The sequence below is a fragment of the Triticum urartu genome, chromosome 1, assembly GCF_003073215.2.
Source record: "Triticum urartu cultivar G1812 chromosome 1, Tu2.1, whole genome shotgun sequence".
NCBI lineage: Eukaryota > Viridiplantae > Streptophyta > Magnoliopsida > Poales > Poaceae > Triticum > Triticum urartu.
Genome location: NC_053022.1, coordinates 407950754 through 408022842, shown reverse-complemented (window position 1 = coordinate 408022842; position 72089 = coordinate 407950754).

Sequence of the window (72089 nt, the reverse complement as noted above, 5' to 3'; positions counted from 1 at the left end):
CACCATATTGAGGGTGTCGGTGTTCTGGGAACGGGGGTCCCCAGACTTGCCTGCCTGCGGCCTGCGGCGTGGCTCAAAGGGGGGCCCAGCACGGCCCATCTTCACCAACACAGACCCAAGACCCTCGCGAGGGGCCAAGCCTCGCGGGGCGGACGGCGCGGAGCTTCCTCAGGCACGGCCTCATCAGGCTGGCTCGCGAGGAGGCGGAGAGATCAAGGCGGGGTACCTCACGAGGTGCCCGTGACGCAAGCCATGACAACCAAGGGCGCCAGGCGGGTGCCAGCCCGCGCAGTCTCCTCCTTTCCTCTTTAGTGCAAAGGGGGCAAGCGCAGCCGTGGAGTACCGAGGCATCAGGCAAAGGTTGCCATTTCGGTGCAACAAGACCAAGACCAGGAGGACTGCAAGACGGAGGTCATCATGGAGCCCAAAACGATGTCACCACCAGAGCTTTGTGCAGGCGAAGACTACTTTTGTCAGGATAGCCGGTACTAGTTGTCCCCCTTCGAATTAGCCCGCCATTGTTGGCTCCCTTCCCGCTCGATATTTGGGAAGAGGACCAGGGCCTCTATAAATAGGACCAGCCACCCACAGGAGAGAAAAAAAAGAAGGAGGAGAGAATCAAGAATTAGGGCATCAACAATCAGAGAGAGAGAGAGAGAGAGAGAAGGGTGACTGAACTCCTCCTAGAAGTTCATCGCCCCAGCCAAGAACAGACCCTCGCGAGGCTGTTCTTCCTTGTATTGTTCATCATCATCAGCCCAAGAGGCAATCCACCACGCCACACACTGGAGTAGGGTATTACACCACAACGGTGGCCCGAACCAGTATAAACCCTGTGTCTCTCGTGTTGTTCTTTCCATAGCTTAGATCTTAGCGAGGCGGAGGGGTGCAGGTAGGTAAGGGGCGAAATCTCCGCGCGCACCGTAGTGTTCGAACCTCAAGGGTCTGCCGGAACCCGAAATCTGACATTTGGCGCGCCAGGTAGGGGTGCGCTGGAATTTATCTTCCACCACCCCGTTCTCCTCCGACCATCGCGCCCATGTCTGACACTCGTCGGGCCCATGCCGAGTGTCGGGCCACTCTCGCTTCCCGCGTCGCCCAGACGGCTCCTGTCGGCGGGCGTCCTCGCTGTTCCCCGTCACCTGTGATCAACGCTGCCACCGGCCCGGCGGGGGACGAGCAGCAAGCATCGTCTCAGCATCCGTCCGTGCGGCAAGACAGCCGCACCGCAACTCCCTTGCTCACCCCAGCTGGTTCTTCGTCCCGCGCGCTCCGCACACCCATGGAGGCTCGAGCTGCGCTCATCGCGGCAAACAAGCTCCTGCGCTACCATCCCATCAACGACGTCTACGAAGAATGGCTCGACCGCGTCACCGAGCTCGTCCGCGCCGCAGGGGGCTCTCCTGCGCCGTCTGTTCCGCTGCACCGCACCCCGCCCCGCGCAAGCGATGAAGCTCCAGCGGTGCCCCGGCTGCCTCCTCCTCAAGAAGGCGCCAGGGCTCCAAGGCACGTGGCCCCTGGGCGGAACCCGCTCCATCAGGTGCCAGCGCAGCAAGAGCAGAGCTGCCAAGAAGTCCCTCGCCCGCAAGAAGCTGCCCGGGCGCTCCCTGCTCCAGCACGTCGCGACCATGCTCCTGCTCCCGCACGTCAAGACCTAGCTGCAGCGCGTGGGGACATGCAAGACCAAGCTCTCCGTCACCCAAGGCCTCTCGTGGCCACAGCAGGCTGCCATGCCTTCACCACCGAGCTGCGCAGCGTCGCGTGGCACGGCAAGTTCAAGCCAGACCTGCCTCCTCGTTACGACGGCATGGCTGACCCTGCGGAGTTCCTCTAGCTCTACGAGCTGGGCATCGAAGCTGCCAACAGAGACGAGAAGGTCATGGCGAACTGGTTTCCCATGGCACTCAAGGACGGGGCCCGCACTTGGCTCCTGAACCTGGCTCCAGGCACGATCTCCTCCTGGGACGAGATGCGCACCCGCTTCATCGCCAACTTCCAAGGTACTCGCGACCGGCCACCCGCCGTGAGCGACATGTGCCGCATCAAGCAACAACATGGGGAGACCCTGCAGAAGTACATCCAGCGCTTCAACAACGCATGCCTCAAGATTCCCAAGGTGACTAAGGAGGCCATCATCTCAGCCTTCTCCGACGGCATGCGCGATGTCAAGATGAAGGAGGAGCTGGCGATGCATGAAGACCTGTGCACTTCCTTGGAGCTGTTCAACTTGGCAACCAAGTGCACCAGGGCTGAGGAAGGGCATCTCTCCCTCCTCGAGCTGCCTGCCGCAGACCCAGAAGAGAAGAAGCCCAAGGCCAAGGATGTGAAGCGCAAGCGGGCTGCCGTGCTCGCGGCAGAACCAAACACCAAGCGGGGCAGAGATCAGCCTGAACCTTCCAAGGGCAGCCGGTACTGTGTGTACCACGACCTCCACACCCACAACACCAACGAATGTCAAGAGCTCCTAGCTGTGCGGGAAGGAAGGATCGGCCGTCTCCCCGACCGCGGTGACCGGGGCTACGGTCGAGGAGGAGGAAGGAATGCAGGACGCTGGGAAGACCGCTGCCCGCACCAAGGGTGGCGCGACCAACCTCGCGAGGATCGCTGGCAAGACCCGCCTCGCGAGGGAGACTGGAGGGATCAGCCTCGCGAGGATCGCCCGCTAGGCAACACAGGCCTCCCCCCGCTGCCGCCGCAGCCAAGGAGAAACGAGGACCGCCACCAAGACGAGGGGGTTGGGGGCTTCCAGGAGCCGCACACGATCGCCTGCATCCTGGGCGGGGCTCAGGCCCCAGCCTCTCAACGCATCTTCAAGCAGTTCGCCCTCGAAGTGAATGTAGTCCTCCCTAGGCTTGAAGCCACGCGCCCTCTCAGGTGGTCGGCGTGCGCCATCACGTTCAGCTCAGTAGATCAGCTCAAGTGTGCGGCTACAGCCGGAGTCCTCCCAATGCTTTGTTCCCCAATCATCAGCAACGTGGTGGTCACCAGGACCCTCATCGATGGCGGGGCAGGGCTCAATGTCCTGTCCATGGAAACATTCAACAATCTCCAAGGGACCTACAGCCAGCTTCAGCCAACCAAGCCTTTCTCCAGAATCACCGACGACTCCACGGTCCCGATTGGGCAGGTCCGCCTCCCTGTCACCTTCGGGGCATGCGACAACTACCGCACCGAGCTCATCGACTTCGACGTCGCTCGCATTCGCCTGCCGTACACCGCCATCCTTGGGTACCCAGCGCTGGCAAAGTTCATGGCCATAACTCACCATGGCTACCACGTCCTCAAGATGCCAGGAAGTGGCGGAGTCATCACGGTGCCCTGTGAAGAGAAGGACGCGGTGTGTTCCCTGGAACGAGCCTTTCAGGCCGCGTCACTGGAAGACCAGGATCGCGGAAGCAGGAGGCTTCCCGAGACCGCCCCCAAGAAGAAGAAGACTCTGTCCGGCCCAGCCCCTCAGGAGGCAGGCCCCTCTGGGCCCGTGCCTGCCCAGGGGAAACCTCCTTCCATCGCATAGGAAAGCGCGCCCGGCGCCCTCCTCAGGCAGGGCTCGGGGGCTCCCCCCTGGAGGGCCACCGACCTGGCTAGGGTCACGAGGGAGGCGCTTCGGCACCACATGGAGGCATGTTTCGAAGCACGTTTCCCTCAAGAAGGAGTAAGGCAAGGAGAGCCAGACCCTTAGGAGTTCGTCAGCATGGCCATTCAGGAGCTACAGGAGTCAAGAGTCATGAAAGGCGGCTGCCGCCTACCAGCAGTGGCTCCCCATCCAGGCGAGGATGGTGGGCTGCGCGTCTGCATCGACATACCAGGGCTCAACCGAGTCGCCTCTCTGGAGCGCCTCTGGCCCTCGCGAGTGGGGCGCTGCAGAGGTCCACCCTACAGCTACGTTCGCATGCCTTACGGCTTGCCTAACGCGGCTGCCACGTACCAGCGCCTCATGAGGGGCATCATGGAGGCACAAGAGGCCAGGCGTTCCGCAACCCTGGCGGAGATGGAGATGGTCTGCGGGGAGCCGCCAGCACCTCCGGAGCCTCCCGAGGCCCCCGGGCCTGGGGGTTCGTGAGGATCGGCTTCCGCAGCCCACCGAGTCTGCTACACCAACACCCCTTCGTCCTCAATGTCATCAGGTGACATCTTTCAAGTTTTCACTTCCAGCTGGGAGCGCCCCTCAGGCTGCATTATTCCCAGGCTGCGTGGGTCCGTCCCTGCGGCGTGTATCCCTTTTATTTCATGTTGTTAGCTTACCTTGTTGGGGGCGCCCCTCGGGCAGCATCATCCCCAAGTCGCTCGGGCCAGACCCAGCGGCATGTATCTCATTTGCATTTATTTCCGGTTATGCGTTATACCCACCATGCTTGATTATTGGATGCCGGTCCACGGCACCTCTTCTTCTCCATGCCGACCTAGCTTACCGCTCAACTGACGCCAACTGACGGAACTGCTCTCAAACGGCACGACGCTTGCACATGGGTCCGTCCCTGCAACACCGACAAACCTGAATGGCTGAGCTCTGCCCGCGGCAGCCCCGCATGGCTCCACCTCGTCAAGCCTTCAGTGCCTCGTACCCTTCGGAAGCAACCAACGGCTGACTATCAATTGTCATGGCAACCCCTCGTTTTTTCTATGATGGGTCTACAGGATCTCTTGAAGGAGTTGCGTCAGGTGAGGCCCTTGCAGTGTCTCCTTCTCTCTCATCTGCGCGAACCACTTGCACGTTAAAGGGGGGGTGCCTGAGCATCGCGACTCAGGGCTCCTACTGGCTCTCCAGCCCTCACCCTCTGGCCTTGTCCACGGCATCGCGACCTGGCATACTAGCGACGGCTGAGACTCGCTCAAGGGCCAGGACCCGAGGACGTAGAGCAGAAAGGGGAGCAAAGGCGATAGGGGAGGGACATGCGAGGACCTCGCCGAGCAACCTCGCGCCTGCCGATGCACGGACCCGGCGACACACTAGAGAGCGACCCCTGATTCTCGAGATAAGTCTCCACCTGGAAGCGCCAGCTACCGTGGCATCACCCCCGCACCTAATGCAATCCCGTGTTAGCGACGTCTCTCCCCTTTCTCACCGAACAATGGCTGCTTGAGTGCCAAAGGGGACCTCCTGAGCATCGCGACTCAGGGGCTCTTACCGGACTCCGGGTCGCTCACCTCCTGGCCTTGACCACGGCATCGTGACCTGGCATACCAGCGACGGCTGAAGCCGCCTTGGGACTGGGACTTGTCGGCGTAGAGCACCAAGCCCTCGTGAGGTTCAAAAGGGAGAACTGAGCTAAGACAGAATGAGCAACTCGCACAATTCTACTACAAGGGTTATATTAACAAAACAGGATCACAGGCACCTTACAAGCCCCCACGGGACGCGTCTTTGATTCCTCGCAGGGAACAGATCCTAAAGGGACACTAACTACGCGCGCCCCTGCAAAAGACGCCATCATCAACAGTGGGCCGTCAAGCACCGGCGCCAACCCCATCCAGATCAGAGTCGGCGGCGGCCTGACGAGCCTGCCCTGCTCTAGGAGCGGCACCGGCTCGGGGGCTCGTAGCTGTCGTCGCTCGTCTCTGGAGTCGCGAAGAGCTCGCTGGAGTCACTGGAACCTCCGATGCCTCCACCGCCTGAGGAGCCGCCAAGGGAGTGGTCGGCGGGCCTAGTCCTCGCCGCAGCAGGGTCCCGGCCATCTCTCCCGGGGCAGCACTCCAGCCGAAGCCCGTTCGCATCGAAGACCTTGAAGAACATCACCGAATCACCGCCGTACTCCAAGTGGACCGCGAAGGCGCCTCCTGTCCTGCAAACCTGAGCGATTTCGCTCCAGCCTCGAGTCATGAAGACCTCGCCCGGGGCAACGACCGCGACCTCTGCCTTGGTTGTGAGGGTGCTGTAGCCAGCGTGCTGCAGCCAAAGCTCCAGGAACTCTCCCTGTGGGACGATGGAGACGAAGAAGGGAGGAAGGCGAATCCAAGACCGAGGAGGCATGGCGACGTGGAGCACGAGCTCTCGGGAGGAGCCCTCGGTGTGGACCCCAGGGGGGACGACCCACACCTCCGTGACCCGTCGGTGCCAACGGCGGCGCCGCCCATGGCGATCAGCATCAGCCCCTTCAGGGCCCTCGATGTGGGTGTACAAGGGAAGCGGGAACCCCGGCGGTGCCCGCTCGCACCAAGGCCTCGACACCACCTGATGTGCCCCCTCGTCCGGGCCACGGAGGACGAGCCATTTCTTCGGCGGGAGCGGGTCTGGTTCCTCTCGGGGAGCCTTTCCCTTCTTTGCCGTCGAGAACCGACGGATCGGAGCCATCGCAGCCAGACGGAGCAAGGACCGGGAAGAAGGAGAAGCAAGGAGGGATGGACTGGAAGGGCGCGCGCCGTTCCGTACTTATGGCCGGCGAAGGCCAACCGTCAACCTCCATGATCGCAGGTAATCATGACCCACTTTGCATGCAGGGACTTGTCCAATCCATGCAGTTGCCGAGGCGCCATGGGGAAGTGGAGACGCCCATGTCCAATCAACCGCCACGCCGCACCCAAGGCCGCCGGCTGTTAGGGCCCGCAGCGCTTCGCCCTCGCCCTTCCGCCTCCCTGCACGGCCAAGTCCGGGCGCGCCTTGGGCCCGGGTGCTACTGTCGGCGTTCCGGGAACGGGGGTCCCCAGACTTGCCTGTCTGCGGCCTGCGGCATGGCTCAAAGGGGGCCCAGCACGGCCCATCTTCACCAACACAGACCCAAGACCCTCGCGAGGGGCCAAGCCTCCCGGGGTGGACCACGCGGAGCTTCCTCAGGAACGGCCTCATCAGGCTGGCTCGCGAGGAGGCGGAGAGATCAAGGCGGGGTACCTCACGAGGTGCCCGTGATGCAAGCCATGATGACCAAGGGCGCCAGGCAGGTGCCAGCCCGCGCAGTGTCCTCCTTTCCTCTTTGGTGCAAAGGGGGCAAGCGCAGCCGCGGAGTACCGAGGCATCAGGAAAAGGTTGCCATTTCGGTGCAACAAGACCAAGACCAGGAGGACTGCAAGATGGAGGTCATCGTGGAGCCCAAAACGGCGTCACCACCAGAGCTTTGTGCAGGCGAAGACTAATTTTGTCACGATAGCCGGTACTAGCTGTCCCCCTTCAAATTAGCCCAACATTGTTGGCTCCCTTCCCACTCGATATTTGGGAAGAGGACTAGGGCCTCTATAAATAGGACCAGCCCCCCACAGGAGAGAAAAAAAGAACGAGGAGAGAATCAAGAATTAGGGCATCAACAATCAGAGAGAGAGAGAGAAGGGTGACTGAACTCCTCCCAGCAGTTCATCGCCCCAGCCAAGAACAGACCCTCACGAGGCTGTTCTTCCTTGTATTTTTCATCATCATCAGCCCAAGAGGCAATCCACCACGCCCACACACTAGAGTAGGGTATTACACCACAACGGTGGCCCGAACTAGTATAAACCCTGTGTCTCTCGTGTTGTTCTTTCCAAAGCTTAGATCTTAGCGAGGCGGAGGGGTGCAGGTATGTAGGAGACGAAATCTCCGTGCGCACCCCAGTGTTCGAACCTCAAGGGTCTGCCGGAACCCGAAATCCGACAGAGGGGTACTAAAGCCCCTGGCGTATTTTGGCCGTACCAAAATGTACGGGTGCAACATATCATTAAGGAACATATATTTGTAAAAAAAAGAGAAATGCAAAAATAGACAAAAGCTATGCATTGTTTATTAAAAAGGGCTGCGATCAAAGCACAACGATACAAATAATGCGATAAGAAAAAGGTTGGACTATTTAACATGTCTGTTCCAGGGACAGGCTGCGGAATGGTATGCGAAACAGGTATACTGCTCGTGATAGAGACCACCTGGGAGTTCCGTAATGCGGCATGGCTTGTCTGCTTCCCTGGTTCTTGCATCGTTTGTGCGGCAATTGAACTGCCGAACAGGCCTTCCGAAGAATGGAGTCCTGAAAGTAAGAGAAAATTAAAAATCGGTAGCCCCTGGTGTGGTTTAAGCCGTGTTTCGGGCGTGCCGTGATGGTGCCCCTCCCCCTGTACCCATGGTATTTCTAGAGCCTAGTTATGTACGCGAAGCACTCGCGTCGCATTTTTGCGAGGGCTGGGGTTGGGGCCGCATTGCTACGCCTGCTCGGAATGTGCCAGGCGGTCTTGTTGTAGGTTACTCCGGGCGCGCTTGACGGTGTCCAGACGTTTAATGGCCGGACCGGAGAACTGCTTGGCGAGGCTGCTTTGTACTTCCGCTGCAAGGGCCGCCATGTGCTCCTCCATTCGGAGGGAGCGTTCCGTGTTTCCGTTGACCATAATTACTCCTCGAGGGCCTGGCATCTTGAGCTTAAGGTATGCGTAGTGCGGTACCACATTAAACTTGGCGAATGCGGTTCACCCGAGCAGTGCGTGATAGCCACTACGGAATGGGACTATGTGGAAGATTAACTCCTCGCTTCGGAAATTATCCGGAGATCCGATGACCACTTCAAGTGTGACTGAGCCTGTACAGTTGTCCTCTACACCTGGTATTACGCCTTTAAAGGTCGTTTTGGTGGGCTTAATCCTCGAGGGATCTATGCCCATTTTCCGCAGGTTCAGGCTGCTGCCGCCGTCCATAAGGACTCTAGTGAGATGAAATCCGTCAATAATTGGGTCTAGAACCAACGCGGCGAATCCGCCATGACGGGTGCTAGTGGGATGGTCCCTTCGATCAAAGGTGATCGGGCAGGAGGACCATGGGATGAACTTTGGGGCGACTGGCTCTACCACGTATACGTCCCTTAACGCGCGCTTCCGCTCCCTCTTGGGGATGTGGGTTGCGTATATCATGTTCACCATCCGCACTTGTGGGGGAAACCCTTCTGTCCACTATTGTTCGGCGGCCGGGGATCTTCGTCGTCATCGCTATGCAGCCCCTTGTCGGTATTTTCGGCATTTAACTTGCCTGCCTGCTTGAACACCCAACAATCCCTGTTGGTGTGATTGGCCGGCTTTTCGGGGGTGCCATGTATCTGGCACAAGCGGTCGAGCATTCGGTCCAAACTGGACGGCCACGTAGGATTTCTTTCGAATGGCTTTTTCCGCTGACCGGATTTATAGCCTCTGAATCCGGCATTAACTGCCGTATCCCCAGCATTGTCGCCGTTAATGTGGCGCTTTTGCTTGTTGCGACACGACCTGCCACTACTTTCCTTGGTATCCGAATTACCAGGGTTCTTGGTCATATTGTTGCTACGAGCAAGCCAGCTGTATTCTCCCGTGCAAAAGCGGGTCATGAGTGTCGTGAGTGCTGCCATAGATTTCGGCTTTTCCTGTCCAAGGTGCCGGGCAAGCCACTCGTCACGGATATTGTGCTTGAAGGCTGCTAGGGCCTCTGCATCCGGTCATTCGACTATTTGATTTTTCTTTGTTAGGAACCATGTCCAGAATTGCCTGGCCGATTCCTCTGGCTGCTGAATTACGTGGCTTAGGTCATCGGCGTCTGGTGGTCGCACATAAGTGCCCTGGAAATTGTAGAGAAATGCGGCTTCCAGGTCCTTCCAACAACCGATTGATCATGCTGGCAAGCTGTTAAGCCAATGCCGAGCTGGTCCTTTAAGCTTGAGTGGGAGGTATTTGATTGCGTGGAGATCATCGCCGCGGGCCATGTGGATATGAAGGAGATAATCCTCGATCCATACCGCAAGATCTGTTGTGCCATCATATGATTCGATGTTTACGGGTTTGAAACCCTCGGGGATTTGATGATCCATTACTTCATCTGTGAAGCATAGTGGGTGTGCGGCGCCTCTGTACTGGGCTATATCACGACATAGCTCCAATCAGCTTTGTCTAATGTGTTCGGCCCTACCGGATTTGTGTCCGGCGTGACGATTACCGTCTCGAGTCGTGGGGCGCCCACGCGATCCGTAGACCGATCTTGTTTGCCTTGCCTTGTCCTCCAACATATCTCGCAGGTCTGGCGCATTTTCCCGTGCCTTGGTACGGGGTGCGGCTTGAGTGGAGGGCCGAGAGGCCTCTCTATCGCGGCCACGAGGTGGCCGGTCGGCCGTATCAAGTGCTGGTGATGTACGTTTAATTGCTTCCTCCTCTAGTCGGGGTAGCAACCTGCGCTTTGGGTAGCTCTTGGAGGGGCGTTCGAGTTTATGCTCTTCGGCCGCAAGGACTTCAGTCCATCTGTCGACTAGCATATCTTGATCAGCTCTAAGCTGTTGCTGTATTTTCTTGAGGCTTCTTGCCGTGGCCATAAGCCTGCGTTGAAAACGCTCTTGCTCAACGGGATCCTCTAGCATGACGAATTCGTCGTCGTCGAGGCTTGCCTCGTCTTCGGAGGGAGGCGTATAATTATCGTCCTCGACCTCTCTGTCCTCGTCCTCGTCCTCGCTCTCTCATAAGGGCTGGCTTCTCCATCCTCCTGTCCTGAATCTTGCTGGAGGGGGTTTTCTTCAGCACTCTCCGGAGTATTATTATCTCCGGTGCTGGAATCACCGTATTTGCTTTGTGGGATTTTGAGCGGCGCCGCTGACGCTGGCGCTTAGGCTGTTTCTTGGAGGAGTCATCCTCCGCTGTTCCATCGCCATCTCCTTCTATTGGGGTGTCCACCATGTATATGTCATATGACGAGGTGGCTTTCCAGGGCCCAATAGGCGCTGGTTCTTCATCGTCTCCTGTATCGGCGTCCATACCGTCGATGTCTTCGGAGTCGAAATCGAGCATGCCAGTTAAATCGTCGACAGTGGCTACAAAGTGGGTGGTGGGTGGGCTTTGAATTTCTTCATCGTCCATATCCCAACCTTGCTGACCGTAGTTCGGCCAGGGCTCTCCTGATAAAGAGAGAGACTTTAGTGTCTTCAGAATATCGCCGAAAGGTGAGTGCTGAAAGATGTCCGCGGCAGTAAACTCCATGATCGGCGCCCAATCGGATTCGAATGGCAGGGGCGTGGAGGGTTCAGAGTCCGGAGAGGAGTCCATCTCCTTGGAGTCACGAGTCTCGCAGAGTGCGGGGCTGGTGTTCGGCTTGATCGCCGTTGAGATCGCAGCCCCCGAGGCGGCGTCCAACCACCCATCCTCAATCAGCGCAGTTGGCTCCAAATTAAGGGCCGAAGCCGATGCGGGTGCGGCCTCCAGGGTACTGTTCGGCGGCAGAGCTAGATCATGCTCGTCGTGACAGTGCGGCACGCTCGGCACTGGCTCGAATCCGTCGAGGATCAAGTCCCCGCGGATGTCAGTCGTGTAGTTTAAACTTCGAAATCTGACCTGACGGCCAGGGGCATAGCTTTCGATCTACTCCAGATGGCCAAGTGAATTGGCCCGCAGTGCAAAGCCGCCGAAGACGAAGATCTGTCCGGGGAGGAAAGTCTCACCCTGGAATGCATCGCTATTGGTGGTCGTAGGAGCCATCAAGCCTAACGGCGACGACACAGAGGAACTCTCAATGAAAGCACCAATGTTGGTGTCAAAACCGGCGGATCTCGGGTAGGGGGTCCCGAACTGTGCGTCTAGGCTGGATGGTAATAGGAGGCAAGGGACATGAAGTTTTACACAGGTTCGGGCCCTCTTGATGGAGGTAAAACCCTATGTTCTGCTTGATTAATATTGATGATATGGGTAGTACAAGAGTAGATCTACCACGAGATCAGAGAGGCTAAACCCTAGAAGCTAGCCTATGGTATGATTGTTCTGTATGTTGTCCTACGGACTAAAACCCTCTGGTTTATATGGACACCGGAGAGGGTTAGGGTTACACAAACTCGGTTACAATGGTAGGAGATCTACATATCCGTATCGCCAAGCTTGCCTTCCACGCCAAGGAAAGTCCCTTCCAGACACGGGACGAAGTCTTCAATCTTGTATCTTCATAGTCCAGGAGTCCGGATGAAGGTATAGTCCGGCCATCCGGACACCCCCTAATCCAGGACTCCCTCAGCTACACTTCTGCACTGGCATTGTCTATGTATTCTACTTTTTGGTAAGATTAAATATAGATCTAATCTTTTTTAGTAAATGGTGGGCGAGGGAGATAAGATGCAGAATGCTACACAATGAACCAATCCCTCTTCCCATAATACAAGAGTGTTTTGAACACTGGTTTACTGTACAAAACGTTCTTATATTATGGGACGGAGGGAGTAGCTATTAATGTAAGTACAGTGGTAGACGATGTTCAGTCCTTACAAGAGGACTGTAGAGCTAAACCTCTTCAAAAGCGTTGGGTTGATTCTAAATTTATGTAAGAGTCCATCCAAATCAAACAACTATGAAAGTAAGTATGGTCATACAGGGTAAGAGGTGCTCACAAGAGCAATGCAGTGTGCAGTATAGTTGTGAGATTATGTGGTCCCTTGAGAACCAATGTTCTTCTACTAACAGTTTTCGTACAAGTGAGATGTTAAGGCAAATGCAGAAATGTAGTTCAAATTGTGATGTGATATCATAGATAGTACCTTATGCTGCAGCCGAGACCAATGTGTAACAAGATTATTCCAGTCACCGTCGGATAAATGTAGCACCGGAGACTTTACAGAAATTTCGTTTAGAGCCTTGCCATCGAAGTGCGCTTGCCTCAGGTAGGAGCGATACTTCATCAATGAGTTCTTGAAGAGCGCAACCAACCCTTGCTCGTCTTCACAATCTAGTTTGGTCCTCGCCTATTTAGAAGAATGAAATATTGTGTCTTCTGTCAGCAGAAACATATGCAGTAATGACCATGAATAACATTAGTACATTACTTACGCGTAAGTTGAGGAGGAAGACTGGAAATTGTTCTGTGTCAGCGGTATAATCTTTCCATGAAGGAAAGATGCGCACAAAGTTCCTGACAACAACATAAGCTTTGTCTTCCAAACTCGGAAGAAATGGAACAGGGGTCCTATTTTCTGCAATTGGGGCACTCTCTGGTTTGAAAAGGGATTTGGCAGCTGGATTTGGTGTACTCTTTGCTGGAATGGGGGTTTTGCGTCGTAGAGCTGGTGCTATGTCAACTGGCATGATCATAACGTTTGCTGCAGTTGGGGTCTGCTGAGTTGGGGCATCAAAAATGACCAGTGTAGTAGGGCTAGAGTCTGCTAGAGTTGGGGTGTTTTGTGGGTCACGTGATATTGCAACTACACGTAATGGGCTATTTGATTTATCAGGTGCCACTACCTTTTCCAAATACTTTGCTTGTGCTCCTCCACGATCAGCAATCGCCCTCTTCCTTTTGAACATCTAATACAAAAGAACAACATTTGAATGGATAAATATGGTATGATGACAGATGGAATATGTACTGAAAATGGATAGGCAGGTCCTATTCACATACACGATGTGTAAACTAAGCTAATGGCAGTTCAACAAAGTAGAAGCAATGCATCAGTTGCAAGATAAGTGCGACAAATATAACGTTGGAAAGTTAGAGCAAGCACCTTGATGGGTGAATAAGATAGGGCATCTTCCTCTGACTCCTCCACTAGGGAGCTACATTGACTTCGGTCTCCCTCTAGCTCAGAATCACTATTGGGATCATATTCTGAGCATGAATCTGTAGGTGGAGAGTGTTTGCATTGCATTGCATCTAGACATGATTTCAGTCCCTTAATGCCAAGTTTGACAGCCATGGCATTGTTCTGCTTTATTCTTTTCATGCGTGCAAGCTCATAATCATTATGATACTGTTCAGAATCCGAGATTCATGAAAACATAAAAGGTAGTCAGATTATCTATGGAATGCATTACGAATTCAACTCGAAGAGTGTCTCCCTATAAACCCCTGCATATGCAAAGTTCACCCCCCAACCGTGCTGACCAGACCACACACAGAAATACAAACCCCTTATGTCTCTATAACAGGAAGATACACATTTGAAAACTGAAGTAGGAACATTAGAATTATATGAAATTCATATTTGAACAAATAAACTAAGGAATTATGAGTGGCATAATGTTTAGCTTGAAGGGTGGAGTGTTGGTAGTGCGACACAAAGCAAGTAGGCAGATTGTATTCCATGTAAAAGATCGAAGCCTATGTAAAAGCTGGAAATGACACTTTCTTTCTATACAATTCAGTGTTCGTTGCCCACACATGATGGAAGAGATCACATAGAGAAATACTATTCACTCATGTCTACAGTTGCAGTATTTAGAAACAGGGTGGTCCACCCTAAAAGAATATTGAGAACAAATATGACAAGGCAAGCATAGATGTAGTGAATCAATAATTTACTTGTGAGCACACTAGGACAAGTATGCAGAATTGTAACTGCAGTAAGAGACCGTCCAAAATCTGAATAAAGACGTTAGCACTTATTGTATGCAACTAATTGACGTGAATAATTGGATATTATATCGAATGAGTAAGAAAGACAAGTAAAATTTTCAGCAAACCTGGCTTGCAGTAGTAATCTAGGTCAATGTCACTACGACCAACAATCCAAAATGATTAGTGTCTATTCTTAGGGACGGAATTTTGAAAACCCTGTGAACATTACAGGTACTGAAGATTACCGAAATACATCTGAACCATTAAGTGTAGGTAGCACTGAGCACAGAACAAACCCTAATGACAGTCCTGTGCAATGAGTAATGAATCAATTAGAAAATGGGTGATGAGGAGTGGCTGCTGAGTGTTGAGGACTTATCTCAGGATAAATCGGGTTGGCTTAGTGGGTGCTGCACGCCTGAGCCCTGAACGGACTGGGAAGGTAGGCACGGCGACGCGCCCGGGTAGCGGTGACGCTGTTGGGCAAGCGGTTCCTGACCTCCTGTTAGTCCGGCATCTCCTCCTAGAGTCATGCCGTCCGGGGACGGCAAGTCGCCGGTGAGGCAGGCGGCTGGGGGCGAGTAGAGATCGGAAACGCGCAGTAGAATAGAGGGGAATCGGGCCTGGGACGACCCATAATCCCAGGGTGGGCCGGCCCACCGTGGGCACCCTGTAGACATACACACCCGAGCGGAGAACATGCATTTTTGAAACTAATTTAGGAACATTTAACTGACCAATTAAACGAATCTGTTTTAATAATATCATATTCGTATTTGAACAACTAAGCTTGTTTAGCTTGATGGGTCGAGCAGTGCTATTATGACACGAAGCACGTATTCTGACCGTATAGTGATCATAAAAGGGGGAAACCGGAGAAATGATATTTAGCAGCCATTGTTTGCTTCGAACTAAGAACTAAATTCTAAGAGCTGAAAAGAAAGTAGAGTAACCAAGTTAAGATCTATTTTCTGGTTGAGATCAAAAAGTTGAGGAGATATGAAGTACCACCTCTCTTGCGGCATCGTGTAGGCATCGGGGGTGTGATGGCTGTTGGTGGCGTTGAAGCAGATCTGCGGTGGTAGACGGGTGAATGAGGGGATAAGTCTCGTTACGATGGAAGAGAAGGTCGTGTGAGCGGCCCCGACAAAGAGGACGACGGCGCCGATGAAGCGAGAGGACGTGATGCAAGGCTCTTGGTCCATCGTCGTGGATGAGAAACATCCATCTCTAGCACTGGACGACGCGGTCTTGCTAGGCGCTCTGGGATGGTGGAGGACGGCGGCGATGGATGTGGTGAAGGACGGCGGCGATGGATGAGGTGGCGGACGAAGGCTGGTGTGGGGATGGTGTTCTAGCGCGGACGGTGTATGAATGGGAAAATGGTGGAAGAGGTACGGAGAACCATGTTTTTGGGATGCGCCTGTCTGAAATATGGGAAAGTTACGAACTTAGCCCCCGTTTAAAATTTGGACGTCTCGTCGGTTGGGATACGAGGTAATCTCGCATCTCGCCAATATTTGCCCAGAGCAATTTCGGGCGAGGAGAGGGTGCTTGGCGCCCATGTTTGGTGCCCACGGTGTATGAACGGGACTGACAGGTAGGGCGGTTGTGTCACGTCTGAGTGAAGTTACAAACCTGCCCCTATTGAAAATATTTTCCTACATCAATTTCGGTCGAGTCGAGTTTGTTTTGCTGCCCACCGTGTTTCAATGGAGAAATGGAGGGAGAAACAGAGGTCTTTCGGATGAGCTTGAAACAAATGTGTTTTGCCGCCCATGTTTGGCGCCCACCGTGTCGGAATGGGCTCAGAGACGGTCGTGTCACGTCTTATTGAAGTTACTATCCTACCCCTATTTAGAGAAGTGGAAATCGGGCCGATGGATTGTCCGTGTAATGGGTAGACAGTAATTTCCATCTCCCAAACACTTGGCTTCGGGCAGCCAACGTGGGAGTGGACGTTTTTCCGCTTCTTTCGAATTTTGGGACAACAAGCATCCACGTTTACCCTGGCAACTAAATTCGAATCCATTTTGTATTCCTATACGAATCTTTATAAATCATTCTATGTGTTTTTATATATCTTCAAACGGACGACAAAGATGTATTCCACTGTCATATATGAATATGGTTTACAAATGTCGATACTCAAATTCAGAAGCTAGAATCTAGTTTAAGGTGAATTCAAATATTTGGAACACTTCATGTCCAACTCAAATGTCACACGTAGCTTCATGTGTACTCCCATTTAGATATGTACACAAGCGATGTATCAAGATTCAAATACCGAGTGAATCAACCAAGAATGTACAGAACTGACAAATATATAAACACTTATAGAGTATATGGATCAATAATATCAACTAACATACATAATCCAGGCCGATGTACTTTTCTTTGCTACAACAACATCCTCTTTTTATCCAAGCTACTACAGCATCTTGGCCATTTCTGATGCGTGCCACTTATGGTCCATCTATACTACTATTATTGCTGAATGCACATTCAGCCTGATTGGCATATTTGTAGGTCTGGCACAGCAATCAAAATGAAATGTCTCCGAGTCTTATCAGTTAATACAGACTTGTGCTCAAATAAAATTACAAATCAAAAAAGAAAAAACAATTATTACATGATCTCTAAAACAAATGGTTTGATTGATTACATGAACAAACAACACAAAGGTTATTCAACGATGGAAAGAACATTTCACCTATGATTTACCAAGTGGGAATTTAATTTCCTTTTTTCCTTCGGGATCTTAACAACGTGGTCAGTCTCAGCTTGCTTCGTTTTGAAATCCACCAAATATTTAATGGTTGTCTTGAGTACTGCTACTGATTGTGCTGTTTGCTTCCTCAACATGTCAACTTCATCTCTAAGTGCAGAAGCAGAATCTCTTTCTACCACTAGTTTAGCCTCTAGAGCATCAGCAGTTGGCAATTCATAATGCACGATTGGGCCGGTGCCACTGTTGTGGGATGATACAACATCCATGGGGACCTCGCTCTTTGATCTTGGGCTAACCTGTTTTGCCATTAAAGTTCCAATTGGATTCAGAAAAGTTGAAGTTAGCAAACCATCTCAACTGGGAGTTATAACAGCAAACCAGTTAAATAAAAAAGCAATTAAAGAGTTTCAATTCGATGCTGAAAAGTAGCTATTAACATCATTGTAACACGTTGTTGCAGCAGCAAAGCAGTTAAACAAACAAGTAGCTATTTAAGTTCAGGCAAACAGGTAATTCTTAACAGTAAGTATCAAACACATAGATAGGTGCAGTCTATAATAGGATTAACAGGCTATGGCATTATGTAATCAGTAGCAAACTAAATTAAGCCAAGCAACGTAATTGAACAATTTTGTAATAGGTAGCTAACTAAAATTCCGAGAAGCAGGTAACTGAACTTACGCTAGTTCTTTGTACAGGCACACTTCAACTTCTTTTCAGCTTACAAGGTTGTACGAAGGAGTCCGTGGCATCAATTGCTTGGATACGCAGTCCCAATACTTCTTTCTTCCCACACTCCATTGGTAAGTCGAATGGTTAATCTGGTAAGATGGTGCGTCCTTGATATGTTATATGAGGACGTGTAGTCAGACTAGTTGTAGCCACACACATCGCACTGGCTTTTACTGTATATTTCATGCTATTACTTTTGGCATATCAAGATCTAAGCAATCTACAATAGGATGAAAAGACTGGCATCCTTCACATTATTGGCAAACTCAGTTCATAGAAACAATCAATTCAACCATTCTGTGGGTAAATCAAAAGCGCCACTGGAATATTTTTCACTACCCCAATCATACACGCAAAAAGGGGCGACGCCACCATAGGGGCTAGTATGGGCAGCCACCTCGGGTGGCTCGAAAGTGTGCACCTACTTTGAGTCGTCCAGGTTGGCCCAGGCTCGTTTTGTTCGTCCCAACGCACGAGCAGGCAATATAAAAAATGAAGAAAAATGTTTCAATTTGGATAGGCCAATAACATAAGTGCAAGGCAGGCCCTATAGTAGGCCCGCGGCCCAAATGAGCGCCTCCCATATCCATTGACAACAGGAAAATCCCAATTCATCTACTCCAGCCTCCAGTCTGGTTCGCTCCTAACCTAGCCGCCGCTGGACAGACCGACATAGCACTTCCTCGCGCCCTCGTTGGAGGGCAGTCGCCGGGCTTCAAGTGAACGGAAGGACAAGAAGATGAAGACCCAACCCTGGGTTTAGCCTGCGTGGGAGGAAGCGGCGGCAGCACAGGCATCACATCCCTGATTATATCTAATTCAACACTTCAATTTATGGCCAATAGTTAAACCTGACGATGTTGTGAAACTGCTTGTATGTAGGGAATCTATGAGAAAATGAAACCAATTTCTACTTATTTTATAACTCCCCCAATCAATATTGAACTGACTGAATCTGATGCATCTAATCAAGTTTCCGGTGCATACATCCAAGCTCATGTTGTTCTTGAGCCTGAATTGTCTAATGAACAGACTGCTAATGAAGGATTTGATGCAAACATTTTACATGCTCCTGGTGATGAATATATATTGTCTAATGAGGCATCTAATGCAAGCATTTTGCAAGCTCCCATTGAAGGATTTAGTGTCTAATGATGATCTGCTATGTTGAGAGAGACATAGAGATTTGCAGGCATTGATGACAGGCAAATTATAGTGCATTTTCATGGCTTGAGGAAACGTCGAGGCCATCTACCAGAAAGTCCCCGTATCATGACAACGTAGCATACATACTTTTCCAATCTGTTGTTTGAAACTATTGGCATACTTGTGCAGGATAGATATATTGATATGCAGTTTGCGCACTGGTTATAGGTGCAATTACACTTCGATATTTTCAGCCAGAGAACGAATAATTCAAGCAGGTACAGACCATGTTTGTAGTCCTTGTACACCATGTTGCATTTTGTGTTTTTTGGTGCTTGCATCATTTAGTGTTTATAATCTGAACTACTTTGGATCATTAGCTGGTTTTCAAAGTGCATGTAGCTTCACATTTCTCAAGTTATGTTGATTTCCGGAGTGCAAGTGCCTTCATATTTTTTAAGTTAAATGTTCGCCTCTGGTAACTTGAATTCGTGGATCCGCCACTGCACACAAATCATACACGAATGCCAGTATGAACTAAATGAAATGCAGGGACTTACACTAGCTCATTGTACAAGCTCACTGCAGCTCTGCTTGTGCTTTGGATGTTCCATGTACAAGTCCATGTTACCAGTTGCTTGGATTTGCAGGCCTTGTGATCCTCGCATCCCCCTCTGCATTTTTGACATGGCGAATGGCTGATCAAATAAGAGGAATCGACCTTGCTGTTGTACCGGAGGACAGATACTTACAAGGCTATACGGGTGTGCGTGATGTGTACCAGACCCCGTAGCACTGTCATGCTTTGCTAAAAAATGGATTTGCTTGTTTCAAATGATACCTCCAGAAGAAATAAGAGTTGAAGTTAAAGTTGGATAGGCGTGTAAGCTAAGAGAGCAGTGAAAGAATATCCAAACATCGTCGGAACAGTGCACAAGGGAGTGATGTGTGGATACCTAGTTCGGGCCGGCGTTTGGGCATGCTCGCCTACCTAGAGTGCGGGTCACTTCAGAGCCATTGAGGGTGATGTTGGGGAACGTAGAAGAAATTCAAAATTTTCTACGCATCACCAAGATCAATCTATGGAGTAATCTAGCAACGAGGGGAAGGAGAGTGCATCTACATACCCTTGTAGATCGCTAAGCGGAAGCGTTCAAGTGAACGGGGTTGATGGAGTCGTACTTGTCGTGATCCAAATCACCGATGATCCTAGTGCCGAACGGACGGCACCTCCGTGTTCAACACACGTACAGCCCGGGGACGTCTCCTATGCCTTGATCCAGCAAGGGGAGAAGGAGAGGTTGGGGAAGACTCCATCCAGCAGCAGCACAACGGCGTGGTGGTGGTGGAGGAGCGCGAGACTCCAGCAGGGCTTCGCGAAGCACTATGAGAGACGAGGAGGAAGAGAGGTAGGGCTGCGCCAAGAGGGAGAGGATCTCGTGTGTCTTGCAGCCTCCAACACCTCAAGTATATATAGGGGAAGGGGAGGGGCTGCGCCCCACCTAGGGTTCCCTCCCTAGGGGTGGTGGCAGCCCCCAGACCCCATCTGGGTGGCGGCCACAAGGGGGAGAGGGGGAGGTGCACCTGGGGTGGGCCTTAGGGCCCATCTGCCCTAGGGTTTGCCCCCCTTCCCTCTTGGAGGCGCCTTGGGCCTTGGTGGAAGGCGCCCCAGCCTACCTAGGGGCTAGTCCCTTCCCACTATTGGCCCATGTAGGCCTCCGGGGCTGGTGGCCCCACCTGGTGGACCCCAGGACCCCTCCGGTGGTCCCGGTACACTACCGGTGATGCCCGGAACACTTCCTGTGGCCAAAACCATACTTCCTATATATCAATCTTTACCTCCGGACCATTCCGGAACTCCTCGTGACGTCCGGGATCTCATCCGGGACTCCAAACAACATTCGGTAACCGCGTACATACTTTCCCTATAACCCTAGCGTCATCGAACCTTAAGTGTGTAGACCCTACGGGTTCGGGAGTCATGCAGACATGACCGAGACAACTCTCCGGTTAATAACCAACAGCGGGATCTGGATACCCATGTTGGCTCCCACATGCTCCACGATGATCTTGTCGAATGAACCACGATGTCAAGGACTTAATCAATCCCGTATACAATTCCCTTTGTCTAGCGGTATGATACTTGCCCGAGATTCGGTCGTCGGTATCCCGATACCTTGTTCAATCTCGTTACCGGCAAGTCTCTTTACTCGTTCCGTAACACATCATCCCGTGATCAACTCCTTGATCACATTGTGCACATTATGATGATGTCCTACCGAGTGGGCCCAGAGATACCTCTCTGTTTACATGGAGTGACAAATCCCAGTCTCGATTCGTGCCAACCCAACAGACACTTTCGGAGATACCTGTAGTGTACCTTTATAGCCACCCAGTTACGTTGTGACGTTTGGCACACACAAAGCACTCCTACGGTATCCGGGAGTTGCACAATCTCATGGTCTAAGGAAATGATACTTGACATTAGAAAAGCTTTAGCATACGAACTACATGATCTTGTGCTAGGCTTAGGATTGGGTCTTGTCCATCACATCATTCTCCTAATGATGTGATCCCGCTATCAACGACATCCAATGTCCATGGTCAAACATAACCATCTATTGATCAATGAGCTAGTCAACTAGAGGCTTACTAGGGACATGGTGTTGTCTATGTATCCACACATGTATCTGAGTTTCCTATCAATACAATTCTAGCATGGATAATAAATGATTATCATGAACACGGAAATATAATAATAACCAATTTATTATTGCCTCTAGGGCATATTTCCAATAGGTGATGCGCTGGCTGGCCGCGCACGGATGCAGATCTTGAGTGGCAGCGGAGCGCTACGATGCGGTGGACGAGACCGTTGGTGAAGCCCCAGAGGCGCGACGATGTGCTCGGTGAAGTAGCCCCGGTGAGCTGGGAGATGGCGTTGATGAAGCACACCTGATGCGGTGGAAGTCGGTGTCTATGAGGCACGTCGGTTGCGGCGGTCGTCGTTGTCGGTGGACCACCCGATGCGGTGGACGAGGGCGTAGATGAGGTAGCTCCGGTGAGGTGGTGAAGCGCGACCGTCGTCTTCGCCGTCGTCGTTCGGCACAGAGGTGGGGAAAGAGACGACACGAGGGGCGATTCGAACTTTGCTTGGGTTGGCGGTGAATTAGGGATTTGAGCAATCTGGGCACGGAAGGGGACGGTGGAGGAGGGAGATTTTGCAGGGCTAGAATTGGGGCCGCCAGATATTTCAATCCGAAACGTGGAAGCGCGAACTTATTTTGTCTTCGTCCTTTTTTGGGGTGGGTGGCTGGGTGCTACACGTCTGTCTGACACACGCGACCACCACGACATGACCCTGGTGCGCCTACATTTGAGAATGCAAACGAATCTTCTTTCATTTGAAAATGAATCTGTATGTATTACCATGCCCGTGTTTTCCTTGCAATAATTAGTCATTTGAAATGAGATACTATAAATTAATTAATGAGGAGTTATTTGAAAATAAATCGAAACGGTATCCGCGCTAACGCGGATTTGTGACCCAGCGCCTCCTCGGTGGTTCGAATGTTTTTTTTGTAGAAAAGCCCCCAAAGAGTTCGGCCACTTCTTACAAGCACAAAGACTGCTCAGATGCCATTGGATCTTAGATCAAATGACCTCGAAGCTCGTATCACCGTAGCATCCAAGCTGCGCGAGCACCTTACGTTTTCTCGCACGGGATAATATGAGGCGCTCCCGCACCGTAGATTCTATGGTGATACGAGTTCACGGAGATCTAACGGCCCACAATAGGAGGTTCGAATGTTTTTGCAATATACGGCTGAGAGAGTTTAAGTACAAGTATTACGCGTGTGCCATCTGATCACTGATCATATGACCTAGATGCTCATATCACCGTAGCAGGTAATTAAGCTACGGGGAGCACCTAATATGAGCAACGGGGAGCCGTTGGATCCAAGATGCAGTGGCACACACGAGGCCTGAATGTTTTATTTGCAAAAAAAACTTTTGGAGAGTTTGGAAATTGCGCATTATTACAAAGACTACTCCCAAGCCATTGGATATCACTTCCAACGGTGTAAAAACTCATATCACTATAGCATCTAAGCTGCGGGGTGGATGTGATATTCTATGCCGCTGTCATTTTTGTTCGTAAACTTGCAAGATACGTGTAACTTGTGCCGTTACTTGTCTAACCGCGCAAAGTGTTTGTTCAAAAAAACCATCCTACACTGAAATATTGGAACAACAGACAGGGGTCCCACTTGTCATTAATCAAATTTGGACCTAAAACTAACAAATCTGAAAGATGAGATTCGAACTGGCAACCTGGACTACAAAGCGTAAGTCATAGCCTGAAACAACAATGGTTGTTGGATTTCTCCCATAACTTGATTTTATATAGTAATACGTTTAGTAGAGTAGAGGGAGTGCCTCGTCTATATGTGCATGACCGTTGACTCACTTACTGGTGGGTCCCTGGTGATGTCTACTACACAACCTTCTTCTTGTAGACGTTGTTGGGCCTCCAAGTGCAGAGGTTTGTAGGACAGTAGCAAATTTCCCTCAAGTGGATGACCTAAGGTTTATCAATCCATAGGAGGCGTAGGATGAAGATGGTCTCTCGCAAGCAACCCTGCAACCAAATAACAAAGAGTCTCTTGTGTCCCCAACACACCCAATACAATGGTAAATTCTATAGGTGCACTAGTTCTGCGAAGAGATGGTGATACAAGTAGTATATGGATGGTAAATAAAGGTTTTTGTAATCTGAAAATATAAAAACAGCAAGGTAACTAATGATAAAAGTGAGCGTAAACGGTATTGCAATGCTAGGAAATAAGGCCTAGGGTTCATACTTTCACTAGTGCAAGTCCTCTCAACAATAATAACATAATTGGATCACATAACTATCCCTCAACATGCAACAAAGAGAAACTCCAAAGTCACTAATAGTGGAGAACAAACAAAGAGATTATGGTAGGGTACGAAACCACCTCAAAGTTATTTTTTCCAATCAATCCGTTGGGCTATTCCTATAAGTGCCACAAACAACCCTAGAGTTCGTACTAGAATAACACCTTAAGACACAAATCAACCAAAACCCTAATGTCACCTAGATACTCCAATGTCACCTCAAGTATCTGTGGGTATGATTATACGTTTTGCATCACACAATCTTAGATTCATCTATTCAACCAACACATAGAACCTCAAAGAGTGCCCCAAAGTTTCTACCGGAGAATCACGACGAAAACATGTGCTAATCCCTATGCATAGGTTCATGTGCGGAACCCGCAAGTTGATCACCAAAACATACATCAAGTTAATCACGTGGTATCCCATTGTCACCACAGATACGCACGACAAGACATACATCAATTGTTCTCAAATCTATAAAGACTCAATCCGATAAGATAACTTCAAAGGGGAAACTCAATCCATTACAAGAGAGTAGAGGGGGGGGGGAAGAAACATCATAGGATCCAAATATAATAGCAAAGCTCGCGATACATCAAGATCGTATCACCTCAAGAACACGAGAGAGAGAGAGAGATCAAACACATAGCTACCGGTACATACCCTCAGCCCCGAGGGAGAACTACTCCCTCCTCATCATGGAGAGCACCAGGATGATGAAGATGGCCATCGGAGAGGGATTCCCATTTCGGCAGGGTGCCGGAACGGGTCTAGATTGGCTTTCGGTGGCTACGGAGACTTCTGGCGGCGGAACTATTGTGCTCTCGGATGTTTCTAGGGTATATGGAGATATATAGGCGGAAGAAGTACGTTAGGGGGGCCACGAGGGGCTCACGAGGGTGGAGGGTGCGCCCCCCTGCCTTGTGGCCTCCTCGTAGATCCCCTGACGTGCACTCCAAGTCTTCTGGGCTTCGTTTGATCCAAAAATAAGTTCCGTGAAGTTTCAGGTCAATTGGACTCCGTTTGGTTTTCCTTTTCTGCGATATTCTAAAACAAGGTAAAAACAGAAACTGGCACTGGGCTCTGGGTTAATAGGTTAGTCCCAAAAATCATATAGAAGTGTATAATAAAGCCCATAAACATCCAAAACAGTAGCTAATGTAGCATTTAGCAATCAAAGATTGTAGATACGTTGGAGATGTATCACCTGGTCTGCAATCTCTCTCTTCTCTCTATCGTCTAACCTTTGCACGGGCACACACGAAGAGCGGTGCTAGCTTTCCGTGGTGTTATTACAACTAAAAAAGCTTGGAAAATAGAAGAATCGCCTAGAACAAGAGATGTTGTGGCTGGTCGAGACGGAGCTAATCACACCTATCCTCCGTGCCATGTTAGCATGATGAACCTATGTGGCTAGTGGGGTGTTTTCGATCGAGTGGCTGGGTCCTGAGGTCGAACCATAGGTACTATGTCTGATATAGTAAATTTTTACACGCCCATTTTTCCTCCGTGCCGAGACATGGCACACCCTACCGCGCGATTTCGGGATCCTCCCGGGTGGTGCACGCATATATTCTCCTGACGTGGGACACCCTACCGCGCGTTTTCGCCGAAGCAAGTAAATAAATGAGTCATCGAATCACGAAAGACCACTTTTCCAACCGAGTACATCAGTGAAGCACGGTGGCTAGCTAGTTGGGCTAGTTCGACCGATTAGCTAGGCTGCCGCCACATTTGTTTTTTCACCCCCTTTTTTATCTACTTCCCGGCAGGTAAATTTAAACATCCACCGCACCATTGCTCTGGTGTTTGAGTGCAGCGGGATTTTTAATTTTTTGATCGACGGGAGCAGGCGTGACAGCAATTAGTCACGATGACTCCGCCTGTAAAACCCACTGCTCCCTAATGTGAGAAGTCGTCGACTGGTGTTTTACCATGGTGAAAACCAAAAGATTCCCCGCTCCTCGGCTGGCTCCCTCCACCTTCCCGTAGATTGCATTGCCTTTCAGCCGTTTCGCCCCCTACATCACCAACGTCGTGCGCCTCGAGAAGCAGGGGGACTTCGGTGGTGTTTAGGCGCCCTCTGCATGGGCAAGTCCATGTCTTGGCGCAACATGACTGTGGGAGTCCTGGATTAGGGGGTCTCCGGACAGCCGAACTATCTCCATTGGCCAGATGGTTAGACTATGAAGATATAGGATTGAAGACTTCGTCTCGTGTCCGGATGGGACTTCACTTGGCGTGGAAGGCAAGCTAGGCAATACGGATATGTGTATCTCCTCCTTTGTAACCAACCATGTGTAACCCTAACCTCTCCGGTGTCTATATAAACCGGAGGGTTTTTGTCGGTGTACAAAAAGAGGGGCACACTTTTTGTTCACCTATAACTGTGCACGGGCAGTCTGAGCCACGGGCACCACCACACTGAGCAAGGCAAGGGAGGTGAGGCAAGGTAAGGCCAAAGCTCAGGAGAAGCAGAACGACGCCAAGACCAATAACACAAAGAGCAAAGGGGACGGAGCGGACCCCCCGGCAAGATCCTTGCCGGGAGGCGGTTTTAGCAAACCCGGCAAGACCCTTGCCGTGGCAGCTCGCCCCACACCTACAGAGTGAGTCACCCTTGAGTCCACTGCCCCCATGGGGCAAGGATTCGACAGACATCCCCGTGGTGGCATGCAGATCTTTGTGAAGACATTCAAGATCAGATACACCCTTTAGAAGATGATGATCCTTGGCGGGATCCCAGCCAAGGAGGACCACAAGGCCCCCGCAAGAGCCTTGCTGGGAATGACAGCAGGCGCCATGACAAGACCCTTGCCGGGGCCCCGGCAAGGCCCTTGCCAAGAACACCCGTAGGGCCACCATCAGGCCCACACCAGTCAAACCTCCACCATCGTTCGCATGCAGCTGCCGACCCAACCAGCTGGGCCGGCACCTACGTGGCGGCATGCAGATCTTCGTGGAGACCCACCACTACGCCACCTCAGCTGTCTGCCTGCCTACATGGCACCGCCGGTGCCGCTGGCCAGGGCGCATGTCGACGCGAGAGGGAGTGGCGACGGACGAGACAGGGCTCTCCCCCATCCCCGATAAAGCAAGCACACCTGGGCAAGACGCATTAAATGCGCCTTGTCATGTAATGCGAGGGATAACCACACATCACTGATCCCTTTCCACCTCCTGGTGCTACTGTGGCAACCCCTTTTCCTATAAAAGGAGGCCCGAGGCGACGAGGAGGAGGATTCAGCTTTTTGGAGCTCCTCACGCCCCATAGCTAGCTCAAGAACACAGATATACAATCCACCAAAGCAGGAGTAGGGTTTTACGCATCCCAGCGGCCCGAACCTGGATAAATGAACCGTGTGCTATCTGTTTGATCCACTCTTCTCACGACCCCGCGCCCCGCAACCGTAGTAGGGATTCTTGTGATCCCATAGGTGTCGTTCCCACCGACATCTTTGGCATGCCAGGTAGGGGGCGCAATTGTGAGAATCGGCTCTAGTAGTTAGCCGGGCACTCCTTCATCTTCGTGACCCTTGAAGAAGAAAGTAGGCTAGAAGATCGACACTCGAGCGATCACAAACAGAAGCTAAGTTGCACTGAACCCTTATTTGTGCTACCCTTCTTATTTGAGGTTATTCCCTCCTGGAGATATTTGCTTTGTATGAGAAACATGCACGCCAGGGGGCTCTAGCACGATCGGCAATGCCCTTACCCTGTTTCGAATCCGCTCAACAGCTCAAGCGGCTGCGTCGAGAATGGCAGAGTAGCCTTCCGCGATCTGCAACGCCCCCGATTCTGACTCGAGTCAAGCTCGACAGTTCGAGCGGCCGCATTCAGAACGGAAAGGTGGCTCGTCCGGCAGCACGCGTACCCGGCTGGCCATGGGGATCCGTCCCCAAAACGCCGCTAGGGGCTTCCGCGCCAGCAAACCTTCCCGATCGACGTAGGGCACACATACAAAGAGAAATCGAACGGGGAAATAACATGCATGAAAATTAAGAGTACTTCAAAGTTATATTACATCACATCATAGCTGTGGTTCTAACTAAAGATAAAATTTGTCTTGGTCGGGAACCCGCAGCGGCGAAGAAGAACGGGATGCCTAATCCCGGCGCTGGCCTTCCACCCTCTTGATTTTGTCGATGCAGTCGGTGATGGGCTTGATGCGCTCCTTGAGCACCGTGAGGTCAGCACCATCCGGCAAGCTCTTCATCGCGGCCGCGAAGTCAACATCGGGATTCGAGTACGCCGTCTTGGTGAGGACCTTGGTCATGACCTTCTGGCAAAGTCACCGGACCTCCTCGGCCAGCATGGCCGCCCTGTTGGAGTGAAGATACGCCAAGGCTCCGAGGACGCCCTCGAAGAACATGGTCAACTTGGTGTTGACGGTCCCGCTGCGCTCAGGGGCGTACCTCACGTGTGGCATCCCCATGGTGGCCAACTGCGAGGTGACCCTGCCGGCGACCTCCTCCAGGTGGTTGATCCATCTGTTCTCACCCGCCACATAATCCTGGTGGGAGGCAGCCTCGTTCGCCCGCAGCTGCTTCCCCTCCTCCAGGCTCCTGGTCAAGGTCTCCTCCCGAGCCCTGCTCTCCGACAGCATCTTCTTGAGATCCTCCAGCTTCAACTTGAGGTCTTTGACGGAGTTTTGCGCTTCGGAGAGCTTCCCAGCCCTGCTGATGACCGCCCCTTGCGCCTCCACCAAGGCGCTGTTGAGCGTGTTCTTCTCGTTGGATTGCTTGAGGGCCTGCTCCTTCAGCTCGTCCAGCGCCACCTCCAACTCCCTTACCTTGCCGGCATGGGTCAGAGCCTGGGCATCGAGTGCCTCCTTGTGCCTCTGCTCCAGCTCGCTAGTCCGCCACGCGACAAGGGCCTCGAGCTCCTCATCCTTGCCACGAAGCGCTGCGGAAAGCTTCGCCTCACGCGCGGTGAGGTCCTGTTCCTGGGAATCCAAGGTGGCTTGCTGCTGGTTCCGGGCGGCCTCGGTCGCGGCAGTCAAGGTCGCCGCCTTTTCCTGGGCCTTCTTGATGTCGTCCATCTTCATGCTGAGCTCCACATCGCGCTCGGCCAATTTCTCCTGGAAGGCCCTCTGCTCCTCGCGAGCCTAGTGGAACTAGGTCTACGTCTCGGCAACGCGCGCCTTGAAGTCCACCTCCCCGTTGTCCACCGTTGCCATCCTGGACTTGACCTTGTCCAGGCGAGCACGGTAGAGCACTTGGAGCTTCCGGAAATTGGCCCCCATGGAACGGAAAAGCTGCTCTTCTAGGGAACCGTCACCACCAACCCCCGGCTCATCAACCACCTCGAGCCCGGTGGCGGCAAGCACCTCGTCGTTGAAAACTTCCCCTTCGGCGGGCGCCCGGCTTGACGCCCCTAGGAGGTGGACGAAGAGATCGTCGCCCACCTTCAGATACCTGCCGGGGCCCGAGGTTGAGGAGGAGGGAGGCTGGTCACCCACCACCTCTTCCTCGGCGGAGGCCTTGCCGGCCCCACCGGCAGGTCCACCGCTGGTGCCCTCGGCAGAAGCCTCGCCGGTCGCCTTGGCGGCACCGGCCACGGTGTCCTCGGCAGCATCCTTGGCGGCCTCCTCAGCAACGTTCCCAGCAACGGTATCCATGTCCTCCATACCTGTTGAAGGAGGGCCTGGGCAGCAAAGGGAGCAATGAAGCAAAGAAAAGAATAAGGGAAAAACAGAGACGAAGGACGGGCGACTCACCAGTGCCAGGCTGTGAAGCAGAAGTCCCATCTCCGCCAGCATTTGGCGCTGTGGCAGAGCCACCATCGCCCAAGTTCCCTTCTTCCTCCATGGGTGTGGGCTCCGTGCCTGATGCCCTTGTGGGGGGGGCCCCCCCCCCCCCCCCCCGCGGCGGCATAGTCGATGGGGGTGGTGTGTTGGGAGTAGCCCTCTGTGGCTCCTCCTGCTGCTGCTCCCCTCCTGCAAACCCGGCAAGGTCAGCGTCATGGCATCGAGAACCTACCACATGTCGAGTAAGAAGAGGGTGACGAACTTACGCTGGGGGCTGCGTCGGGGGCTGCTGTCCGGGCTGCTCACCACCACCAGTGGTGTCTTTGAAGCCCCAGCCGGGGGCTGGCTGCTCGCCGAGGTCCTCGCCTTTTCGCCCTCTGGGCCAACGTCTCTGTCTCCCTACGGAAGCAAAAATGGATCAAGACAAGCGACCCAATTCAAGGAAATGGAAATGACAGTAAGGAACGGAGAACTTACTCGTCATCCGTCTCCTCCTCTTCCACCAGTTTCCTTTTCCTCTCCGGGCTGAGAGGCCTAAGATCAAAAGGGAGCTCCGCATCATCATCCGAGTCGACGCCTGCCGGAGGAGGCAAAGGAGGCGGTGGGCTTTGTGCGCGCCCGGATGAGGAAGGGGCTGTTGTCTTCTTCTTCTCAGCAGCCTTCGTCAGCCTCTTGGCTGCCGTGGCCCTCGTGTGGCGCCCAGACCCCTCCAGGGTCAATTGGGGCCGCGCAGCCCTGCCGGGCCGGGCCGGCTCACTGGAGCCAGCCCGCCGCGGGACTCGCCCTCTTCCCCTGGTTGGCGTCGAGCCCGCCACCGTGTCCTCCTCCTCCCCCGACGACTCGTCGGCCACGTCTTCGACGAGCGGAGATCTAGTGTTGGCGCTGCTGACCTCCCCGGAGGCCGCCACCCACCGGGAGAGCTCCTCTTCCTCCGCCGCCATTGCGGCCATGTCCTCCACGCCCCCGGCGCTGCCGGCATCCATGGCAAGTTGTGCCTCCCTCGCCCTAGTGGCGATGTAGTCCAGCTCTGCCCGGGTGGTGTCCATGATAAGCCACCGCTCGGCATCGGCATTGACGTACACCTCGATCAGGGTGTCGAAGAATTGCTACACATCCTCGACCTTCGGCTCATTCCAGCTCGGGACAGGGCCGTGCGCATTATAGTCCGGCATCATGGCGATGATCTCGGACCGACGCGAATTGTTGCACTTGGGACCACCCCCGCTGGCAGCTTGAAAAATGGCCCCTTGAGGGCCTTGCCAACCTTTGCGGCAGCCCTCGCGGCCTTGCCGGTCCGCTTGACCTCGCCATCGCGACACACATCAATCTGGAAAAGCCGCTGGCAGAAGTGGGCATGCGCCAGCACTGTGAAGTTGTGATCGAGGCCGGGGCGGAGTCGCATAATGTCAGCCGGGTTCGTGAAGAGCCAAGCTGGCCTCCCATTGCTGTGCAATGGGGCGATCCGGCGGCGAATGAAGTCCACCCCGATCATCTCAAGGGTGAGTCCGGCCTGGGTGAGCCGGAGAATCCTGGTGGTGGCGACGGTGAGCCTCCCATCGGCGGCGTCGACATCGCTCCAATCGCTGCCGCGGACTGGCGGCACTCGGCAGACCTTGCAGAATTCCGGCGGGTTCTCATCTTCAATCCAGCACCACTGGCCACGCCATTCCTCCCACCTCCCCTTCACGGCACCATCCGGGTACGCCCCTTGGATCTTGGGATCCAGGTGACGCAACTGGAGACGACTCCTCCCGGCTGGATTCGAGGGAAGAAGTAATGGCGGAAGAGCGCCGTGTTGGGCTGCACCCCGGCAAAGCCTTCACAAAGATGCGCGAAGAAAGCCATGCACGCCACCTCATTCGGAGTAAAATCCAAGAGGCGAAAGCCGAAGGTGCGCATAACGTCACAGAAGAAATCAGAGAAAGGAGGGCATAACCCGCAAGAAAAGTAATCAACGAAGAAGGGGTACCGATTTGAGGCAGGATCAGCGCAAGCGGCAGGAATGATGCGCGTCGCCGGGTGTCCCGAACCCTCTCCCCCCGTCTTCACACCCCATAGGGGCTTGAAGGAAGCCCGGAGCTCTTGAACATTAACTGTCGAGGGGAAGAAGAAGGCGGACTTCGTCCGGTCCTCCGATAGCGCGCTCTCCGGCGGCTCCACCGTCCCGGCACCCTTAGCCACCCCCTTGCCCTTGGCGAATTTGGGAGCCATGGCGACCAAGAAGTTCAGAGGGCTGAGGAAGGGGGATGGCAAAGTAGTGGCGGTGGGCGGCAACGAAAGCTTAGGAAGGAAGGAAGAAAGGGAACGACGGCTCTGAGATCGGAAAAAGCACGAGGGAAGAGGAGAAAGTGAGCAGCGCGCCCACGGTTATTCCTTCTTATGGGGGGAAATGCGGGCCGCCTCCTTTCACATTAACTGTGATGTGACGCATGCCCGTGGGAAGCAAGCCCATGCATGCCGCCCACGCCGCGCCACGCGCGGGAAGCATGGGAAGCGCAGCGCGCGAAGAGACTTACCGCGGTAAAAACCGCCCCACCTGCCCGCGCACCGTTTTTGGGCCTAGCCCAACGACGCAATTGCGCTTACGTGTGGCCCAGGCCCGGGGGCTCCTGTCGGTGTACAAAAAGAGGGGTACACTTTTTGTACCCCTATAACTGTGCACGGGCAGTCTGAGCCACGGGCACCACCACATTGAGCAAGGCAAGGGAGGTGAGCCAAGGTAAGGCCGAAGCTCAGGAGAAGCAGAACAACGCCAAGACCAAGACCACAAAGAGCAAAGGGGACGAAGTGGACCCCCCCCCCCCCGGCAAGATCCTTGCCGGGAGGCGGTTTTAGCAAACCCGGCAAGACCCTTGCCGTGGCAGCTCGCCCCACACCTACGGAGTGAGTCACCCTTGAGTCCACTGCCCCCATGGGGCAAGGATTCGGGAGACATCCCCGTGGTGGCATGCAGATCTTCGTGAAGACATTCAAAATCATATACACCCTTTAGAAGATGATGATCCTTGGCGGGATCCCACCCAAGGAGGACCACAAGGCCCCCGGCAAGAGCCTTGCCGGGGATGATAGCAGGCGCCACGGCAAGACCCTTGCCGGGGCCCCGGCAAGGCCCTTGCCAAGAACACCCATAGGGCCACCATCAGGCCAACACCAGTCAAACCTCCACCGCCATTCGCATGCAGCTGCCGACCTAACCAGCTAGGCAGGCACCTGCGTGGCGGCATGCAGATCTTCGTGGAGACCCACCACTGCGCCACCTCAACTGCCTACCTGCCTACATGGCACCGCGGGCGCCGCTGGCCAGGGCGCGTGTCGACGCGAGAGGGAGCAGCGACGGACGAGACAGGGCTCTCCCTCGTCCCCGCTAAAGCAAGGACACCTAGGCAAGACGCATTAAATGCGCCTTGTCATGTAATGCAAGGGATAACCACACATCACTGCTCCCTTTCCACCTCCTGGTGCTACTGTGGCAACTCCTTTTCCTATAAAAGGAGGCCCAAGGCGACCAGGAGGAGGATTCGGCTTTTTGGAGCTCCTCACGCCCCATAGCTAGCTCAAGAACACAGATATACAATCCACCAAAGCAGGACTAGGGTTTTTCGCATCCCCGCGGACCGAACCTGGATAAACGAAACGTGTGCTATATGTTTGATCCGCTCTTCTCACGACCCCGCGCCCCGCAACCGTAGTAGGGATTCTTGTGATCCCATAGGTGTCGTTCCCACCGACAGTTTTAGTCCGTAGGACATACAATCATACCATAGGCTAGCTTCTAGGGTTTAGCCTCTCTGATCTCGTGGTAGATCTACTCTTGTACTACCCATATCATCAATATTAATCAAGCAGGACGTAGGGTTTTACCTCCATCAAGAGGGCCCGAACCTGGGTAAAACATTGTGTCCCCTGCCTCCTGTTACCATCCACCTTATACGCACAGTTCGGGACCCCCTATCCGAGATCCGCCGGTTTTGACACCGACATTGGTGCTTTCATTGAGAGTTCCTCTGTGTCGTCACTGTTAGCCTTGATGGCTCCTACTATCATCGATAGCGATGCAGTCCAGGGTGAGACTTTTCTCCCCAGACAGGTCTTCATGTTCGGCGGCTTTGCACTGCGGGCCAATTTGCCTGGCCATCTGGAGCAGATTGAAAGTTACGCCCCTGGCCACCAGGTCAGGTTTGGAAGCTTAAACTACACGGCCGATATCCGTGGAGACTTGATCTTCGACGGATTCAAGCCTCTGCCTTGTGCGTCATGCGGTCACGATGAGTACGATTTAGCTCTACCATCGGATAGTGTTCAGCAGATCGCACTGGCAGCCGCTCCGACCCTCAATTCGGAGCCAGTTGCGCCGTCCATGGACGGGTGGATGGACCCCGCCACGGAGGCCTTAACCTCAGTGGCGATCGAGCCAAACATCGACCTTACCTTGCACGAGAGCCGTGTTGTTAAACTGTCGGATCCTTCTCCGGCCACAGACACCGAGCCTCCTGCGCCCGTTCCTATCGAATCCGATTGGGCGCCGATCATGGAGTTTACCTCTCCGGATATTTTTCAGCACTCGCCCTTTGGCGACATACTGAACTCATTAAGGTATCTCTCTTTGTCAGGAGGATCCTGGCTGAACTATGTCTGGCAGGACTGGGATGCGGACGGCGAAGAAATTCGCGGCCCACACACCACCCACCTAGTAGCCACTGTCGATGACTTAACTGACATGCTCGACTTTGACTCCGAAGACATCGACGGTACGGACGACGATGCGGGAGATGAAGAGTAACCACTACCCATAGGGCAGTGGACAGCGACCTCATCATACGATATATACATGGTGGATACACCCAAAGAAGGCAATGGCGATGAGATAGCGGAGGATGACCCCTCCAAGAAGCAACCCAAGCGCCGACGTCAGCGGCGCCGCTCTAAGTCCCGCCAAAGCAAAAGTGGTGATACCGGCACAGGAGATAATAACACTCCGGATAGTGCCGAAGACAACAACAATCCCCTCCAGCAAGATTTAGAGCAGGAGGATGAAGGAGCCAGCCCTCCTGAGAGAGCGGCAGATGGAGAGGCGGAGGATGATAATTACATGCCCCCCTCCGAAGACGAGGCAAGCCTCGGCGACGATGAATTTGCCGTGCCAGAGGATCCCATGGAACAAGAGCGCTTCAAACGCCAGCTTATAGCCACAGCAAATAGCCTTAAGAAAAAGCAGCAGCAGCTTCAAGCTGATCAAGATTTGCTAGCTGACAGATGGACTGAAGTCCTCGCGGCCGAGGAATATAAAATCGAGCGCCCTTCCAAGAGTTACCCAAAAGGCAGGTAGCTACCTCGATTGGAAGAAGAAGCGTATGACACGGCTGATCAGCCACCTCATGGCCCTCATAGAGAGGCATTCCAGCTAAAAACTCAGCCTGCACCCCGACGCCATCCAAATAAAAAGGCATGGGGAGATACGCCAGACCTGCGAGACATATTGGAGGACAACGCAAAGCATGCAAGATCGATCTACGGATCACGAGGGCGTGCCACTATGCGAGACGATAAACGTCACGCCGGATAGAGTGAAAGTAAATCCGGCCGGGCCGAGCACAGCGGGCAAGACCCATTCGAGCTACGTCGCGATATAGCCCAATACAGAGGTGCCACACACCCCTTATGCTTCACAGACGAAGTAATGGATCATCAAATCCCAGAAGGTTTCAAACCTGTAAATATTGACTCATACGACGGCACAACAGATCCCGCGGTATGGATCAAGGATTTCCTCCTCCACATCCACATGGCCCATAGTGATGACTTACACGCCATCAAATACCTCCCACTAAAGCTCAAGGGACCAGTGCAGCATTGGCTTAATAGCTTGCCAGTAGAGTCCATTAGCTATTGGGAAGATCTGGAAGCCGCATTCCTCGACAACTTTCAGGGCACTTATGTGCGGCCACCAGATGCCGATGACTTGAGCCACATAATTCAGCAGCCAGAAGAATCGGCCAGGCAATTCTGGACTTGGTTCCTAACAAAGAAAAATCAAATCGTCGATTGTCCGGATGCAGAGGCCCTAACAGCTTTCAAACACAACATCCGCGGCGAATGGCTAGCCCGGCACCTTGGTCAGGAAAAGCCGAAATCTATGGCAGCCCTCACGACACTCATGACCCGCTTTTGTGTGGGAGAAGACAGCTGGCTGGCTCGCAGTAATAACATATCAAAGAACCATGGTACTTCGGATACCAAGGACGGCAATAGCAGGTCACGTCGCAACAAACATAAGCGCCGCACTAACAACGATAATACCAAGGACACTACAGTCAATGCCGGATTCAAAGGCTCTAAACCCCGTCAGCGGAAAAGCAATTCAAACAAACTACGCTGGGCCCGTCCAGCTTGGACCATATACTCGATTGCTCGTTTCAAATACACGGCACCCCAGACAAGCCAGCCAATCACACCAACAGGGATTGTTGGGAGTTCAAGCAGGCCGGCAAGTTAATTGCCGAAAACAAGGACAAGGGGCCACATAGCGATGACGAGGAGGAGCCCCGCCAGCCACACACCGGAGGAAAGAAGAGGTTTCCCCCATAAGTGCAGACGGTGAACATGATATACGCAACCCACATCCCCAAGAGGGAGCGGAACCGTGCGCTCACGGACGTATATGCGTTGGAGCCAGTGGCCCCAAAGTTCAATCCATGGTCCTCCTATCCGATCACTTTCGACCGCAGGGACCATCCCACTAGTAACCGACATGGCAGATTCACCGCACTGGTTCTGGACCCAATCATTGACGGAATTCACCTCACTCGAGTCCTTATGGATGGCGGCAGCAGCCTGAACCTGCTTTATCAGTACACAATGCGCAAAATGGGTATATACCCCTGAAGGATCAAACCCACAAAAACGACCTTTAGGGGCATCATTCCAGGCATAGAGGCCCATTGCGCAGCCTCAATTACACTGGAAGTGGTCTTCGGATCCCCGGATAACTTCCGAAGCGAAGAGTTAATCTTCGATATAGTCCCGTTCCATAGTGGTTATCATGCACTGCTCGGGCGAACCGCATTTGCGAGATTCAATGCGGTACCGCATTATGCATACCTCAAGCTCAAGATGCCAGGACCTCGCGGGGTTATTACAGTTAATGGAAACACAGAGCGCTCTCTCCAAACGGAGGAGCACACCGCGGCCCTCGCAGCAGAAGCGCAAAGCAGCCTCTCATGGCAATCCACCAGTTCAGCGTTTCAAGACCTGGACACCTTCAAGCGCGCTCGGAGCAATCGGCAACTAGACCGCCTGGCGCGATCTGAGCTCGCGTAGTAATGCCGCCCCCACCCCAGTCCCAGCCAAACGGCGAAACTCGTGCCACGCATACATAATTACGCATTAAAAATACCATGGGCATAGGTGGGGAGGGGGCACAACTATGGCACGCCCCAAGACGCGGCTTAAACCGCACTAGGGGCTTCCCGTTTGGTTATTTTTCTCTTTTTCAGGACCTTAATCTCTGGAAACCCTGCCCGGCAGCACTATTGCCGAACACATGATGCAGCAACCAAGGAGGCAGAAAGCTACGTCACACCACGGAATTCCCAGGTGGATTACAATAACGAGCGAAATATTTGATTTAATACTATTCCTCAGCTTGCCCTTGGAAGGGACATAGTCCTACTCTTTGCTTATCGCACCATATGTATCATTCTGCTTTAAACGCACCTTTTTGAATAAATAATGCATAACATTACGACTATTATTGCATTCTTGTTATACATATATGTGTTCATTAATGACGCCTTGCAACCGTACACTTTGGTACGGCCAATACACCAGGGGCTTACGTACCCCACAATATGGTGTGAAAAGTCTGAACACTTTCACAAGTGCGGCACCCCGAACTTATAGCATTATATGCATCAGCTCCGAATCATGTCTTTGGTCAAATGTTGGGTTTGCCCGGCTCCTATGTTTTGGTACCTTACGTTCCGCTCTATCGGCTAAGGTAGCGCTAGGAGAACTACTCCGATTGTGCCCCGGTTCTGCTGGGCTAAGCACCTCAGTAGAGAAAGCTAAAACTGACTGTCATGATAAGGCGAGAGACTAGTCGCTGTTTGGCGAGGTTTTCTAGTCCCTGAAGACTTAAGCCGCTTAGAGAGAGGGGCCGGCCCTATCCAGCTTAAAGGCATGTATTGCACCCCGAATTCGGCCTTCCAAATACCAGGGGCTTCGCCGAAATTTAAAATTATAGAATTCTATGACTAAGTGAGAGTCATAAAGCATTATTAGTCCGGTTGCATTGTTCGTTGTGTTGAGCACCTCCCTCGAAGGACCCAAACATGGGAACAAGAGTGCTCAGGTTTATCCCGAACACCCCAGCACTCGTGGCATCGGGGAAGAAGCCGAGGACTAGCCGTCTCTCATATTGGATAAACAGCCAAACAGAAGGTAATATTTTAAATTCACACAAGCGTTGCATAGCGCATATGAAACAAGTTTTCATCATACAGGATCACACGAGCAAGTTTACTCAAATATTACATCCTTTGAACATTCGTCCGCTACAAGACGGGCACCCTTCAGGACACCCTCATAATAAATTTCGGGGGTGCGATGCTCCTTGCCCTGCGGAGGCCCTTCCTTGATCAGCTTCACGACGTCTAGCTTGGCCCACTGCACCTTCACACGGGCGAATGCCCGGCATGCACCTTCGATGCAGACGGACTGCTTGACAACCTCCAGCCATGGGCAAGCATCCACAAGCCGCCTCACCAGGCCGAAGTAGCTGTTCGGAAGGGCGTCGCCAGGCCGCAGCCGGACTATAAGGCCCTTCATGGCCTGTTTGGCTTCCTTGTGCAGCTCGACCAGCTGCTTCAGCTGGTCGCTCAGAGGCATCGGGTGTTTGGTCCCAGTATACTGAGACCAGAACAGCTTCTCCGTTGAGCTTCCCTCCTCGGCCTGGTAAAACTGTGCGGCATCCGACACGCTGCGGGGCAAATCTGCGAATGCTCCTGGAGAGCTCCGAATTCAGGTAAGTAATATGTAATTTACTTTTACATGCTTGCTCTGCATATAGAATACCTTACCCGCCGCTATCTTCTTCATTGCGTCGATCTCCTGGAGGGCCTTTTGGGCTTCGTCCTTGGCACTTTTTGCACTCTCGAGGGCCGTGGCAAGCTCAGACTCTCGCGTCTTCGAGTCAAGCTCCAACGCCTCATGCTTCGTCATGAGAGCCTGGAGCTCTTGCTGCACCTCGCCCACCCGAGCCTCTTGCTTTTCTCGCTCGGTGCGCTCCTTGGCCGCTTTATCTCCTCGGACAACACTTGCTTTAGGGTCGCCACTTCGGTCGTGGCCCCTAGCAAATTCACGATTATTCTGTCATTTTGCAATCGCACTCTTTTTATACATATCCACAGACTAGGTACTACTTACCTTTTTCTCCTTGAGCTGCCTCTTGGCAAGGCCGAGCTCGCACTGGGACCCTTTAAGGTCCTGCTTCCATACAGCGACCTCCGTAGTCAGTGCGGCCGACACCAGCAGCGAAGCCTGCATATGCATATTGACATACTCATATTAGACTCCTGCGATATTGTTTGATCCTCTGTTCGGCTTTTCTTTGTGAACACCGAACGGAGCATCAGGGGCTACTGTCTATGCGGTAATATTTTCCTATATTTTAAACACTTACCTCAAAGCCTGTTAGAAGGCTGGCACAGGCTTCAGTCAATCCGCTCTTGGCGGACTGAACCTTCTGGATCACCGCACTCATGATAGTACGGTGCTCCTCGTCGATGGAAGCGCTGCGAAGCGCTTCCAGCAGATTGTCCGGTGCCTCTGGATGGACAGAGGTCACCGGTATAGGCGTATCGCCCCTCTTAGAAGGAGGCCACCTGCCTGAGTCCGGAACCACTGGAGGTTCCGGCGTGGTGTTCGGCTAACGGCCGAACTCGGAGCTCTTAGGGGCCTGGTCCTCTCGGCTCCCGGAGTCCGGGAGGCCGCCTTGAGGCACCTCCGGGACCGTCTCCCCTCGACCCGGTGCCTCGTGAGACAGCACCTCGGCGTCATCCACAGGATGAGGGGAGGTGGCGGTCGGGACTGCATCACTATACATATCCGACGAGCCCAGGAGCCGTCCGATGATACATCAATACGGGCTCGGGGCGGCCTGCATAATCATATTTCGGTGTTAGGTGAAGTAGTGCGACAAAGGGATACTAGGAGTTACTCTGGTATCCGAATACTTACGACTTCCCCAGGGGCTTGGCCCTGGGTAGCCACTCGTCTTCGCAGTCGGTGGCGGTGGTAGAGCTGTCCGGAAGGAGAGTCCTCCCCTTCTTGGACCCTTCGGCCTACCCAGTTGGGGCTGCCTTCCTTTTCTTGTCTCCCCCGTCTGGAGGGGGAGCATCTTCTTCTGCCTCCTCATCTTTAGGGGAGGATTGCGTCGTAGAGTCCTCGGACGGTGAGTCCGATGACGCCTGGCGTCGGGAACTCTTTCTGGTTCCCTTGGCCTTCTCCGGCACCGTATAAGGAGCCGGAGTCAGAATCATCGTCAGAAGAGCGTCTGCTAGGCCTTCGGGCAAAGGAGCCGGACAGTCGATCTGTCCGGCCGTCTCCTACCAGTCCTGTCAAAAGGTACGGGAGTTTAGATCCCGCTTGGAGTCATTCTATGAAAAACAATTATCCTGTAAGAGGTAAAGCAGCTTACCGCACTGGCTTGGCGCTTCACGCTGAATCCGCGATCCTCAGTAATGGGAGGGGGGACCTCGGCGCTCTTGAACAGCACCCTCCAGGCATCTTCGTGAGTTGTGTCGAAGAGCCTGTTCAGAGTTCAGTGTTGCATCGGGTCGAACACCCACAATTTGAAGGCTCGTTGCTGGCACGGGAGGATCCGGCGTTGGAGCATGACCTGGACTATGTTAACAAGTTTGAGCTTCTTGTTCACCATGTTTTGAATACATGTTTGGAGTCCGGTCAGCTCTCCCGAACTACCCCAGGACAGGCCCTTCTCTTGCCAGGAGGTAAGCCGTGTGGGGAAGCCAGATCGGAACTTGGGGGCCGCAGCCCATGTAGGGTCACGCGGCATGGTGATGTAGAACCACCCCGATTGCCACCCCTTTATGGTCTCCACAAAGGAGCCCTTGAGCCATGTGGCATTAGGCATCTTTCCCACCATGGCGCCTACGCACTCCGCCTGGTGGCCGCTCACTACCTTCGCCTTGACATTGAAAGTCTTCAGCCATAAGCCGAAGTGGGGCTTGATGCGGAGGAAAGCCTCGCACACGACGATAAACGCCGAGATGTTGAGGATGAAGTTCGGGGCCAGATCGTGGAAATCCAGGCCGTAGTAGAACATGAGCCCCCAGACAAATGGGTGGAGAGGAAATCCCAGTCCACGGAGAAAATGGGTGAGGAACACTACCCTCTCATGGGGCCTGGGGTGGGGATGAGCTGCCCCTCCTCTGGGAGCTGGTGCGCGATGTCGTCGGGCAAGTATCCGGCTCTCCTCAGCTTCTTGACGTGTCCCTCCATGACGGAGGAGACCCTCCACCTGCCTCCCGCTCCGGACATGGTTGGAGAAGGTCGAGGTGGGAAATGCGAACTTGGGCGCTGGAGCTCGAGTGTGCGAAGGTGGATGAGCAAAGGAGGAAGAAGGCATGGATGAAACGGTAAATCCTTATCCCTTTATATGGGCGGACGAAACTATGCGTCCCCACTAGCCTGGTAAAACTCGCTTCTCCCCCAAGCATCGTAATCGATGGCACGGTTGGGTTACCCACACCCGTATTGATGAGAATCCCGTGATAAGGGGACACGATCTCTGCTTTGACAAGACGTGACAAAAAACTGCCTCGTTTTATGTGCGAGGCTAGTTAAAGGAAATAGTTCGAATAATCACCGGGTCGTGACATAATGTCATGTTGCCAAAACAAGTTAGCAAATTGGATTTGTGGAAATATTATTCTCTCTAAAGTGGTATGTGGAACTTATTTTGCAGTGTCGGATACTGTAACACCCCGGATGTAACTTTCCCAATTTGTACTCCTACTCTTGCCGTTTCCAGCGTTGAGTTATATTTATTTCCTCGGGTTCGGGTCTTTGTCTCCGTGTGTTGTTGCCTTTGTCATGCATCTCATATCATGTCATCATGTGCATTACATTTGCATACATGTTCGTCTCATGCATTCGAGAATTTTCCCCGTTGTCCGTTTTGCATTCCGGCGCTTCGTTCTCCTCCGGTGGTCTTTTCTAGCTTTCTTTCATGTGTGGGGATTAAACATTTCCGAATTGGACCGGGACTTGCCAAGCGTCCTTGGTTTACTACCGGTAGAACGCCTGTCAAGTTTCGTACCATTTGGACTTTGTTAGATACTCCAACGGTTAACCGAGGGACCGAAAAGGCCTTGTGTGTATTGCAGCCCAACACCCCTCCAATTTGGCCCAAAACCCACCTAAGTCTGCTCCATCATCTAGAGCATTCGATCACGATTGCGTGGCCGAAAACCGCACCTCATTTGGACTCCCCTAGCTCCACCAATGCCTATAAATAGGTCCCCCTCGAGATGTCCCGGATCCCCTCTCCCCGAAACCCTAAATCGCCCCGCGCCGCGCCGGACATTGTCCGCCGGTGCCGGACACGCCGTCGCCAGCCACCCGCGCGCTGCCACGTGGCACAGCTACCTCCTCCATCGCCGCGGCCCGCCAGGCCCAGGGACGGCCCCCGCGGCCCGAGCCGCCCGCGCCCCCTCCTCCCACGCCGCGCTGCCACCTCCCTCTCCTCTGGCCGCCGCCGCCGCCCCGACCTCTCCGGCCTCGCCTCGCCCTTGCCGGCTGCCGGCGTCCTCGGATCCGTTGGCCATGAACAGTGCCTCGCCGACCGCCTCGGATTCCGTGCCTAACCCTAGATCTGAGGAGGTTGTTTTTCTTCTAAGTCCTGAAATTCGCAGATCCATGTTGCCCTGTTTGTAGCTCCGTAACATTGCATCCGTAGCTCCGATTCATGCATATAGCATATCAAAATGTTCATCTCAGAGAGTACATCATTTCATTCCATTGCATCATTTTCATTTGAGTTCATCTCGATGCCCGAAATGCTGTTAGAAGAGGGCTACTTGAGTTAATTGTCAGATCTTCTACTCCGTTTAGTACTTTTGTCATTTTTGCCATCATTAATGTGTGCATGATATGCCCATGTGCTCTACATATATTTTGTTAAGACTTTTGTCATCTTTCCAGAGGTGCAACCCATGTATTTTTGTGATGTGTGTGGTGACTAGTGCAAGGTTGCAAAGTGGTGCACCTACTAATTCTGTTTTCAGGGACTTAGTGATTTCACTAAGTCCTGGAGCTGTTTATCTCAGGTTGCCATATGTTCTTGTTGTTTCCTGATGATCCGTGCCTCTTTTGAGGATGATCAGTAAGGGAGTTTTGTTAATATTGTAGTTCTCTATCCATCCATGTCTTTGTTTGCAATTATGTAGCACCCTAGCTTGAGTCAATCGAGCTCTACTTTTGCTACTTTGTGAATCTGGGCAGATTGTCAACTTGTTTGCAATTTTCCCGGTGATATTGTAGTTGATCCGTGCGTGCTATGCTATTGTTCTTGCCATGTCTAGCTTGAATTTTGTGCCTTATTGATGGGTGTATGCTTGTCTTGCCATGACTTGCACCGTAGTGGGTGCATCGAGCTCGTAAACTTGCCTACTTGAGTTATATTTCAGCATGTGTCAGTTTTTCACTAAGTCTGAAAACTGATTATGTTTTTGCTATGTTCACATGCTTGCAATTGTATTTTCTGGTCCTTTTTGGCTCAAGGTCACTAAGGGACTTTTGTTAAGCTCTTTGAGTAGCTCCATGCCATGCTTTACTTTGCCATGTTCAGGTCCTGTAGCATGTAGTTTTGTTGCTCCGAAGGGGGCTACCTGATCTGAAATTCCAGACAAGTGTTGATTTCACGAAGTCTGAGATCTGTTTGCCATATGCATTTTTGCCATGCTTGTTTGAACCTGTTATTGGATGAATTGGCCGTAGCTCAGTGCTATACTTTTGTTAAGAATGTTGTGTGCATCCCTGCCATGTATTTTGTTCATGTTTGGGTGCTGTAGCATGTCCATTTCGTTGCATTTAGATGCCTACTTGCTGTAAATCGCAGACCGGTGTCATTTTTGAATCGCTTGCCATTTCCAAACCGTAACTCCGATTCCGGCGTTCTTTGTATCGTTTTCAAGCGATTTCATCTCATCTTTCCAGTGGAACACTTGGAATTCCAAGTTGAGGCCATGTTCATGCATTTCCTGTCATATCTTGCATTTTGCATCCCGCATCGCATCCCGCATAGCATACCATCTTTGCATTGCGTTGTTTGAGTTTGCACGTGGTTGATTGTATCCTTGTTGCTTGTTTGTCTTGTTTGGGTAGAGCTGGGAGACGAGTTTGCTAACGAGGAGCCCGTTGAGTTTGCTTTCGAGGATCCAATCAACTCTGACAACTGTGCAGGCAAGATGATCATACCCTCGAAATCACTACTATCTTTGCTATGCTAGTTTGCTCGCTCTTTTGCTATGCCATTGCTACGATGCCTACCACTTGCTTGCAAGCCTCCCAAATTGCCATGTCAAACCTCTAACCCACCATTGTCCTAGCAAACCGTTGTTTGGCTATGTTACCGCTTTGCTCAGCCCCTCTTATAGCGTTGCTAGTTGCAGGTGAAGTTTGGAGGCCGCTCCTTATTGGAACATATTTTATTTACTTGTTGGGATATCATTATATTGCTATGTTATCTTAATGCATCTATATACTTGGTAAAGGGTGGAAGGCTCGGCCTCTCGCCTAGTGTTTTGTTCCACTCTTGCCGCCCTAGTTTCCGTCATATCGGTGTTATGTTCCCGGATTTTGCGTTCCTTACGCGGTTGGGTTATAATGGGAACCCTTTGATAGTTCGCCTTGATTAAAGCTTTTCCAGCAATGCCCAACATTGGTTTTACCATTTGCCACCTAGCATTTTCTTTCCCTTGGGTTCTGCAGACTCAAGGGTCATCTTTATTTTAACCCCCCGGGCCAGTGCTCCTCTGAGTGTTGGTCCAACTGAGCGATGTCCGGGGCTACCAGGGGCAACTCTGGGCTGGCCTACCCGACGTCTGGCTCATCGGAGTGTGCCCTGAGAACGAGATATGTGCAGCTCCTATCGGGATTTGTCGGCACATTCGGGCGATGTTGCTGGTCTTGTTTTAACCTGTCGAAGTGTCTTGAGTTACCGAGATACCGAGTCTGATCGGAACGTCTTGGGAGGAGGTCTATTCCTTCGTTGACCGTGAGAGCTTGTCATGGGCTAAGTTGGGACTCCCCTGCAGGGATTTGAACTTTCGAAAGCCGTGCCCGCGGTTATGGGCAGATGGGAATTTGTTAATGTCCGGTTGTAGATAACTTGAACCTTAATTAATTAGAATGAATCAACTGAGTGTGTTACCGTGATGGCCTCTTCTCGGCGGATTCCGAGAAGTGGACACGGTGTTGGAGTAATGTTTGCGCAGGTTGCTCTCTAGTTTCTCGCTCGCGCTTTGCCTCCTCTTCTCGCTCTCTTTTGTGAATAAGTTAGCCACCATACTTGCTAGTCGCTTGCTGCAGCTCCACTTATATTTACCTTGCCATACCTATAAGCTTAAATAGTCTTGATCGCGAGGGTGCGAGATTGCTGAGTCCCTGTGGCTCACAGATTACTATTACACTAGATGCAGGTCCTGATGATTCCGCTCCAGGAGACGCGTTTGAGCTCTAGTGGGAGTTCGACGAAGACTCTCAACGTTACTATGTTTCCTTTCCCGATGATCAGTAGTGGTGCCCAGTTGGGGGTGATTGGGACCGTGTCGCATGTTGGGTTCTCTTTTATTTTGGCGCCGTAGTCGGGCCATGAGTGTTTGGATGATGTAATGTTATTTATGTACTTGATTGACGTGGCGAGTGTAAGCCAACTATGTTATCTCCCCTTTTATTATCATATTACAAGGGATGTTGTGAAGATTGCCTAACTTGCGACATATGCCTTCAATGCGATTATGGCTCTAAGTCGTGCCTCGACACGTGGGAGCTATAGTCGCATCGAGGGTGTTACAGATACTATCCTTATATTCAAATTCTTCCGTGGTATATTCAGAGGAGGAACCCGCCTTGCAATGCCGAAGACAATACTGCGCGCCGGACTCATCGTCATTGAAAGCCTGGTTCAGGGGCTACTGTGGGAGTCCTGGATTAGGGGGTCTCCGGACAGCCGGACTATCTCCATTGGCCGGACTGTTAGACTATGAAGATACAGGATTGAAGACTTCGTTCCTGTCCGGATGGGACTCTACTTGGCGTGGAAGGCAAGCTAGGCAATACGGATATGTGTATCTCCTCCTTTGTAACTGACCTTGTGTAACCCTAACCTCTCCGGTGTCTATATAAACTGGAGGGTTTTAGTCCATAGGACAATATACAATCATACCATAGTCTAGCTTCTAGGGTTTAGCCTCTCTGATCTCGTGGTAGATCTACTCTTGTACTACCCATATCATCAATATTAATCAAGCAGGATGCAGGGTTTTACCTCCATCAAGAGGGCCCGGACCTGGGTAAAACATTGTGTCCCCTGCCTCCTGTTACCATCCGCCATAGACGCACAATTCAGGACCCCCTACCCGAGATCCGCCGGTTTTGACACCGACAATGACCATTGGATCAAACTCAGACGGTGCAGATCAGTCACTGTAGCACAAAGCGTGTGGGTGTGTTTGGTTGCATTCTCATCTCAATATAGTGTGTAAGTCACCTTACGAAAACCAAATAATCCCAAAACACTTAGGCATGGTACATTAACTCCCTCCCCGTTTCTTGTTTTCTGACATATCAACCAATAAGAGACATGGGCCGTGCATTCTTTCAGTGACTTGAGACTAATAAACATGACATGCAGTGGTTAGTTCATTGCATGCAATGCTATTAATTAGCAAAAAGACATTAAGTTTTCTCGTTTTCCTCTCCGCCTTGGGCGCAATGCATAACGTAAGATGACTTACACACGTAGATGGATTAGTTGTTTCCTCTTCGTGTATTTGTGTTAACCTACTAGTGTGGACTCATGCACCCTTCATCCACTCTACCAAACACCCAAAAGTGGGTCGAGAAGGGAACTTTTTCTCCCATCATGTGCACCCTTCATACACCCTGCCTAACACTATTCGTGCTTCATATGGTTCATGTTTCGTGGAGTACTATAGCACCATACTCTCCGTGCGCTGTAAACCTAGTTCTGTTAACATTGATCTCACCATTTATTCTCGACCGGACAGTCGAGAAAGCGGTACTATGTTACTACATTATGTTCATATAGTTGACATGCGCACAACATTATTTGTTGTCGTCATATCTTACTACACTAGCAACAAGATTATGTAGTACTGACGTATGAACCACTGCACATGCCTAGTAGTAGGAGCACTGTGTATGTTCAAGTGGCTGCCGTGTTTCGCACTCCTCTGTCCTAAGAGTGGAAACTCTTGCTATAATCATTTTTTTTCTTCAGAAAAACAATGGACACGCTCTACCGTGCGGATCCTCCTCCAGCCATGCACTAAATTACTCACTTTCGCGGACGTGTGGGACAGCCAGCATCGGGGTCCACCAGCCATGCACTAAATTACTCCGTAGTAGAGTGATGGTGGACTACCCTGATCGAAGCGCCGCAATAATGCCCAATGAGTTTTCAAATCACAAAACCCCCTCCTTTCCAGCAGTAAGTTGGACGGACGAAGCAACCATCATTTCACTCTTCTTTCTCATCTTCCTCTCTACCCAACCCTCGCTTCTCCCTCATCTTGTTCCTCATTTCTTCAACAAAACCCCGACCTACTTCTGCCATTGTTCTTCTCTCCCAAAAAAGGAAAGGTGAGCGCATCAATGGTGCTGATTCTGGCCAAGGCCCGGTCTTGCAACCCCGAGTCTTCTTTTGAGTTTGTGATTATGGTTTCTTTTCTTTTATTTCTATTTGACAGTTTATTGATGGACGCTGGAGCACCGGCCGAAGTGATGTCTACGGCTCTGGCCAAAACAGTGGAGGCTCATGGTAGGAAGAAGCGCAAGCACCCCGCCGAGACAACCACAGACAAGCTCAAAGCCATCGCCCTGTCCAAGTCCCCCTCTCCGGGATCCCTCATTAAGCAAGTCCAGGTAATATCTCTTCTTGACAATCTTTTTCTCGATCTTGATCATGTTTTTTCATCTAACATGCAGTACTAGTACTAGTAGTACAACTTTCTGGGTGATCTTGCATATGATTTTTGTGTGCCAAATGACGATTATAAATTCCTCTTTTGACCAAAACATGCGAGAGATTGACACTGATTTCTTATAGATTACTTTCAACTACTCCCTCTATCCCAAATTTCTTGTCTTAGATTTGTCTAGATACGGATGTATCTAATACTAAAATGTGACTTGATACATCTGTATCTAGACAAATCTAAGACAAGAATTTTGGGACGGAGGGAGTACTTTATGAACATCAATGCTACCTTTGAAGAGGGTATATTGTTGGACATATGCCCTAGAGGCAATCATGTATGATGATATTTCCTATGTGTTTATGAATAAAGATAGTCCTTGGACATTATCAATGATGTGTATCAGCAAGTACGTGACTTGTTTGTGGGACTATGCATTGTATGATGACTGTCCTAAAAGGTTCCTAGTCGAAAGGGCTGTGTGGACGCGCAACCAACTAGACTAGCATATGACACGGTCGATGGCTTGGTCTCACTAGCCATGGAGCATTGGATGCTAACCGGATAATATGGACTTGGAAGAATCTGGTCGGATTCAACATAGTTGGATCTGAGTCGAGATAAGTTCCAAGTCGGACAGACCCAACTATGAGACGCAGCGATATGTCATCTGTGAGTCTCTAGTACAACATATGTTCTATGCCCTAAGACCTGAGCTGATGCATGTACTTGGGATGGTGATAGACTTGCTTTAGGCCGACCAAACGCTACTCCGTAACTAGGTAGTTATGAAGGTAAGTTTCAGGTTTGTCCGGAACCATGGTGCGAGACGTGGTCGAGCAAGATGGGATTTGCCCCTCCGATCAGGAGAGATATACTCTGGGCCCCTCGTGTGATCCGACCAGGATAAGCATGGCCATGCAACAAGGATTATGAGATAATACGGTTTGTGGTCGGCATCACTGGAACGAGAAAGAGGTCGAGCTAGCAGAAGGATGACAGACTCGCCTTGAGCTCGACAACATATATCGTGTGGCAAAAGGAATGGAGTGTACAGGTTCGCTAACCAGCTTCATAGTCTGCTTGGTGTTCGGCATGCCTTGCTAGAGGCCGCTACCAACCGTGCAGTTCGGAGGTGATCCGAACTGCAACCAAGCCAACTTGAACCTAAGGGGTCACGCGCTTAAGGGACGGAACCTACGAGGTCGGATCCGAGGACACTGGTCGGATGTGATCCGAACTATATTCGGATTGTGGCCGAGTAGACTTATGGGCTTTAGGGTCCGTGCGAGGCCCAAGTGTGGAGCCCGTGACGGATGCCTATATATATAGTGGAGGTGCCGCACACTAACGATGTTGATCGCTTCGGCGCTGTCACTAGGGTTTGCATGTGTTGCGAATAGACACCTCCACTCGCCGTCGGTTGTGTGATCAGACCTAGCAGTCCGCCGCACGACGTTCCTCCTGCACGCGCGGAGACGTTAGAGGCGGTGCACTTGTGCCGCTCCGGCGAACCTGTACGTGGGAACCGACCACCGGTTGTACGAGGGAGATCGAACGAGGAGGATACGATCCATGCGGACGCGCTGCCCCAACTCTTCTTCCGCTACACGGCACTGTGCATCTAGTGGTAACGAACTGTGATCCATCTCCCGTAGCATGTTCTTGGTTGTTCTCCACATAGGAAATTTTAATTTGCAGTCGACGCACCCTACCGTAGATCCCAACATATATTTGCCTCAGTAACTTGTGTTATGGATATTGCAAGTAATCCCTCTGCTCTCATGCCTTTGAAGACATGTTCTAGTGTCTTTGTTCACTCATTTCTGTGCGTATATGTAGTCATATATGGAGTATAATATCGAAAATCATCTTATATTTCTGAAGGGAGGTAGTAATAAAATATTGTTTCTGTTTGAATTAGAACCAGGTCCGCGGTGGAGATGAAGTTCTAAAAGTCATGCCGTGTGAACTGGAAGACCTGAGGATGAGTTCTACTGCTAAACTATCCAGTTGTTGTGTCCTTGTCGCCATGTGTCCTAAACTAGTGTTTTCCTGTAGCATTGTTGTCAAGCGTGTGCCATCGATTATGAAGGGTGTGGTTCTTGTAAAGCTTCCCAACAAATCTGATGCGGCCTGTCATCATGATCATGTTTATAAGTGGAAAGACCACTCTGTTAGGTTCTCTAAGGTTGACAAGATGGTGATAGTGCATGTAGACATCTCTCACGAAGTCCATGGCCTAGTCAGTTATGCGGGGTTCATCCCGTAGGTTGGTGGCAAGAAATAGTCTGCAGAGTTTAATTAGTGCAACTTTGCTTGTCTGTAGTAAGTACTATTGTTCAGTACTTCATTTGTGTTTGTGAACCCTGTATTGTTTATTAGTACTGCCGCTTTTGGTGTGTGGTCAGTCCTGAGAATGGTCTATGTTAATGTCTGTCCACTCAATTCAGTCTGTATATTTTGAAGTATCCAGATAATCTTTTTTGTGAGGACGGTTTATCAATTATGGTTAAACTCCAATATTTGTATGCATTGCAAGCTTTATCGCACCCACCAGGATTTCCAGTCCCATGGATGTTTGGTCCATACGATTTGTCATGGCCTTTGGACTGTCCTGCTTGTGGGAGTAGGCGGGGCCCCTGCATGCCACCCATAGTTGGACGATCAATCTTCTGTTTAGTACTTCAACATAGTGATTTGCTGGTAAGGATTCACTCGTGTCACATCAAGTAAATCTTATTGATTTACTGTCTAAATCTTATTGATTTAATGTCATGTTTTCCTTCTTTTCCTGCAATTTTACAATGCAGGTTTTTCCATGTCACATTCATCACAGAATAAACCGTTTGGTTTGCTCTAAGATGGCTATTTTTGCAGGTTTCACTTCTTATGTCGTGTCAGTAATGAAGGCACTGTCCATCACTTATATTACTGGAAAAAATTGGATCAGTCTGTTGTCTGAGTACAAGCTGAATCCCTATGATGAACTGCAGTTTGGTTTAACAAAAACGCCACATTTAGTCCTTCTCGCGTTTAAAAGAAATGAAGAAAAAAACTGGATCACGGTCACGAAGCCTAGTCAAGTAAGAAAGCTGATCATAGCAGACCAGACATGATCGCCGCTGTCTCGCACATCGGTACCATCTTCAGCAACGAATCGAGCACCGGCAGTTGCTCTAGCACTGACAGCGGCAACAGCTCAGTCTGATCCAGTTGAGGATTGGGCACCGACTGCGTCAGTGGATCAGGCTGATCTACCGGAGGATCGGGCATCGACATTGGCACCTGCTCCGACACCGGCACCTGCTCTACAAGGAGCACCATCTCTGGCAGCAGTGGCGGCTTCGGCACCTGCACCAACACTTGCACTTGCATCTGCTCTGGCCCGTGCAGCGGCAACCGAACGAGCAGTTGCACCAGCAACAGACTGGGCTGCAGTTCGCACTTCATATACCAAAATCCTTACAAAAACCGACATGTTCACCTTCTTGGTAAGCATTGGCCGCCCAAGTGTTTCTTTCTTTTTTATTTCCATGTTATTTCGCATGATTCACTGTGTTGATCTAACTATTTGGGTATGTCTTCTTGTTTGCAAACAGAGAATTCCTAGAGCAACGAGGGAGTCGTTCAACAAGCCGGGCGACAGCGGCCAAGTTTCTCTTACCATGTGCAGCCTTGGTGTGAATGAACCTGCTCAATATACCGTAAGTACAAAGGATGGTCGCATGATGATTGATGCTAAACGATTGTCAAGGTTCGAATCTAAATCATATCTTGCAGTAGGGGATGATGTCAAAATCGAACTTTCTGGGCAAGGAGAGCTGGTCCAAATCAACTTTGAAATTCTTCAGTACTGCCGAACTGACCTATCCGCCTAGAGATTTTGATGTAATACTCTGGCATGGTGAAACAAGTGTCCTGTGTGTATAAGTAGTACGACAGTATGATTGATAGAATTGCAACTCTTATTTCTGTTTAGGAACTGTCTTTTGATTTCATTCCAACAGTTGTTGTGCTTTATTCAATTTTGTGTATTCGCCTTGCGACAACATCTAAAACCAGCGTTGTACCGACCACTTGCAATATGAAAAGCGCTGAGGTAGAACACATGGGCCCCCAAACAAGCTGGCCCACCGGCCTATGGCCCAAAGTCTAGAACCATGAGCCTGTCTGAGTATTTCTCAGCTGAACCCCCATAATGCTTGTGCGTTGCACGTAACATCAAGATGCATTTGTATGAGTATTTTATCTTGTGAGAGAAAAGGATGAACGAGGGAAGGCCTTATTTGCAAATGCGGAGAGGTGTGTGGGTACCTTTTTGCAAAATTGCCATAGTTTCCTTCCTATCCATCAGATATAACTCAGACGACCTATATTGCAGGATGACAGGCACACCATCATCACCAACTCGTTTATACCGTGTTAAAAAAAACTCTGCTTTTTATAATTATATATGTTATATATATTCCCCTTGATTTTTCTTATGTATAAAGTTGTGATATAAAAGATCTTTATATTTCTTTACAGAGGGAATATCTCTCTGTCAAAAATATATTTATGTGTAATAACTAGTTACTCATGTCTTTCTACTTCCTTGCGCTGATATGTGGGGCATCCGACAACGGGGTCCACATGCCATATGCACCAAATTAGAGTGCACAACTGCACGGTAGACACACCCCGGTCGTAGCGCTGCATTAATGCCCAATGAGCCGTCAAATCACAAAAAAACCACCTTTCCCGCTTTAGCAGTAAGCTGCACAGACGAAGCTGCAATATTTCACTCGGCCTGAATCCCTTCTCCCTTGTCCGCTTGTTCAGAGAAAACCCCCGCTTAGTGATTGCATAGGGTTTTCTCATGGAGAACCTGGTACGAATTCTTCATCCATCCCCGATAAATCCAAGTCCCTTGGTCGCAGGTACTCCTAGGATGGCAGCCGCCGCCGTTGATGCATTTTTCTTCCCACTGAATCTAGTGTGTTTCATTTGCAGTGCCCAAAGTGCGAGGACCCTACAGGTTTCTGCGCCCTCGGCGAGACACCACACTTGTTCCTTCTCATCCTAACACAAGATTTTAAAACACGCACAGTATGTTCCTAGAATCGTCTTTTCTATCCGGGAGGGTGGGGTTTTTCTGAACATGATGTCGACTAATTTGGAAATTTGGATTTCTATATTTGGATAAAAGGTACTAGTACCATGGTCAACACTGATGTGAAGGAGGAAAGTATTTCTAGATTTGGATATAGGGAATACATTGTGTTCTCATATTATTTTTCCTGCGATGCATTCCTTGCTCTGCTAGAACACATGTACTCAAGATGCTCGGCCTTTCCATAACTGAATACACTAGTTTAATGGTAACAGTGAAGACAAGCCATGGATATAAGTTTTGAGTTGGGTTCATGAACCAAGAAGATCGCTGATTTTTTTATGGCCGAACTTGGATAAACTTTCTCAAGTGTTACGGACTGAAAGTTGGCGCACGAATGTTGATGGAAATAGCAGAACCTGGTCTAATCTTCACTGTGATCTTCCACCCTGACGTCGTTCCAATTGTTCATCCATGTTAGTTTTGTATTTGGTTCTTGCTTGTTGCCTCGATTACTTCTTAATCCACCTATTCTATCTAACTGATCACAATTTAACTTCAGAAGTAGAAACGAATCTTTGACGAAGATGCTACAACTAATATTTTCTTATAATTGGTGGCACATGTAGCTTTTTTCAGAGTTAAGGAGGCTGCTCGTTTGTTATTCTGTAACTCGGCTATTACTGATGGCACTGAAGTTGATGGGACGACATCCACAAGTTCCTACACTTCATTGATCGTCTTGAGGCCCTTGTGGGGCGTTTCAATTGTGGAAGGCCACGTGGGATATGTGTGCCACTTCTGCACTCGTTGAACAGGTCTAACTGTGTCGAGAAACTTATGGTACGAGCTATTTTCTGTTATATATGCTGTTCAAAAACTATTTCTTATACACAGTTTTACTGTTGTGATTTTCTTGAAACAGAAACTGCTCAGTTCTATTGTTCCTATACAGATGCCTGACCATGGTCGGGTCAGACTTGCGCTTGGTCACAACATGATGTTTATGTCAACCTACTCCATTCCCCTTGGAGGAGAAAAGATACTTATTCATGGGTGGTCTCAGATAATGAAGGCCCATCCATCTTGGAGAATAGGACAGAAGATTATGTTCTTGCTTTTCCATGGATCTAAAGCGAATATCCTGTTTATTGACCACATTGCAAGATGAAGCCGCTTTCAGAAGGTTGTGGATGCACGGGGTGGCGCCTGGGCCTTGTCCTGGGGCTTGGCGGCCTCACCCTTGGTTAACTGTAGGCAAAGTAGCATTGTTCGAGGCGTGCTTTGTACGGTTGAACCTGTATAAGTGCTCATACTGCTTTCAGCTATGGTTGTTAAGTGCCCCTGCTGGTTTTAGTTAAGGTTGTTATGTACTCCTGCTGCTTTTACAGTCTGTCGTGTTTCTTCAGTCCTGTCTTCCTCCAGCCGCCAAAACCAAACCAGTGCCGGCAGGGCCGCCTGCTTCTGCCTCCCACAGCTGGCTGCGCCTCAGCGCACGCATCGCCGCCCCACCATCTCCTAAATCGTTAATGCCGATGTTCGAGGCCTCGTCGTCGTCCTCCGCGTGCTTTGGTGCGCTCACCGCGGCGCCGCCTTCTCGTGTTGTCAACATGGTCAACAAACAAAAGGAATCGGTAGAAGTACGTGGAGAGGATGACATTAGGGCCCACCATGTCAGCGTATGGAAAAATAAAATGCTTCCTCCTAGTGTTTTCCTGACATCTAGGACCCACGACATTGTGAGCGTATATAGTCAATAGACAAGAGAACATCACAAGATCAACTGACACCTGGGACGTAGTAGCTCGAGCAATATTTTTTTGTTATTGTTGAGACGGAGCAGGGTTTGAACTAGGTTGTGGCCCGTGTAGCCCAGGTTTATATTTTATGTTCACCATGTGACCAGCCCAGCTATTTTTTCTTTGTGAAAATGAGCCCAATTTATTTTTTCTGAAGAATACCCAATCCAGCCCTACTTATTTTTCTACGCCCTGATGGGTTGCAACTCTTTCAAGATGCCTGCAAATCATGAAAGTAATATGAAATGGGCTGTAAATATTAAAATAGATGACAAATTGGCAATTACTTTATAATTTCTTAATTTGTTTTTACATTTTCAGATTTCTATTTCACTGGGTATTGACCTAATTTAAATATATCTTAAAAGTACTTTAAATCCGGCTCGACATTTCGGTATTAAAAATAGTTTGGAACCGATAGAAATATGGAAAATTGGCCATGGCCAACCAAAAAACGGACTGCAATAAATTGCATAAGAAGTCGCAATGAGCTATATATAAATTATTAAAAAAAGAGGGAATTGTCTGACTTATGGGCCTATTAGGTTGACGTGTATGGAAGATTTTTTAGTTATTATATACGTCAACAAACGATTGTAGCAGACGTAACCGTTGGATGCCAATCCAACGGCCGTCGTGTTTCTTCAATCTCTGATCTTCTTGCTCCAGCCGCCAAATCCAGCGCCGACGGGACCGCCTGCTCCCGCCTCCCATGCAGGCCTCACCGCCCGCTACTACTCCCACCGCTGGCTATGGCATCCCTCTACTCACTCACACCCCATGTTATTATGTGGCGACGGCAGCTTCACACCGTAGCTGAACCAGTGAACCCTCGTACTCCTCTCCGCGTGGGCATCCACTGCCGCGTCTTCCCCGGCTCCGCGTCGTCCCCTTCCTAGGCCTCGCCGTCGTCCACTGCCCTGGTGCTCTCGGCGTGGCGTGGTCAATGTGGTCAAGGAACGACTTCCATTGGAAGAGTACTGTTGTGGAGAGGCTGACAGCTGGGTCCACGGCAGCCGCAAGGAAGGGCCTCCTTATTATGCAGAAACTAATTATTCCTCCACCTGACAGTAGGGACCCACCGGACGGGCCACCGTATTTGGCGAAAAAAATGTTTCCCCCTGACTGCTGGGACCCACCGGACGGGCCACCGTACTTCGTGAAAAAACATTCCCCCCGCTGTCAGCTCGAACCCACCGGAAGTGCCTCCTTAGTATGCACGAAAAATGAATACTCCCCTTGCTAGTTGGGACCGACCTTGGTGGGAGGCTGACTTGTGGGCCTACTAAGTTGACGGGGATGGAGTGCTTTGTCGACTTAGTCAATATAAACGATTCTAGCTCCAGTGACCGTATGATGTCAATCCAACGGCCGTAGTGCTTCTTCAACCTCTGGTCTTCTTGCTCCAGCCGCCCAAACCAACGCCGGTCGTGCCTCATGCTCCTGCCTCCCGTGGCCGGCTGCGATGCGGCGGAGGCCTCACCGCCCCTACTAGTCCCACTGCTGGCCAGGCCATCCCTCTACTCACCCACACCCCCTATTATTCTACGGCGACGACAGACTCACACTGCAGCGAACCAGTGAACCCTCATACTCCTCTACGTGTGGGCATCCACTGCAGCGTCTTGCCCGGCTCCGCGTCGTCCCCTTCCTAGGCCTCGCCGTTTTCCACCGCCCTGGTGCTCTCGGCGCGGCGTGGTCAACATGGTCAAGGAACGGCTTCCATCGAACATGGACTATACGTGGAGAGGCTGACAGCTGGGTCCGCGGCCGCAGCAACGAAGTGCCTCCTTATTACTCGCAAAATAATTAATCATCCACCTGACAGCGGGGACCAACCGGACGGGCGACCGTATTTCGCAAAAAAAAAGCTTTCCCCCTGACTGCTGGGACCCACCAGCTACATCTTCACACGCATGGAAGTGCTTCCGAGCAAAAAAACGATTCGCCCCCCTGACTGCTGGGACCAACCAGCTACATCTTCGCAGGAAAGGAAGTGCCTGACAGTCGGGACCCACCTGGTCGAAGCGTACGTAGCGTTGTCATTCTGGTCGTGAACGTGTACGTACATTGGTCGATGTAGAGGCGCGCACGTGTAGTAGTAGAGCCACGCACGTAGCATGTAGACGTACGTACAGCGGCCAGTGCGCAAGAAAGAAAATATGACCACGTACGTACATACGGCCAGGGTCTCGAACGCCTACTCGCGCATACATACGGCCAGGGCCCATGTACATGGATGGGTCGGAACGGAGAAACAACGTCGTCGTCGTGTTCATGGGGAGCCAATCGGCTGGGTCAGAACGAAATGCGTCGTCGTGTTCATCGGGAGGGCTTGGACGGAACAGCCGATGGAAACGAGGCCTGGCGTATCGCAGAACGGAGGAAACAGCCTTGTGTTTGGCAGGCCACGTTCGAAACGGGAACCTGTTCATCGGGAGGGGTCCGGCGTACCGCAAAACAGAGGAAACGGACCTCCTACGGTTGAAACGGGGGTCCTGTTGGTAGGGAGGGGTGTGGCATACCGCAAAACGGAGGAAACGGACTTGTGTTTGAGCGCTACGGTTGAAACGGGGGTCCCGTTCATCGAGAGGGGTGTGGAGTACCGCAAAACGGGACTCCACGGGATACTGTTCATCTCCACCGTCGACCCCCTCCAGCCTCCGCGGGCTACTGTTCATCCACCGTCAACCTCCTCCAGCCTCCACCTGCGGCTGTTCATCCATGGGCTCCTGTTCATCCAACCTCCACCACGCGCTACTCCACCGGCTAATGTTCAACTAGCCCTCTCCACGGGCTCCTGTTCAACCACCCCTCCACGGGCTACTGTTCATCATGCCCTCCACCATCTAGTGTTCATGCTGCCCTCCACGGGATGGTCCTGTTCATCCTGCCCTCCACGGGGTCCTGTTCATCCAGCCCCAACTGGCTCGATCGATCAGGGTATTGTTCATCCAGAGGCAACACCACGGGGTCCTGTTCATCCACCCCCACCGGGAACTGTTCATCCCCCCCCCCCCCCCGCAACGCTCACTGTTCATCCAGAGGCAGCATCGACCGGCTTCAGTTAGCAACAGTAGTGAAGGAATCGCTTGATCGGGTTCAGTTAACAGCCATCGATCGATCGCTCAAGTCCAGCGATGCGTAGCGTGCAGTGCAATCGCTCGGGTTCAGTTAGAGCCCAATGCCTCGCTCGGGTTCAGTTAGAGCCCAATGCCTCGCACACACACGCGTACGTACGAGAGAAACGCGCATCTCTCGGCCCCTGACCACCCACCGTAACCGGGGACTCCTTGATATTTTCCGTGCCCTTGCTTATACCATGGTTTTTTCCGTCATGCATGGACGGCCCAAAGAATGTCATGCAGCTGCGTCTCCGGCATGCCCAGGACGAAAAGCCCATTTTCTAACATGATTTTTAGTCATAGAAGTAGGACCCCACCACATCTATGACGATACCGTGTTTTGTCATAATTATTGTCATAGAATTGTCATAAGTATGACAGAAAAAATTTCGTTTGGCACAAAATGTCACAGATGTGACTTTTTTTTGTTGTGCGGGCTGATACGTCTCCAATGTATCTATAATTTTTGATTGTTCCATGCTATTATATTATCTGTTTTGGATGTTTATGCGCTTTATTATAAACTTTTATATTATTTTTGGGACTAACCTATTAACCGGCGGCCCAGCCCAAATTGTTGTTTTCTTGCCTATTTCAGTGTTTCAAAGAAAAGGAATATCAAATGGAGTCCAAACAAAATGAAACCTTTGGGAGAGTTATTTTTGGAACGGAAGCAATCCAGGAGACTTGCAGTAGATGTCGGGGAAGCTTCAAGGTGGCCACGAGGCAGGGAGGTGCGCCTGCCACCCTGGGAGTCAAGACGAAAACGTGTCCATATACCCTAAAAACATCAGGGAGCAGAATAGATCGGGAGTTCCGCCGCCAGAAGCCTCTGTAGCCACTGAAAACCAATCTAGACTTGTTCTGGCACCATGCCGGAAGGGGGAATCCCTCTCCGGTGGCCATCTTCATCATCCCGGTGCTCTCCATGACGAGGAGGGAGTAGTCCACCCTAGGGGCTGAGGGTATGTACCAGTAGCTATGTGTTTGATCTCTCTCTCTCTCTCTCTCTCTCTCGTGTTCTTGAGGTGGTACGATCTTGATGTATTGTGAGCTTTGCTATTATAGTTGGACCTTATGATGTTTCTCCCCCTCTACTCCCTTGTAATGGATTGAGTTTTCCCTTTGAAGTTTTCTTATCAGATTGAGTCTTTAAGGATTTGAGAACACTTGATGTATGTCTTGCATGTGCTTATCTGTGGTGACAATGGGATATCACGTGATCCACTTGATGTATGTTTTGGTGATCAACTTGCGAGTTTCGTGACCTCGTGAACTTATGCATAGGTGTTGGCACACATTTTCGTCTTGACCCTCTGGTAGAAACTTTGGGGCACTCTTTGAAGTTCTTTGTGTTGGTTGAATAAATGAATCTAAGATTGTGTGATGTATATCGTATAATCATACCCACGGATACTTGAGGTGACATTGGAGTATCTAGGTGACATTAGGGTTTTGGTTGATTTGTGTCTTAAGGTGTTATTCTAGTATGAACTCTACGATAGATTGAACGGAAAGAATAGCTTCATGTTATTTTACTACGGACTCTTAAATAGATCGATCAGAAAGAATAACTTTGAGGTGGTTTCGTACCCTACCATAATCTCTTCGTTTGTTCTCCACTATTAGTGACTTTGGAGTGACTCTTTGTTGCATATTGAGGGATAGTTATATGATCCAATTATGTTATTATTGTTGAGAGAACTTGCACTAGTGAAAATTTGAACCCTAGGCCTTGTTTCAACGCATTGCAATACCGTTTTCGCTCACTTTTATCATTAGTTACCTTGTTGTTTTATATTTTCAGATTACAAAAACCTTTATCTACCATCCATATTGCACTTGTATCACCATCTCTTCGCTGAACTAGTGCACCTATACAATTTACCATTGTATTGGGTGTGTTGGGGACACAAGAGACTCTTTGTTATTTGGTTGTAGGGTTGCTTGAGAGAGACCATCTTCATCCTACGCCTCCCACGGATTGATAAACCTTAGGTCATCCACTTGAGGGAAATTTGCTATTGTCCTACAAACCTCTGCACTTGGAGGCCCAACAACATCTACAAGAAGAAGGTTGTGTAGTAGACATCAAGCTCTTTTCTGGCGCCGTTGCTGGGGAGGTTAGCGCTTGAAGGTATATCTTTAGATCTTGCAATCGAATCTTTTAGTTTCTTGTTTTATCAGTAGTTTAATTTATAAAACAAAATTACAAAAAATGGAATTGAGTTTGCCTCATACGCTTCATCTTTTTAATATCTTTCGTGAGAATGATGGAAAGGAAAATTGTGCTCAAGTGCTAGAAGAAGAAGTCTATAAAATGTTTGGCACTAAATCTTTGAATGATGAGCATGATTGCAATGTTGTTAGTATGAACTCCTTGAATATCCATAGTACTAATGATGATTGCACTAGTCATGATGAAAATGTCTCCTATAAGCATGTCAAATTTTGTGGAATACATAGAGCTTGCAAGTACACACCAATTAGGGAAAATAGATTTTGCAAGAGGCATAAGTGCTCGAAAACTAAATGGTTGCAAGAGAGGCTAAATGTTTGTGCTAAAAATTTAAAATTTCTTCACCATACTTGTGAACTTTGCAATGAACATGGTCATTTATATCTCAAATGCAAATTGTTTCATGATCGTATTGTGTCCAAAAGTTGTGATGATTTGATTTCCCTTGCACATCATAATGAAGTTAGCTTGCTTTTGGGTTATGAAGAAATGGAACGTATAACTAAGCATATTCTAGAATATAACCTTGATAAATTCCTCGATATTGATCTAGAAGATTTTTTTTGTATTGTGCGGTGAATTGCATTGAAAATCCTTATATTGCCAATTACATAAAGAAAATAAAACAAATAGAAGATGAAGAGAATACTAATTAAAGGGAAGAGACTTCCCAATGTCTTCCTATTATTTCTTATGATGAATCAGGTAACGAGGAGGAGCCTTCTATTCAGCCAATCTCATCAATAAGGAGCTCCAAAAGGAGGATTGAACCCACACATGATGTGAAGAAGAAAAAGAAAAGACGGAGAGGCAAAGGTAAAAATGTATCCCTCCCAAATGATGTTTCTCCTACTACTCATTGTGATGATGATAATTGCTATACTATTGGTGCTATCCATACTATTAATGACGAGAGTGATTATGCTTATGATATGAAAAGGCCCAAGCTTGGGGATGCTATGTTTGATGATAATACAAGTTTGAAAATATATTTGCTGCAATTAATGTTTGTCCCAAGCTTGGGGATTCTATGTTTAATGAAGATGATATTTGTAGTCTCCCAAGTTTTGATATGCAAATTTATTATGATGATAGCATGCCTCCCACTTATGATGATTATATTGATGAAAGTGGGTTTGGAAGAGTGCCGAATTTAGGAATTAATGATCACACTATTTTGGAGGATGTTGAATCTTATTGTGACAATTATGAAAGTGGATTTGGAGAGGTCATGACTTTATTTAGTAAGGATTCCACTATTTTGGAAGAGGTTTGAATTGATTATGATGAGAACAAAGTTGTTGCCTATGATGATTATTGTGATGAAAATTATGCTATAAAAAGTAGAGATGATTATATTTATAAAACTTGTAATGATTATGATTACCCTTTTGCTGAACATTACTCTTTTAATGTGGAAACAATTTATAGTATTCGAGTTTCTTATGACACTCCCACTATTCCGATTGAGAAGAATCTTGCTTATGTGGAGAGTAGTAAATTTTCTATGCTTGTAGATCATGAAAAGAATGCACTATGTGATAGTTATATTGTTAAATTAATTCATTATGCTACTGAAAATTATTATGAGGGTGGAATATATGCTTGTAGGAGTTGCAATAATATCGAGTTTCCTCTCTATGTGCTTAAAATCCGGAAGTTATGCTTGTTTTATCTCCCTATGCAAGTTGATTCTTGTTCCCATAAGTTGTTTGCCCACAAAATCCCTATTCATAGGAAGTAGGTTAGAATTAAATGTGCTAGTAATATTCTTCATGATGTTCTCTTTATGTTACTATTCTTATCTTTTATGTGAACATCATTGAAATCATCATGCCTAGGTAGGGGCGTTAAATGATAGCGCTTGTGGGGAGGCAACCCAACTTTATTTTTGTTCCTTGCTTTTTGCTCATGTTTAGCAATAAATAATTTATCTATCCTCTGTTATGATTTATTTTTTATGTTTTAATTAGTTTTTGTGCCAAGTAGAACCATTGGGAAGACTTGGGGAAAGTCTTGTTGATCTTGCTGTAAAAAACAGAAACTTTAGCGCTCACGAGAATTATTGCCATTTTTTATTCGAGAGTGATATTTAGTTAATTCTTTTATATGATTAACAGATAAATTCCTCACGTTCATCAATTTATTTTAGAATTTTTGGGGTTCCAGAAGTTTGCGTTAGTTACAGATTACTACAGACTGTTCTGTTTTTGACAGATTCTGTTTTTCATGTGTTGTTTACTTATTTTGATGAATCTATGGCTAGTAAAAGAGTTTATAAACCATAGAGAAGTTGAAATACTGTAGGTTTCACACCAATATAAATAAATAATGAGTTCATTACAGCACCTTGAAGTGGTGTTTTGCTTTCTTTCGCTGACGGAGCTTACGAGTTTCCTGTTAAGTTTTGTGTTGTGAAGTTTTCAAGTTTTGGGTAAAGATTCGATGGACTATGGAATAAGGAGTGGCAAGAGCCTAATCTTGGGGATTCCCAAGGCACCCCAAGGTAATATTCAAGTAAAACCAAGAGCCTAATCTTGGGGATCCCCCGGAAGGCATCCCATCTTCCGTCTTCGTTCATCGGTAACTTTACTTGGAGGTATATTTTTATTCACCACATGATATGTGTTTTGCTTGGAGCGTCATTTTATTTTATTTTTTTGCTTTCTGTTTGAATAAAATACCAAGATCTGAAATTATTAAATGTTAGAGAGTCTTCATATAGTTGAATAATTATTCGAGCACTCATTGATCTTCACTTATATCTTTCTGAGTAGTTTGTCATTTGCTCTAGTGCTTCACTTATATCTTTTAGAGCACGGCGGTGGTTTTATTTTATGGAAATAATTGATCTCTCATGCTTCACTTATATTATTTTGAGAGTCTTTTATAACAACATGACATTATAAAAACTTTCATATAAGTGCATTGAATACTAAGAGAAGTTTGATACTTGATGATTGTTTCGAGATATGGAGATGGTGATATTAGAGTCATGCTAGTAGTGTAGTTGTGAATTTGAGAAATACTTGTGTTGAAGTTTGTGATTCCCGTAGCATGCATGTATGGTGAACCGTTATGTGATGAAGTTGGAGCATGATTTATTTATAGATTGTCTTCCTAATGAGTGGCGGTCGGGGACGAGCGATGGTCTTTTCCTACCAATCTATCCCCCTAGGAGCATGCGCATAGTACTCTATTTCGATAACTAATAGATTTTTTGCAATAAGTATGTGAGTTCTTTATGACTAATGTTGAGTCCATGGATTATACGGCTCTCACCCTTCCACCATTGCTAGCCTCTCAAGTACCGCACAACTTTCGCCGGTATCATACACCCACCATATACCTTCCTCAAAACAGCCACCATACCTACCTATTATGGCATTTCCATAGCCATTCCGAGATATATTGCCATGCCACCTTCCATGCTCCATCATTATCATATTTCTTTGCATGATCATGTAGTTGACATCGTACTTGTGGCAAAGCCACAGTTCATAATTCTTTCATACATGTCACTCATGAGTCATTGCACATACCAGTACACTGCCGGAGGCATTCATATAGAGTCATATTTTGTTCTAAGTTTTGAGTTGTATTTCTTGAGTTGTAAGTAAATAAAAGTGTGATGATCATCATTATTAGAGCATTGTCCCATGTGAGGAAAGGATGATGGAGACTATGATTCCCCCACAAGTCGGGATGAGACTCCAGAGAAAAAAAAAGAAAAAAAAGAGGCCATAAAAAGACCCAAAAAAAGGAAAACAAAAAATGTGAGAAAATGAGAGAAGGGGCAATGCTACTATCTTTTTACCACACTTGTGCTTCAAAGTAGCACAATGATCTTCATGATGGAGAGTCTCCTATGTTGTCACTTTCATATACTAGTGGGAATTTTTCATTATAGAACTTGGCTTGTATATTCCAATGATGGGCTTCCTCAAAATGCCCTAGGTCTTCGTGAGAAAGCGAGTTGGATGCACACCCACTTAGTTTCTTTTTGAGCTTTCATACACTTATGGCTCCAGTGCATCCGTTGCATGGCAATCCCTACTCACTCACATTGATATCTATTGATGGGCATCTCCATAGCCCGTTGATACGCCTAGTTGATGTGAGACTATCTTCTCCTTTTTGTCTTCTCCACAACCACCATTCTATTCCACCTATAGTGTTATGTCCATGGCTCACGCTCATGTATTGCGTGAAGATTGAAAAGGTTTGAGATATCAAAAGTATGAAACAATTGCTTGGCTTGTCATCGGGGTTGTGCATGATTTAAATATTTTGTGTGATGAAGATAGAGCACAACCAGACTATATGATTTTTTAGGGATAGCTTTCTTTGGCCATGTTATTTTGAGAAGACATGATTACTTTGTTAGTATGCTTGAAGTATTATTATTTTTATGTCAATATTAAAATTTTGTCTTGAATCTTATGGATCTGAATATTCATGCCACAATAAAGAGAATCACATGGATAAATATGTTAGGTAGCATTCCACATCAAAAATACTGTTTTTATCATTTACCTACTCGAGGGCGAGCAGCAATTAAGCTTGGGGATGCTAATACGTCTCCAATGTATCTATAATTTTTTATTGTTCCATGCTATTATATTATTTGTTTTGGATGTTTATGGGCTTTATTATACACTATTATATTATTTTTGGGACTAACCTATTAACCGGAGGCCCAGCCCAAATTGTTGTTTTCTTGCCCATTTCAATGTTTCGAAGAAAAGGAATATCAAACGGAGTCCAAACAGAATGAACCCTTCGGGAGAGTTATTTTTGGAACGGAAGCAATCCAGGAGACTTGGAGTAGACGTCAGGGAAGCTTCAAGGTGGCCACAAGGCAGGGAGGCGCGCCCCCCACCCTCGTGGGCCCCTTGTGGCTCCCCTGACCGACTTCTTTCGCCTATATATGTCCATATACCCTAGAAACATCACGGAGCAGAATAGATCGGGAGTTCCACCGCCAGAGGACTCCATAGCCACCGAAAACCAATCTAGACCCGTTTTGGCACCCTGCCGGAGGGGGGAATCCCTCTCCCGTGGCCATCCTCATCATCTCGGCGCTCTCCATGACGAGGAGGGAGTAGTCCACCCTCGAGACTAAGGGTTTGTACTAGTAGCTATATGTTTGACCTCTCTCTCTCGTGTTCTTCAGGTGGTACGATCTTGATGTATCGCAAGCTTTGCTATTATAGTTGGATCTTATGATGTTTCTTCCCCTCTACTCTCTTGTAATGGATTGACTTACCCTTTGAAGTTATCTTATCGGATTGAGTCTTTAAGGATTTGAGAACACTTGATGTATGTCTTGCATGTTCTTATCTGTGGTGATAATGGGATATCACGTGATCCACTTGATGTATGATTTGGTGATCAACTTGCGAGTTCCGTGACCTGGTGAACTTATGCATAGGGGTTGGCACACATTTTCGTCTTGACTCTCTGATAGAAACTTTGGGGCACTCTTTGAAGTACTTTTGTGTTGGTTGAATAGATGAATCTGAGATTGTGTGATACATATCGTATAATCATACCCACGGATACTTGAGGTGACATTGGAGTATCTAGGTGACATTAGGGTTTTGGTTGATTTGTGTCTTAAGGTGTTATTCTAGTACGAACTCTATGATAGATTGAATGGAAAGAATAGCTTCATGTTATTTTACTACAAACTCTTGAATAGATTGATCAGAAAGAATAACTTTGAGGTAGTTTCGTACCCTACCATAATCTCTTCGTTTGTTCTCCGCAATTAGTGACTTTGGAGTGACTTTTTGTTGCATGTTGAGGGATAGTTATATGATCCAATTATGTTATTATTGTTGAGAGAACTTGCACTGGTGAAAGTATGAACCCTAGGCCTTGTTTCAACGCTTTGCAATACCGTTTTCGCTCACTTTTACCATTAGGTACCATGCTGTTTTTATATTTTCAGACTACAAAAACCTTTATCTACCATCCATACTGCACTTGTATCACCATCTCTTCGCCGAACTAGTGCACCTATACAATTTACCATTGTATTGGGTGTGTTGGGGACACAAGAGACTTTGTTATTTGGTTGCAGGGTTGCTTGAGAGAGACCATCTTCATCCTACGCCTCCCACGGATTGATAAACCTTAGGTCATCCACTTGAGGGAAATTTGCTACTTGTCAGGACCCCGGTTCCAAGTCACATCGATCTAGCCGGTAACACCTCATATCACTTTGTGGCCTCACGCACGGTATTCCCACGGGTGTCGCCTTACCATGGCCCGAGACCGTTTGCGCCTTTTGGCTCACGTATATGATAGTGTCGCTAGCATATGACAGAGAACCCGGGCCGACATGGCTAGTCATGAACCCAATGCGGCACTAACCTATGGGGACATGCATACATGGATCAACCTCGATCATGTCAGTCGGTAGCGTGTGAATCTGGGCTGTAGCACTGGGCTAACATGACTTCGGTGAACCGGCTGTAGCAGGCTAGGCAGTACTCTGGATGTCACCGCGTGACATTTCCCCGAAGGGACAAACACATGAACGAAGTGAAACACATGCCGGCCAGTCAAGTGTCCTGAGCAGTAGTGCTGGGCTAGCAGGACTCCGGTGAACCAGGCTGTAGCGGACTACTATGGCTCAAGGAGGCGCTAGACTACATTTCCCCATAAGAAAGGCTGCCAAGGATAGAAAACTAGATTGTCAGATCCCACACATAGCAAGCATTTCAATCATACACACAATATGCTCGATATGCGTAAATACAACATGGCATCACAGCATAACTCTACGACTCCAGTATTTATTCATTAGGCTCTGAGGAGCGAGATATTACAAACATGGGTCTCATGACCCAACATACAGAGCATACAAGCAACAAGCACATGCGGAAGCTTAACATGTATGAGTACAGACATCTACAAAAAAAAAGTCTGAGAAGCCTGACTATACACTAGATCCTGCCGACGGCACAAGATCATAGCTGAGGTAACAAGCTAAACGTCGAAGTCCACACGGAACTACTAGCGAGACTGACGTCTCTCTGCAAAATATAAAATAGGCAAACGTGAGTACAAATGTACCCAGCAAGACTTACATCAGAACTAGCTACATATGCATCGGTATCAACAAAGGGGGTAGTGGAGTTTAACTGCAGCAAGCCAGCTTTGACTGGGTGGCTATCCTGAACTACGACTGCAAGCAACTCTTTTGAGGTGGCGACCACGAGTCCACATATTCACCATATCAATACACCACTATGGATCCGCTCCCGTCTCCCTACGAGAAGGCCATCCATAGCACTCACACTTATCTTGCGAGTTTTAGAGTATCCACTTTCACTTGTCTATGAACTGTTATAGGCAACCCAGAAGTCCTTTACCGCGGACGCAGCTATTCGAATAGATCATTTATAACCCTGCAGGGGTGTACTTCGTCACACATGTTTCCACCACTTAGCGTCTGCACACGATATGTGCTCGGCAGACTTCAAGTGAAAGCCGACGTGGGTGTAGATCACGACCTGACTAACCGCACAAGTCTCTAGTCCAGGTTTATCGCCTATTCGGGTTCCATCCGCAAGGAAATCCGACCGGGGTGTCCTCAATGGCCCTAAACGATGTGTACAGGGTCCCAAGACGCCAAACGGGCGCCCGGCATACCCATCCATAGTGTATCTACCGCATCATAGCCCACCCCTAGGGTCAGCGCTACGCACGTCCGCCAACACATAACCTACAAACACCAGAACTAGTTGCAACTCCTGGACAGAGGACGAGAGGGGTCAATAAGTCGAGCAGGGTCATATTTCAGGGCCCAATGTGTGGTAGTAGCTGTTTCATGGATCACAAACACAGAACTCAGTTCCTGAGGACGGTTTAAGTGAGACAACCCACCATGTACTCCTACATGGCCTCTCACTGCTACCTTTACCAAATCGTGTTCACACACTTAGTTCACACACAGTAGGACATGTTCACACACCTCCAATTCATCCTCGATGAACCAGACCTGACTCAACTCTAGGCAGTAGCAGGCATGACAAACAAGCATGAATGAGTAGGCACATCAGGGCTCAAACAACTCCTACTCATGCTAGTGGGTTTCATCTATTTACTATGGCAATGACAGGTCATGCAGAGGAAAGCGGTTCAACTACTGCAGCATGTAACTGTTGAATCGTTGTTGTCCTAATGCAGTAAAAGAGAGCAGGAGCGAGAGAATGGGAGTGTATCGGAATGAACAAGGGGTTTTTTCCTGCCTGGCACTTCTGAAGATATTATAGTTCTTCATCAGTGTCATCGAACTCATCGTCGGAAGCACGTCTATCGAGAGGGGACAAATACCGGCAACAGGGAAGGATAGCACAATCAATGCAATGCACAATATGATGCATGATCATGACATGTCAATATGCTGTGTTTTGAGCTAATGCAACTAGCAACATGTTAAATGGAGTTGGTTTGAACCCTAGGTTCAATTCAAACTCCATATGTGAGGGTTTAAATGCCATTTATATGATTTGGCCTAAACAGCAGCCATAAGTTGTCCTCACATTCATGAAAATGGTACAGATGGATAGACTGGATTTTTCTGATCATTTTTCATATATAATTTATTTCATTTGGAGTTACGGTTGAATTTCTATGATTTTTAGAAGTTTTGGGAATTTTCTGAAAATAAATAAATCATTTCTGACTTATTTAAAATCCAAGAAGCATATTCTGCGTCAGCATGACGTCGGGGCGATGTCAGCAGGTCAAAGGCGTCGACCAGGTCAAACCTGACCAGTGGGACCCACTGGTCAGTGACCCAGTCAACTAACTAATTTAGTTAGCCCTAACTAACTGGGCTGGGCCCACTGGTCAGCGACTAACCTAACTAACCTAAATAGGATTAGCCCTAACTAACTTAGTTAGCCGGGCGGGGCCCGCATGTCAGTAGCTAAGCTAAATTAGCTAGGTTTAGTTAATCCTAATCTAGGTTAGTTAGCAGGGCGGCCCCACCTATCATTGAGCCAGGGGAGGTCAAAGTTGAACGAGCTCAACGCCAGCTAAGCCCCGACTCCTTGCTGACCGAGCTCAACGCCGCTCGGGCTCGTCGCCGACGCCGCTCCGATGCCCATTTGGTCGCGCCAACGTGCCAAACGACGTCGCCGCATCGCGTAGTGCCTTGCCCGCGCTTTAGTTCGCGTGTTTGCTCGCTGCAACCGCTTTGCCGTGCACAGCCGAACTCCGGCCACCGCTGTCGAGCTCGCCGGCGTCGTTTACGGCATCCCCGTGTCCAGCAACTTGCACCACTGGATGCGGCAGCTCCCCAGCTTCACGTAGATGGCCTCCGCCGTCATTCTGGTCACCGGAGTGCAAATCCCACGCCCTCCGCCGCTAAAGAGGCTATACGCCAGGCGGGGATCATGATGGAGCAAGTGAAGGTGGTTCGGGACGCCGGCCAAGCAGCTTATGACGCGAGCTCAGCTCTTCAGAGCAACGTCCAGGTCAGTCGATTCGCCGCTTGTTCTATTAGGATATGCTATCTGAAGAATCTCTTTTCCGAAGATCTTTATATCTGCATGCCCACTGGGTGTGTCTATTAATCTTTTTGACAAGTGGGGGCACGCTAAATGCACCCACTGGGTGTAGTCCCCGAGACTACGGTGGACTGCTGGCAGTCGACTGTAGTCTTTATATTGTGTTGCTTTAGCTGAACTGTACACGGTCGGCTGTGGGCAGTCGATTTTTTTTGTCCCCGAGACTACTGTCGAATGTTTTTGATTTGGTTGTAGTCTTAGAAACGCCATCATTGTCTCTTGGTTACTCGGAAGCAACTTATCTTGGATGTCTATCGACTGATTTTTTGCAGAAATCCTGCGAACTTGTGGCTCGCTACACTGAGTTGGAGAACAAACAGATCCAGTTGAACCTTGACTTGAAGCTTGCTCAGGAGAACTTGCAGAAGGCGAGGGACGAAGCAAAAGGTATGGCTGGTGAGCTTTTGTCGACTGTCCTTTCTTTCTGGCCGTCCTCGATGTTGATCTCACTTGCTGTTTCGCAGACAAAATGGAGGAGGCTTTGAAGAAGAAGGATCAAGACCTTGCCGAAGCGCAGAAGGAGGCCCTGAACAAAACGAAGCTTGCTGAAGAAAAACTGGCTTCAATCGGTACTCTTCAAAACGAAAACTCCAGGCTGAAAACTGCTCTCGACGTGGCTAATTGAGAGTCAGCCGTCTGAAGAATGGCAATATAGCTCTGAATGACAAGGCAAGTGAACTGGCATGGAAGAGGAACGATCTGGAGGCTTATCTCGGTGGACTTGCCAAGAAGCTGTTCGTCATGCTCGAGGGTAATTACTCCGGCCCGACTGACTTGCAGTTACCAAATCTGCGTAGAGCCACTGACTTATCCTTGAATTGTGTTTACAGAATTCTGCCAGAACTTCGAAGAGGAGACCAGTCGAGTGGAGACAGACTTGGACCCCATCAATTCTCCAGTGAAGGACGAGGCTGCTATGAACGTGCTCCGACTGGAATCTCGTGTTGCCGGCTTTGTTGACGATCTTGCTCGGTTGAAGGTTGCGATGTCACGGATCGACATGTCGCTCTGGCCTAGGACGACGCTTCAGAATGACCCCGAGTCCCTGATGACTCAACTGAATGAAGTCCCAGGTCGAGTGGCGGAATGGAAGAAATCTTCTGCTAGATGTGGCGCTGACGTCGCTCTATCTCTGGTCCGCGTCCACTGCAAGGAGGCGCGAGAAGAAAAGTTGGCCGCCATCCAAGTTGAAAATACCAGGAAGCACAACTTTCAAGACTTCATGGAGACTTTCATTGCTGCTGCCACTCGCATTGGAAACGGGATCGACTTGGACGAGTTCGTCGCCCCTTCCAGTCCTCCGCATGAGGAATAAAAACTTTTCTGCTTCACTTTAAATTTGCCTCGGAATGACGAGTGGATTTTGTAACCGTTAAACTCTGTCGAGCTGGAGGCTCGAGTACCTTGATCTACGGTCTAGAACCTTTGGATCTTATCTGAACTTGATTTATCGTTGAATATCTTCATGAATTATCTGTCGAGTGGAACTTGTTCTTCACTCGAAATAACTTTGTATTTGTGGTGCAACTCCAAAGGAGAAGGTAGCAGTCGATTTGCACCTCGTCATCCTTGCGGATTGGGATGTGTTTCGTACTTAGGCGAGTACTGGGCTGCAGCTAAGCCCCCGAGTGGGAGGTCTACTCTCCACTCGGTAGGATTTTAAAAACTTAGGCGAGTACTGGACTGCAGCTAAGCCCCCGAGTGGGAGGTCTGCTCTCCACTCGGTAGGTTTTTTTCAAACTTAGGCGAGTACTGGACTGCAGCTAAGCCCCCGAGTGGGAGGTCTGCTCTCCACTCGGTAGGATTTTTTCAAACTTAGGCAAGTACTGGACTGCAGCTAAGCCCCCGAGTGGGAGGTCTGCTCCTCACTCGGTAGGATTTTTAAATACTTAGGCGAACACTGGGCTGCAACTAAGCCCTAGAGTCGGAGGTCTGCTCACCACTCGGTAGGATTTTTAAATACTTAGGCGAGCACTGGGCTGCAGCTAAGCCTCCGAGTGGGAGGTTTGCTCCTCACTCGGTAGGATTTTTTCAAACTTAGACGAGTACTGGACTGCAGCTAAGCCTCCGAGTGGGAGTCTGGCTCACCACTCGGTAGGATTTTTAAACACTTAGGCGAGCACTGGGCTGCAGCTAAGCCTCCGAGTGGGAGTCTGGCTCACCACTCGGTAGGATTTTTAAACACTTAGGCGAGCACTGGGCTGCAGCTAAGCCTCCGAGTGGGAGTCTGGCTCACCACTCGGTAGGATTTTTAAACACTTAGGCCAGCACTGTGCTACAGCTAAGCCTCCGAGTGGGAGTCTAGCTCACCACTCGGTAGGATTTTTAAACACTTAGGTGAGCACTGGGCTGCAGCTAAGCCTCCGAGTGGGAGGCTGGCTCACAACTTGGTAGGATTTTTAAACACTTAGGCGAGCACTGGGCTGCAGCTAAGCCTCCGAGTGGGAGTCTGGCTCGCCACTCGGTAGGATTTTTAAACACTTAGGCGAGCACTGGGCTGCAGCTAAGCCTCCGA